The following is a 71,916-nucleotide window of genomic DNA, read 5'->3' as shown; positions in this document are numbered from 1 at the left end:
AGGTAGACCCTGAGGGGGATGCCCAGGAGCCCACAGGGGAACAAATTGCCGAACTGGGAGACCTGCCCGAGCTGACCCATTGGCAGCAGGATGGTGGTCCCTCCAGGGAGGAATTCTGTGCGGAACAGAAAGTGTGCCCTTCTCTTGTGGGCATGAGGCAGCAGGCCTCAGCCCAATCCTCAGGTGATCAGTCAGGGTCACATTTTGTGTACTGGGAGAACGACCTCCTGTATAGCGAGCCTAAGGCTGCTGAGCCTGGGTCAGCCCGTGTGCTGGTGGTACCCCAGCGCTTCAGAGCCTTCCTACTGGGTTTGGCTCATGACGTTCCGTTAGCTGGACATCTGGGGCAGGACAAGACCTATGACAGGCTTGTCACCCATTTTTATTGGCCCCAGATGCGAAGGGATGTAGACATCCATTGCAAGACTTGTCACACTTGCCAGGCAAGTGGGAAAAGCGGAAGGAGGCAGAAGGCTCCCCTCCAACCTTTTCCAGTGGTCAGCATCCCCTTTGACCGGGTGGGTATTGACATTGTTGGGCCCCTGGACCCCAAGACAGCCCTGGGCAACAGGTTCATCCTGGTCTTGGTGGACCATGCCACACGGTACCCGGAAGCCATCCCTCTCCGAACAGTGACGGCCCCCGTGGTGGGACGGGCACTGATGGGTGTTTTCTCCCGTATGGGGTTCCCCAGAGAGGTGGTGTCGGACCGAGGCATCAACTTCATTTCGAACTATATGAAGTCTCTGTGGAAGGAGTGTGGGGTAACCTACAAGTTCACCACTCCTTACCACCCTCAAGGCAATGGGCTGGTTGAGAGATTCAACCGGACCCTTAAAGGCATGATTATGGGTCTTGAAGAACCAATGAGGCGGAAATGGGATGTCCTCTTGCCATGCCTGTTGTTTGCTTATCGTGAGGTGCCGCAAAAGTCTCTAGGGTTCAGCCCCTTTGAGCTCTTATACGGTCACCTGGTAAGAGGGCCTTTGAGTCTGGTCAAGGAAGGCTGGGAGAAATCTCCCAGGAAACCTCCCCAGGATGCATACAGCTACATGCTGGCCTTTCGGAACCAGACTCGGCGCTTCAGAGAACTTGCTCAGGCAAATCTGGAGGCCAGCCAGGAGGAGATGAAGCGATGGTACGACCGGAACGCCACTCTGGTAGAGCTTCAGCCTGGTCAGGAAGTGTGGGTCATGTCCCCTGTGGAACCTTGTGCGCTCAAGGACAGGTGGACTGGACCGTTTAAGGTTGTGGAGAAGAAGAGCGATGTCACCTACTTGGTGGACTTGAAATCTCCCAGGAAACCCCTTACGGGTCCTGCATGTCAACCGTTTGAAGCCCCACTTAGAGAGGTCCGAAGTGGGCATGCTCCTAGCTACAGATGCTGGAATGGAGGAGGAGAGTGAGCCTCTTCCTGACCTCCTGTGTGCTAAAGAGCAAGATGGGTCAGTGGATGGTGTGGTCCTCTCTGACACACTGACCCTTGAGCAGAAACAGGATTGTCGCCACCTGTTGGGACAATTCCCGGATCTGTTTTCCTTGGTTCCGGGTGTCACTCATTGGTGCGTCCATGACGTTGACACCGGAGACAGCCCTCCTGTGAAGCACAAGGCTTACAGGGTGACTGACAAGTTCCGAGCTTACATTAAGGAGGAGGTCTCCAAAATGTTTGCGTTAGGGGTGGTTGAGTCCTCTAGCAGTCCTTGGGCCAGCCCAGTGGTCTTGGTCCCGAAGTCTGCAGCGCCTGGTGCTTCACCGGAACTCCGGTTCTGCGTGGACTACCGAGGACTCAATTCGGTCACGAAGACTGACGCGCACCCCATCCCCAGAGCTGATGAGCTCATCGATCGGTTGGGGGCTGCCCGGTACCTTAGCACGTTTGATCTAACGTCTGGGTACTGGCAGATCGCCTTGACTGATGGGGCAAAGGAGAGGTCCGCATTCTCCACACCAGATGGGCTATACCAGTTCCGGGTGATGCCCTTTGGGATGAAGAATGCCCCTGCCACCTTCCAGAGGTTGGTCAACCAGGTCTTGGCTGGACTGGAGGATTTCAGTGCCGCCTACCTGGACGACATCGCAGTGTTCAGCGCCAGCTGGGAGGAACACTTGCGCCACCTCCAGGAAGTGTTGTTGGCCCTGCGCAGAGCAGGCCTCACAATCAAAGCCAGTAAGTGCCAGATTGGGCAGGGTTCGGTGGTGTACTTGGGGCACCAAGTAGGGAGCAGCAAGGTTGCCCCCCTGCAACCCAAGATTGATACCATACTGGCTTGGGCGCCGCCCAAAACCCAAACTCAGGTGAGAGCCTTCTTAGGACTCACGGGTTACTACAGGAGGTTTGTCAAGGATTACGGTAACATTGTGCACCCCTTGACTTCGCTGACTTCCAGGAAGCAGCCACGAAACGTGATCTGGACTGATGCCTGTCAAACGGCCTTCGACACCCTGAAAACTGCAATGTGCACAGCACCTATACTCAAGGCACCCGACTTTTCGAGAGAATTTATTGTCCAGATGGACGCTTCAGAGCATGGCGTGGGGGCTGTTCTAGCTCAGGTGAATGAAGAGGGCCGAGACTTGCCTGTACCCTTCATCAGTCGGAGGTTACTTCCCAGGGAAAAGAGGTGGAGTGCGATAGAGAGAGAAGCATTTGCTGTGGTCTGGGCGCTGAAGAAGCTAAGACCCTACCTGTTTGGGACTCACTTCCGGGTTCAGACAGACCACAGGCCCCTCAGATGGTTGATGCAGATGAGGGGTGAGAATCCGAAACTGTTGAGGTGGTCCATTTCTCTCCAGGGGATGGACTTTACGGTGGAACACCGCCCTGGTACAGATCACGCCAATGCTGATGGTCTGTCCAGATTTTTCCGCCTTAGTGATGAGGACTCCCTCGGTCAAGGGTAGTTCTCCCCACATTTCAGCTGGAGGGGACACGTGTTAGACCTGACATCATTGGCTTGAGTCTCTCCTCCATTTTTTCTGTTTGCCTCCACTGTTTTTCGATGTTTTGCTGGTATATGCTTTGGGCGCCGTGCCACTGCTGATCAGTGCCACAGCGCGAGTGCTCCCTATGTTAAATTGATGTATCGATTGTATCCATGTTTGGCCTATTTGGTTTACTGTCAGTCCCTAGTCTAGTGCACCAGGAGTGCCGGGGCTTGTAAATACAAATGCCGCTCGTGGGCTTGCAGCACGTGTTGTGCCACCCACAGGAGCGGCCTCGTAAAGAATGTCTACGGGTCGGTCATTGCGAGACCCACATGCAGCCTAGTGCTGTCACGCAGGCTGCGCAAGTATACTTACTTGCCAGCCCCGCAAACCTTCCCTTAACTTCATGTTAGTCACCCCTATGGTAGGCCCACGGGCAGGGTGCATTGTAAGTCTAAGGTAGGACACGCCTGACCAAGTTGGCATGTCCTAATAGTAAACTACAGCCATCTTCGTGCTTCACTATTGCGAGGTAACCTGCTCTCCGTTGGTTAGAATGGGCCGCCGGGATTATTAATGCTATGATCCTAGCTGGCTCGGGGAGCATGGTGCAATGTCGAGTTTGGTATCCCTGAACTCGGGGTTTAATTACGCATCCGTTGGTGTGGATGGTTTTTGGACTCTGGGGTCGAAAGTAGCACTTTTAGAAAGTGTCTACTTTCTTGTCTAACCATTTCTGGTTTCTGCTGGTCTTGCGTGTGTGTGACAGGAGCTGGGTGGCTCCAGAGGTCTGGATGAGTCAGTGTGGGTTGAGTGGGACATTTGAGTTGAGAGTAGGGGGAGAGTAGTTGCTGATAGCCTGCCCTGCCTGGTACAATGCTGGCTCCACCTCCTGCCAAGCGGCTGATGGCTCTGTGCCAGCAATCTCGACGCCGACCGACGTCACTGAATCCAGCTCGACATAGTGGGTGACGGCCCCAGTGTCCCGCTTCCTCGACGACCGGCCGCCGGGCCCGACCGACGCCAGCAGCCCCGCCAGTGAGTGGGAGTACGGCTCCAGCTCCAAGGGACCTCGTGTCTGCACCGCTGCTGATCGCATCGCCCTCGTGCCCTCTCGACGCCGTGAGCGCTGCTCACGCTTTGCAACCGCATCATCGAAAACAACGCCTGCTGAGGCCTGACACCGAAGAGGCGACGCCGGATTGCTCGACGCCGCTGATCCTCGTGTGCTTCATTTTCCTAGGGTACTGTGTTGTTGGGGGTCCGTGTGACTCCAGGCTCGACGTAGCGCTCCTCGCGGTCGACGCCGAACCTTTGGATTAACTTTGCCTCGACGTCGTGTAGCTCCCGTGTGAGTTACCCTGTTGCTAAGAACTGTGTTTCCAAGAAGAAGATTTGCTTTGATACTAAGGACTTTGTACTAAAGAAGAAACTACCGTTGAACTATTTTTCCCTTCCCAGAGTATTGATTAAGATTGTGTACATTTTTGTCGTTATTTGGTCTTGTGCTAAGCCTTATATAAAAATACTTATTTTTATAATACTACTGTGTCGTGTCCATTTGTAGTGCATTCACTTTATTACTGTATGTGGTCAAAAATGCTTAACACACAGCCTCTGAGATAAGCCTATCTGCTCTGCCAAGCTACCGAGGGGGTGAGCAGGGGTTATCAAAGGGTGTGATCCCCTTGCCCTGACTAGAAAAGGTGTGTCCCTATTTGTCAGAAGTGTATACCTCTGCCAACTGGAGACAGCCGGTTCTAACACCCAGCAGGGAGGGAGCATCCCCAGTGAGAGCGGCACAGGGATTGGGGCCCGGCGTGGAGACGCTCAACAACGAAGAGCGTCACCGGGGAAGCCGCCGGAGACTGAAGAAGTGCACGGGAGCCAGGGGGATGCACACTGAAAACCCCACGTCTCTCCTGAAAGGCAAGCGGTGTTTGAGGCTGAGAGAGAGAGAGACCTGGGTCCCACCTTCCCCGAGAAGCACAGACGGCCGACGGGACCTTGCCCCAACACCACCGCACCTCTCCAGGTAAAAGTTTGGCACTGTGGGTGCTGTCCGCATTACATAGCGGGCCAGCTGGGATTTAAGGGTGACATCGCCTGGTGAGGACAACCTTAACTGCAGAACACGCTGGAGATCATTTGGGCAGTAGCATGATTGACGGGGACTGCCTCAATTAGTAGCAAACTGCAGGGACTGCACTTCCTGCCCCTGGGAATTCCCAGTTTCAACCAGCATACCGGGGCATTCACTCAATTTGCGGGCTGGAGACTCTGCACCCTTTTTACCCCCTCAGAACTAGGAACACACTACCAATAACCCCAAATAACTTCCAACCAAGAGGAGAGTGTCCTGTGTTGGTAAGGACTAGGAAAAGTGCATCGTCTACGGAAATTAAGGGGCATTTACCACCTCGTATTTGTTGCACCCTCCTCAGATTCTTGACTTGTGAGAAATGTTCTACTGTGCAGGGAATGTTCTGACTATTTTTGAACCTGGCCCCATTTCAATGGAGAATAAATGTACCTTTTTGATGTGAAACTGGATTCATCGGATTGTTAGTTTTGGCCTAGAAACTGGATTTACCTGCTTTGGGTTCTTGCACAATTTTTAGATAAAGATATTCTTATTTTTATATAACACTGATGTGGTGTTTTTTGTGAGTGTTTTTACTGTGTTACTATTGGCGTGTGTTGCGCAAATACTTTACACATTGTCTCCGAAGTTACACTTTCCTTCTCTGCTCCAAGCTACCCTATCGGAAGCGGTGGTCCCTTCTTGGACTAGGGTGCATACCCCTGCCAACTAGAGATCCCGGTTCTAACATTGGTGATCGAGCGGTGGGATAGGACTTGTGCTTGTGTAACACCACGCAGTGACTCAGTGTACACCACAACCCTACACCTCACTCCACTGAATATTTTGTCTTTCCTCTCCAATTGGCATTTTTTTTTTTTTAACTCTCCCTGACTGGCTTCTCTTTTTAAAAGTAATTTTGCCTAAGTCCCATTTGATTTTCTCTACAAACGTCTTAGTTCCTACCTAGCAAGGTGGAATTTGAGCTGGCCGACCTGGAAACTTACACAGTGGCGCAACTCAAAGAATTCTGCGAGGAGAAAAGGGTGCCCTTCAAGTGTAGCGCCAAGAAGGCGGAGCTTCAGAAAGCCTTGAGAGCATGGGTAACAGGTCACCCAGAAGGAGATGGGGACGGGCAGGGATCAGAGCACTACGCCGCAGGAAATCTTGATCTACTGCACTTGATGGAAAATGGTCATTTGTTACCAGGTACAAGGGTACCTTCCAGGGAAGGCAGTAGTGTGTCAGTAAAGAGCCTGTCTTTAAAGGAACTGGAGGACAGGAGGGAGGGGAGACAGTTCAGGTTGGAGCTTGCCAAGCTGGAGAAAGAGCGGGAAAGAGAAAGGTGGGCCATGGAGCAGGATCGCGAAGAAAAGCGACTGTCTAAAAGGCAAAAAGAATTTGCCCATGAGCTCAGCCTGAAGGAAATGGAAATCCGGGCCCTAGAAGTAGGGGCCAACAGCAACAAGAATTGTGGCAGCGTACCTATGGAACCTTCATGTGAGTCCAGGGTCTTTATGCCTAAAGATGTGATGGCCAGTTTTAAGGTGGGGGATAATATTGATAAGTGATTAGCAGCCTATGAGGTGTCTTTAAGAGCCCATGGGGTCCAAGAGAGTTTAGGGGGGTGGTTTGTATAAGTACCTACCACCAGATGTTAGGGACACCCTCCTTTACCTACAGAAGGAAGACCAGAACAACTATTCTGTTATGAAAGCCGCATTGCTCAAGAGATTTGGTCTTACTACTGAGAGGTATAGGCAGAGGTGTTTAGGAATAGCCACCAACTTCCCACACAGAACTGGGTAGATTTCCTGGACTACGCTAGTAAAGCTTTGGAGGGCTGGGTGCAGGGCAGCAATGTGCATGACTATGAAGGGTTGTATGACTTGTTTTTTAGGGAGCACCTTCTAGAGAAATGTTTTCCAGAGCTGCGCCAACAACTGGTTGAACGCAAGTTGACCAATCCTAGGAAGCTTGCGGAGGAGGCGGACACCTGGGTCAGTACTAGGGTGTCCAACAGGGGTTCTGGGGGGACTCCCAAAGGGGTGGTCAGGGTTCCCACCAGAAGAAAGAGGGGGGAGATAAAAAGAAAGAGTTCTCCAAAGGCCCCTAAAACAATTCACAAGGGAAAGGGTGTGGGTCCCAGCCCCAATCTGGCCACCAGAAGCCCACTTATCCTGACAAAGGTCAGCAGCCCAGAATTATCAGGTGCTATGAGTGTGGTGAAATCGGACAATACAAGGGGGATCCCAAGTGTCGCAAGAAAGCACCACAGCCCACTGGAGGTAAAAACCCCAGAGTGGCTAGTGTAGCCCTTGGGGGGGGGCTGTCCCTGGATAATGGGAGTGAGGGGGCAGGGCTTGTCCTAGTGTTTCTGGGAGACAGTGAGATGGTTCCTAAGGTCCACATGCCCTCCAATACTACCAAGTATAGGCAGTGGGTCACCCTCCATGGTCAGTTGGTGGAGGCCCCAAAGGTAAACACGTGCCAGCATGTTTATGGTAAGGATTCAGCTGGTGTCCCCAGAGCAAATAATTCCCAATGCATTCCATCCAGTTGTGATGGCTGATAAAAGGGAGGGTCACTATCCCGTAGCGCAGGTTCCATTTGAGTGGGGAGGGGTTTCAGGCCTGCTAAGAGTTGCTGTAAGCCCTGCCATGCCAGTGGACTGTCTGTTAGGGAATGACCTTGAGCACACTGCCTGGAAGGAGGTAGAGCTCAAAGCGCATGTGGAGATGCTGGTGTTACCGGAGTGGAACTGTGCTACCACACGGTCCATGGCTGCCCGGAAAGGGAATCAACCAGGACTGGAACCTGGAACAATGGCCCATCCAGCTGCTAAAAAGGGAGGAGCCCGAGGGCGTGGGAAACCCGCCCGAAGCTGTCACCCCGTGAGATAGATGGGGCACCTGATGAGGTTGCACTGGATTACACGGAGGGGGACGTTGCTCCCTTGGGGGACCTACCTACCCCTGCAGAGTGGTAGGTGGAAGGAGGGCCCACCAGGGAGGAGTTTTGCCGGGCACAGAAGGAGTGCCCCACCTTTGAGGGCATGAGGCGACAGGCCAAAGCCCAAGCAGCAGGCAATGCCTCTGCAAAGTATCATATTTACTGGGAGGATGGGCTCCTTTACAGTGAGCCCAAGGCTCCTGTGCATGTGTCATCAAGGGCCTTAGTGGTCCCCCAGTGCTACAGGACCTTTCTTTTGGAATTGGCTCATGAGATCCCATTGGCAGGACACTTGGGCCAAGACAAGACCTTTGCTAGGCTTGTCCCACATTTTTATTGGCCGCATATGAGTATCTTCTCAGATGCATTCTGCAGGATCTGTCTGACTTGCCAAGCTAGTGGGAAAACAGGGGCTAAGCTGAAGGCTCCCCTGGAACCATAACCTGTTGTTAGCACCTCCTTTGAGAGGGTGGGCATTGACATTGTTGGGCCTATGGATCCACCGACTTCTTCGGGTCACAGGTTTATCCTGGTTCTGGTGGACCACGCCACCCGGTACCCAGAGGCTATTCCTCTGAGAACCATTACTGAAACTGCTGTGGTCCGGGCCCTGATGGGGATTTTTACCAGAGTGGGTTTCCACAGGGGCACCAATTTTATGTCTGCCTACATGAAAGCCATGTGGAAGGAGTGTGGGGTTACTTATAAGTTCTCCACCCCTTACCACCCACAGACCAATGGTCTCGTGGAGAGATTTAACAAGACCCTAAAAGGCATGAGAGGAGTCTGCCTGAGGAAAAAATGTGACATCCTCATGCCCTGTTTGTTGTTTTGCTACAGGGAGGTACTGCAGAAGGGGGTGGGCTTCAGCCCCTTCAAGCTTTTGTATGGTCACCCTGATAGGGGACCTCTCAGCTTAGTGAAGGATAGGTGGGAGAAGACTCCAAGGAGACTTCACCAAGATGTAGTGAGCTACATGCTGGCCTTCCGCAGCCAAATGGCTAAGTTGTGGAAGCAAGCCTCTGACAACCTAGAGGCCAGCCAGGCAGTGATGAAGGAATGGTACGACCAGAATTCTCACCCCGTGGAACTAGAACCTGAACAGAAGGTGTGGGTCATGAGCCTGGAGAGCTCAGTGCCCTCCAGGACCGCTGGACTGGCCCTTATGAGATATTGGAGAAGAAGGATAAGGCCACTTACCTAGACCTCCAGGCAGCCCCACAGTGTACTACACGCCAACCGCCTCAAACCCCAGCGTGAAAGGTCTGAGGTCACCTTACTGATGGTGACTGATGGGGCCGAGGAAGAGGAAAGTGAACCTCTCCCGGACCTCTTTGCTTCCAAAGAGAAGGATGGATCGGTGAAGGGAGTGGTTCTCTCTCCATCCTTGACCCCTGAACAATGGAGGGACTGTGGCCAGGTCCTGGGGCAGTTCTCCTCAGTGTTTTCCCTTATCCCTGGGATAACCCACCTGTGTACCCATGATGTAGACAGAGGAGACAGCCTTCCTGTCAAGTCCAAGTCTTACAGGCTGTCAGATAAGGTGAAGGCCAGTATCCAGAGTGAAGTCACTAAGATGCTGGAATTGGGGGTGATAGAGCCCTCCAACAGCCCTTGGTCCAGTCCGGTGGCTCTGGTACCAAAAGCTGCCCCAGAACTTTGGTTCAGTGTGGACCAAGACTGATGCTCATCCCATCCCTAGGGCGGATGAGCTCATTGACCGGCAGGGGTCTGCCCGATACCGGAGTACCTTTGACCTCACATCAGGGTACTGGCAGATCACCCTAACAGATGGAACCAAAGAGAGGTCCACCTTTTCCACCCCAGAGGGGCACTGCCAGTTTAAGGTGATGCCCTTTGGACTGAAAAACGCTCCTGCCACCTTCCAGCAGCTGCTGAACTGTTTCCTCTCCGGTTTAGATGCCTTCTCTGTCTTCAGTAGCAGCTGGGAGGATCATCTGGGTCACCTCTAGGAAGTGCTTAAGGCCCTGCAGCAGGCAGGTCTGACTATCAGAACCAGCAAATGCTAGATAGGGCAGGAGTCAGTAGTCTACCTAGGACACTTGGTGGGCGGGGGCAAGGTGCAGCCCCTACAGGCCAAGATAGAAACCATCCTGGCCTGGGAGCCCCCCAAAACACAGACTGAGGTCAGGGCATTCCTGGGCCTCACAGGATACTACTGCAGATTTGTCAAGGGTTATGGCACTATTGTGGCCCCCTTAACTGAGCTAACCTCTAAGAAACACCCTAGAAAAGTGATTTGGACAGAGGCTTGCCAAAAAGCCTTTCACTCTCTAAAGCAGGCCATGTGCACAGCTTCTGTGCTCGGGGCCCCTGACTTCTCCAAAGAGTTAATTATCCAAACGGACACCTCAGAGCATGGCATAGGGGCAATACTTTCACAAATCAATGAGGAGGGGCGGGACCAACCAGTGGCTTTCATCTCCAGGGGATTACTCCCCGGGAACAGCTGTGAAGTGCTACAGAAAGAGAAGCCTTTGCAGTGGTCTGGGCTGTGAAGAAGCTGAGGCCATACTTGTTTGATTCCCACTTCCGAATTTAGACTGACCCCCGGCCCCTCAGGTGGCTCATGCAAATGAGGGGCGAGAATCCCAAATTGTTGAGGTGGTCCATTTCCCTACAGGGCATGGACTTCAGGATTGAAAACAGACCAAGCCAATACTGACGGTCTCTCTAGGTTTTTCTGCCTTAGTGATGAGAACTCCCTAGAGGTTGGGTAGTTCTCCCCACTTTCAGCTGGGGGGACACGTGTTGGACCTGTCAAACTTAGGGTGGTCTTCCCCTCCATTTTTGGCATTTTGCCTTCCATTTTTACTTTACATTTTGTTGGACTTAGGACTTCGGGCGCCTCACAACTTCTAAACAGTGCTGAGGTGCAGGTGCTCTCCCCCTAAAACCTTGTGATGCTGGCATATCCGCCACAAGCCCCTGCTACTGCAATAAGGCTTAACTCTCTATAGGCTAGCATTGGGAACCTCCCTTATGGGATAATTTCTGACAGGGACCTAATAAGTCTGTCATGTTTGGTCTTGTTGGACTCGGGCGGGGAACCCTTTCCAGTGATATATGGGTTTTGGGCACTACTACGCAAGGGATCCTACTTTTAGAAACTGGACCTTTTCCTGCCTACACTTAGATTGGGCACTGTAGACTCCCCCCTCACCTCCACATGCTGATAGCTGCCTGGGTTGGTAGGTGGGAGTGGTGATTCACACCTTCTCCCTTGGATGGGCTGTGATGGGCTGCCCACTGTAGCCTTAACGACCCTGTCTCTCGTCAATGTGACAGCCATGTCAGGAAAGGTAGGGAACATACCAAAATAGTCAGAACATTCCCTGCACAGTAGAACATTTCCCACAAGTCAAGTCTCTGAGGAGGGTCCCAAAAATACGAGGTGGTAAATGTCCCTTACGTTCCATAGACAATGCACTTTTCCTAGACCTTACCAACACGGGACACTCTCCTCTTGGTTGGAAGTTATTTGGGGTTATTGGTAGTGTGCTCCTAGTTATGAGGGGCCAAAAAGGGTGCAGAGTCTCCAGCCCACAAACTGAGGAAATGCCCTGGGATGCTGGTTGAAACTGGGAAGTCCCAGGGACAGGAAGTGCAGTCCCTGCGGTCCGCTACTAATTGAGGCAGTCCCCGTCAGTCACGCTACCGCCCACACAATCTCCAGTGTGTACTGCAGTTAAGGTTGTCCCCACCAGGCGATGTCACCCTTAAATCCCGGCCGGCCCGCTTTGTAATGTGGACAGCCCCCACAGTGCCAAACTTTTACCTGGAGAGGTGCGGTGGTGTTGGGGCAAGGTCCCGCTGGTCGTCGGTGCTTCTCGGGGGAGGTGTGAACCAATGGTCTCTCTCTCTTGACCTCAAACACCGCTTTGCCTTCGGGGAGAGACGTGGGGGTTTAAGTAGGCTTCCCCCTGCCTCTGTGCACTTCTTCAGTCTCCGGCGGCTTCCCCGATGATGCTCTTTGTTGTTGAGCGTCTCCACACCGGGCCCCAATCCCTGCGCGGCTCATGCTGGGGATGCTCCCTAGTTGCTGGGCAACGCCCCGGAGGGGAACCAATCCCAGCGTGGTCTCTGCTGCCTGCGATGACATGCCCTCAGCTCCTTAAACTCCCGGGCCGCCGCAGTGACTTCAGGGCAATAGTTCGAGTCACGGGCCAGCGGCAATTGGCTTGACACGCACAGCGCTTCACTACCACCGCAGCGCTTCACAGCACCCTATGATCCCAGGCAGCGGTGGTGACTTCAGAATGGCAGCACTTCTCTCCTCCCAGTGCGTTACAGCACAGGTAGGTCCCGGGTGATGACGGTGACCTCGGGGTTAATTTCAGCAGCATCTCGCCTCTAGCCCGCGGTGAACACAGGGGCAGACACACTCTCTCGAGGGAAGATAAGCAGATACTGGGAATTGGCCCTAAGGGCAGAGGAGAATATGACTCCCTTCCTAGAGGAGTTATAGTCCCTGGCTGGGCGGACTTGTCGGTACTAGTCAACCAAGCACTCACCCTGGGGGAGGCCAGACACTACAGGAAGGAAGGATGCAGGAACTGTGATGCAGGTGGAGGGCTCCAGTCTCTGGAAGACACAGTCACGACAATTAGGGCAGTGGAGCATTTTATACAATGGGTGTTAGAAATGGGTTTCTCTGGCTGGCCAAGGCTTGCGCCAAAGTCAGTCAGAGACCACCACTCTAAGTCGGGGCAAGGGAGTTACACGCCAAGATAACCCCTGCTCACCCCCTTGGTAACGTGACACAAGCAGTAAGGCTAAACTCGGAGGCTATGTAAGTTAAGTGTTTGCGCACGCACCCCCAGCAACAACACCCAAGGCCCACCACGAAGGAAACTCCACACAAGGTATATGTAAAAATAGCCTTTGTATTGCAAAACTCATTAGATAGAAACACACACTTTGCAATGTGCCAACAGGCACGGGCAGAATTTACAGGGGATTATGTACAGAACAGGGCCACAGGGACCACTGTCAGGAATATGCGCTTGTAGATTTTAGAATATTAATCACTGTAGGACAAAAATGAAACATAGAGCACACATCAGTAACTGCTGGTAGCAGGCAAGTACCACCTACGCAACCCTAACCACCTTAGGAGAATATTACGCATGGAACCAGGGCCTCACTAGGAACACCTGTACTAGAAGGAACAACCACCTAAGTATCACTATACATTTGGGGGTATAGGCATAAGAACATTACACATGATGCATCACAACATATTCAGAGGTGTAGGGAAAAGCACATGACACATAACAACACATTCAGAGGTGCAGCAAAGAACAATTGCGCAGAAATCACATAGGCCACAACCTGTGACTGTCCCTCAGGCCAACTGACCTCTCTGGGGCTAGGACGCCCTGTGTCTCAAATGTCAGGGCAGGCTGCAGGCAGCCAAAGAAGAAATGCGCCAGGCCTAAAAGTAGCAGCTGCCCACTAAGTGCTGGGCAGCTGTAGCAGGGATTGAGCAAAGCACCAGCATGCCTCCTGGCTCTAGGTAGGGCTCTGAACAACAATGGGGCAAAAACCACATGTGAGCATTGCAGGCTCGGTGCCCAAAAACAACGGTGCCCCGTGGGAGCTTCGTGGGCTCTGCAACAAACTGTGGGCAAGTGGGAGCGGCCCGGTGCTTTCCTGGGCCGCTCTACCACGACAGAAGAATGCCACCGGACGTTGGAGTCCCTCTCGGGGGACTCGAGAACACTTGTGGCACTCAAGAGCCTCTCAGGGCTCGCTAAATAAATGTGCCGCTCGGAGCCTCCCAGGGCTCAAACACAAAGCTATTTCCCTGAGCCTCTCTGGTCTCTAAAGAAACAAAATGCCCCTGTGAGGCTGGAGCCTTGTTGTCTCTAAGGACTGGTGCCCAGTGTGGGGGGAGCGGACCGCTGCCTGCCGAGGCCGCTCTGCCACCCCAAATGCCCCCCAAATCGGTGGAGTCCCTCTCCGGGGACTCGAGGTAAACTGTGCCCCAACACGTTGGAGCCGGGGCTCGGAAAGAGAGATGCTGCCCAATAGCATTGGGGTCTCGCTCTGGGGGACTCTGCAGAAATTAATGCCCCCACGTTGGAGTCCCTCATGGGAGTCGGAAAAATAATGCCCCCGGGGTGTCCCGTAGTGGGACTCTTAAAAAGAAAGTGCCCCAATGTCAGCAGAGCCTCCACAGGCTCTACAGAACAAACGCCCACACAGAGGGGCACACTGAGGGGGCGGGCACCGGCTATGTGCCCCGGCACCCGCTTCTGCCCCAAACAGCACCGGGCCCCACTCACCGGCTTGCAGGGTTCCTCTTGCTCTGCTCCGGTCTGCGGGGCTCTCTTGCTGCAGCTACCGGACTCTCCCTGTTGCGGTGGGCGGGGCTCCTCCTCTCCGGGGCCTCGCTCTCCTCGCGGACCTCTCTCTCCCCGGGGCTCTCCCTTGCTCCTGGGAGCCCAGGGAGGGGACGACGACGCTGGCTCTCTCTTGGTGCTTGCGGCCGCACCTCTGGAGCTCTCCCTTCTGGGCAGGAGCGCGGGGTGGGCTCCCGACTGCTTCCTGTTGTCTCTCGGTCCCGCCCCCGGCCTGCCTGACTTCCACTTCGTGCGTCGGGCGGCGGGGACCTTCGTAGACCGCAAACACTGCTATAATCCGGGCAGCCACCTGGTGCGGGATGAATAAACCGGGGTGGGCACCCGGTAGAGATTAATAAAAATACGGGCACAAGGTCCCTGGTGGGGTGGGCACCCGCCAGGGGAACAAAACCGGCAAAATTATGGGGTAGGCTCCCGCGCCGATTATAGCACAAAGTGGGGGAATCCCTCATGAGGAAATGCAGCTCCGTGCTGCGAAGGCCCCATTCGCTCCACCTCTCGTGGGGTCAGAGGTACAGGGCTTCACGAAGGGGAAAACAAGGTGCCCTTAGGACGCAGAAATAAAGCGCCTCCAAGGCGCTTGGCAAACAAAGTCACCAGGTCCAGGCAAAGTCCTTCAGGATGTGGGGGGGCAAGGCTGGGCCCAGAGCCAGCTCACAGGGTCCTCCTAGGCAGGGAGGCAATCCCCAGTGGCGGTCCTTCTGGTGCCCAGCAGCAGCAGGCCCCTCCTCTCCAGTAAGATCAGCAAGTGAACAACCTGTAAGAGGTCACAGTGCAGGATGGGGGAAAAACCATTTGCAGCTGGTTTCGGAGCACTTTGTTTTCCTCAGCCATGCTTTCCATTCACTAGGCAGACACAAATTACACAAACATGCCAACTTCTAAAAGTGGCACTTCCACACTAGACACAATCACGCCGCATACATCATTGCGCAGCATTCTATCACATGAGTCTGCACATACCAAACTCGCACCTGCACTCCCCACGCATCAGGAACTACCAGGGACACATACATTCCCCATGCATTCCTATGGGAGGGCAGGCCAATGTCACCACACACACTCAGAGTGCGCACGCACTTTCCACTGGAACACAGCAAAAGTGCGCAGAAGCCAAAAATCACTACCACTAGATCACAATCAAAAAGCAAAAAGTTCAGGGGCGGACCTGCCAGAAGGGCCAAGTCCAACACAGGGCATTCATGGGGTAAAAGTCCAAATCTTGAGCGCAGACTCACCTGTCTGCCATAGCACACTTTTCAAAGATAATTACAGGGTGAGACCCCAATGCCACCCATTACATGAGGGCAGCAATGAAGGGATGAAAACACACAGAGGGAGAGAAACAAGACACCCGTCGTCCCATAGACTTTAAGAAATTTACCCCGCTCATGGATACACTGGGGGGAGTGGCAAGAGACAAATTCAGGGCGGCCTTTGTGACAGCATTCTTTGGGGCATTTAGGGTCAGCAAAATTGTGGCCCCTGCAAGGAGTGCCCCAGCGGTAAGATGCCTCCAGGCAGCCAACAATTCAGGTGTGCAGAGGGGTGCTGGTGGGGCTGGATTGCATCAGCGACCCAAGGAAATGTGCAGTATACCGCCTCTTGGTCTACATGATGATTCACCCCGCAGGGGTTCCCATCCCTATTCAGGCATAGGGATGGGAACCTTCGAAGCAAATTTCGATTCACACTGGTCTTGCACCAGGCAAGGCTCCAGATGGCCGCCTTCAGAACACATTCCTTTTGGATTGGGGAAGCAACATTGGCTGCTCAACTGGGGATGTCAGAGGCCGGGATCAAGGCCATGGGTAGGTGGTGGTCTAACACCCACAAGATATACGTGAGGCCCCCGTTATTATAAAAAAGAAAAGAAGGGCATGTGATCAATATGCCTGCTGACAATGTGATTTTTGCCTCAGCAGGTAGGTGTCCTAGGCTGGTATGGGTGTTAGGCCACTCAAATGTCTCCCAAATGCATATCTGGTGGCTATGAGGCGGCACAAGCAGAGGGGTAGACCAGTCGACACATGCGTCCAGTGGTGAGGCCACCCAGGAATGAAATGGAGGGGGCGACCGCATGGCATCCCGACATCTTGATAATCCATCGAGGGGAATGACCTCGCGCAGTTAGGGAGGAAAGATCTCCTCTGCACCTTCCAGGCTTACCAGACTGAGACAGTAACACCAGCATCATATGGTCCAAATTGGTAACCAGGTTGTTTTGGGGAGGAGCATGGTCACATAAGGCAGTCGTAAACTGGAGGAGAAAACTAAACATCGTGGGGAGCAGATTTTGTCAGATCAATGGCCTGGAAAGAATAAGGCACAGCCTCATCAACCCTGGGCGCCCCGAGCTTTATGCACAAGACGGAGTCCACCTGTTAGAAGAAGTGATGCATGTTTGTTCAGCCAACCTATGGGGAGCAATGGTGCTGGCCGGTTGCACATAATTTTTTGTTTTAATTATAAGAAACAGGGGGAGCCGCTGGGAGAAGTAAGCCTACCTTGCGACGTGGCAAATAAGAGGGTACAGTTGTTGGTTATGGAGTGCACCTAAAGGATGGTGTGTAGGAGGAGGTCCACTGACTTGGGGATGGCTTACAGCTGGGTGAGTAGTTCGGAAAAAAGGATAGCAAACGGAAACGGCAATCCCAGCCCAAACCCGCTGATTGGCAGGGCACAAAAGGGACAAACAAGGTAGCGAGTTTGGGCCTTACTTTGGGGAGAGGCTACCCCCCATATGCATGAAAACCAACGGAACACTTTATGACCCCCAAAACCGGCAGGTGATTTATGACCCCAGTAATGGGGTGGGACACCAAACTGTAGCAGATGATTTATGACCTGTAAGATGAGAAAATTATTTATGATACTAACGTATGACAGTCCATGGTGATGATTTATAGGCAGGGTCATAAAGTTATGACCAGGGCTTTGTGTTACAGGAGCTAACGTTATGTCATGCAAATAAAAACTGTGGCCAACATCGACCACAACATAACAACGCATGTTGGCTAATTCATTGCAAGAGCAAATGTAAGGGTTGCATGTCATTTGAAGTGGGCACAGTGCGGAGGTTATTGGGAACACAATAAAGCTCCCATTTGGAGTTACTTGCCTTAATGAGTGCTTAATACATTGTAAAACATATATAAATTACATCTTCAATTATATTCCAGTCCGAAAATGTATTACGAATAACCTCTGGTAAAGAGAAAAACACATGGCTGTGTACAGAGTGTATGAGTTAGCTCCTCACCTGCACTTTAGTGTTCTGACCGGCAACTATCGATATCAGCTCACTATAGACTCTGATTTCCACAGATCGTGTCCAGGACACACTGATGGATGTCCGGTGTTCGTTAACAACTTTGATACTAAAGTCTGTTAGATTTCCGGCAGCTCCACAATACCTGCTGAGCGTGGTCTTACAAGTTCCTTGGTAGTCAAATAGGCGCCCATCAAATGAGCTGTAGTGGGGATCCCCTGATGCAGTACAGATCCCATAGGGTCCTGGGTAGCAGCCTCTTACACCATCCACAACTCTGCATTCCTGCAGAGAACTGCAGCCGTAATCTTCACACACCATGTCCTGGGCCGCATCACTGCAGGTGCATTTCTGGCTGCAGGTGTCCGTCACAATGGCCACATCCCCGAGGTTGTAGTACTGACCATTCATTCTGCAGCCACACATGTTGATAGGAACACAGTCACCTCCGCTCAAGATGTAGCTGCTGTTGCAGAAGCATCCTTCTCGGCATGGCAGGGTGCAGTACAGATTGGAAGTGGAATCGGAGCAGGTGGATGGGCAAGCCGTGCCACAGGTCTGGTACATACTGTTGGCAGGACAGGAGGCTCCTGTAAAATAAAACGGATGCAGTATAGCACAGATGTTTGTCTCTAAGCCAACATAAGCAAGTCCCATCCCATGCAGTTGAACTGTAATAATGAACTAAAGAACTGATTTCATTGCCACGTAGAGGCTGACAATATGGCCATTAACTAAACCGATCAGTTGTCCATATACACACATGCATCACACTCAGTAGATTCTCCTTTAGTGGGTTGTGCCACATTTTCAATACAAAATGTTTTGTTTTGCTCAGAAATGGTAAACAAAAAACAAATAATCCATTAACTGCTCAGCTCATATCCAACATGGCACAAATAGCCCATTGTTACTGATATATATTTAAAAATGTTGACATTTTTGCAATTAAAGTACCTCATTTTCACCCATCTGGTTATCACTTACCACAAAATCCAGAGCTTCGCCACTGCCCAACTGTGATGTTTAGCGCCTGGCATCGCTCAGTGTAAGCCTGCAAAGCATTGCACAGGGTGGACTGATTCCCTCCAGTGGCACAGAGGTCATAAATGCAGCCAGACACAAAGTTCTCTGGAGACAGAACTGGAATACAAGACGCAAAGGCACCTGTGGTGAGCCTCATCAAGCCGCAGGAGGTGCTAGCATTGTACAGAGTCTGGGTTTGGCTGGTGCATGTGGGCTCGGTATTGACATCTCTACAAAGAGCATCATTATCCGGCACCTTCCAGCTCTTGCCAAAGAGCGCCTCAGTGGACGCCTGAGTACCGCTCGGGGTCATAAAGTCATCCGAAGAATTACTGTTCAAATTCCCACAAAGGCCACAGGTGGAGTTCGCGTAGTTGGGCAGAAGGGTGACTGTTGTGAGGGAAAAGCCATCGTAGGTCACAACCAGGCCAAAGTCTGTGGTGACTGCCACCGAGAAGCCGGTCTGATAAGCCTTTAGGTTTCCACCAAGAAGAGTCAATGGAAGACGAACTTTAATGCCATTTAGCTGAAAGTTAACAGAAACAATTTTAAAAAGCTTGAGGAAAGAAGGCAGCATGAGATAGTTAAGTGACTCTTCTTTGCACTATTAAACATAGGCAGGATAGATCATTGATCAATTAATTTTCCAAACACATCAGAGAAAAACTGTCAATTGCATATAAAAAATAATTTCAATTCCCACAACATTCCCCTTGCACGTTGGGGTTGTGTAGTAAATAGGCATACACTGGAACATATCTTGTAAGCAGGATCTTTAATAAGTTACTGACTAGTAACAAGAGCGGACTCTCTTCTACAACAGAAGCCCACACAATAGTACAACAGGTTGTCTATGGAAAAGCCACATAGGAATAATAACTTTCAGACATGAGCCACGTGACTGTGGTTCAGGTGTGTGCTGCTGGAAGAATGGGAAGCCTAGGTGGCAGTCCGAGCTCTGCTGCGACCCCTGGTGTGACTATGAGAGTGGGAAGACGTCTGTCAGTCTGCAAGTGAAAGAGAGCTGAGGAGGCAACAAGTCAGTCAGGTAGGCTAGATTGACTCTCACTTCCTAAAAGCAGGACACAAGTCGAGGTACACACAGTTAGATGGCATCTACCCGCTATTTTCATGACGCCGCCCACCCGGCAAGCAGTAGGCCACACTGAAATATGCTTAACTCATTGCGGTGCAATTTTAAGACACCAGGTTGGTGAGGTGTCTTTGCTGATTTAAATTTCAGTGGGCACAAAACAAAGGGCAAACTTTAAGAGCCTCACACCTAGGCGCAAATGTAATGGAGGGAAACAAAGGCTCATAGCTTGTTATTACTTCACAGGTACTTCAAAAGAGGAATGCTTTTGTCTTTGTTCAGTGCCTGTTTATAAGAGATATTCATTCCCTGTAAGAATGTCAGTTGTGTTGGTCTGTCCCAGTATTTTCACAAATAACAATTTAAATACCACTATTTTGTTTTATTTGTTTTATAGCGCTACTCATCCCATTGCACAGTCTCAGAGTGCTCTACATCACACAAACACATTATACATTGTCAATAAATAATGGTGTAGGAGTCACATGCCCTTAATAGCTCACTATGCTATATTAGAAGCATTACATCTTAGGAACTGCAAGTAACAAAAGAATCTCGGTGTTGAAAGCAGTAATCCACTTACCGAGCTGCATAAGATAAAAATCTGTTATCTGCAAGTTACATGATGTACTTTGCAGGAGACATATTAACCCTCTATGCTACTTTGATTCAAACATGGGACTACAGAAAACAGATTTCTCCAGCAAATGTATTACCCTCCAAAGATATTTTACCATTATTATTGTTCATTGGGATTTTCTGGTCACACAAACATCACTGCAGAAGGTGCCTTAAACCCATAAGATATTTTAAAATGCAGATTTAGCAACCAATTAGGCCTAATAAATGTACTCCCATGTTTCTCCTTGTTGCCAATTTCTTTGTGGTTGAGTTTTTAAAAATAAATGTTATAGTAGAGGCTCACACTTTGCGTTGGGGTTGTATCCCTTTTTAGGCACAACCCCAATACAAAATCTAATTTGTTAAATTTTGTAATGTGCTCAAATGTACTTATGATAGACCGTGAAACACGTGTGAGGTGTTAAGGTCTTCTGTCACTTCTTGTGATGCCACTTCCTGTATTGTCCCTTCCTGTGATGCCACACGTTGATGTTGCACTACAATGTACTTGCATACTGCATAACTTGGTTAGTCACCCACTTCTTTTTTTAGGACTTGTACCCTGCTTAAAAGGATACATTGTTGTATTTGGAGAAGTAAGTATGTGGTGTTAGCTGGCGATTGAGTTGCAGAATGGACCATACAGCATCATGGGAAGGTACAAAATAGCAAACTTTTCAGACAAAAGTTGAATTGGAAAGTGGTGCAAAGGTTCAGAGGATTATATTACACGTATCAGTAGCTCCCATGTTAACTACGATTTGACTTACATAGACTTGCCCACTCAGTCCTTTGCTCATGACGATTTCATGGCCATATGTCATCACGCGCACAAGCCTGACCCACGCCACTGCTGCATTTCCACGGTTCTCGTTCTTGGCCTCGACGCGGAAGTAGGTGAGGTTGGAGTTGTTGCGGCACAAGTGAGAGAGAAGGTAGGTGCACGTGCCCTGGAAATTGAAGTAGCGCCCATCAAACGAGGTGAAGTGAGGATCCCCGGAGGCCAGGCAGGTCTTCTTGCCCGTGGCCTGGCAGCTGTAGTAATTTGCTACGGGCTTGCAGGTTTCATAGGACACGCAGGGTTGCTTCTGACAAGTGATTATGCTGGTGTTTAGACACTGGCATTTGAACTGGCAAAAGGTGGTGTTCCAAAAGGTTGTGCCTGCTTTCAGGAAAGCCCCTGGAATAGAATGAGAATGAGACATATTAGCAATAAATAAAGTCTCTGTGTCCTGTCTGATATTTCAGTTGAATTGACATGATGTTGTGTAGTCTCCGAGCTGCTCTTCTGCGAACTTGGCCTTTGTATTACCTTCTCACTAACACAAGTCACACTTTCACCAGAAGACTGTGGGGCTTATTTACAAGCCCCTTGCACCGCTGGTAAATCAATTTTTCTCATATTAAATGTGACGCACTGGCGACGCACGGGGCTTGTTAATAAGCCCCTGTGTTTGCACAAAGCCTTTTCCAGATATTGAACTGATTATGGTACACTGTGCATACTGCAAAGAATCCTCTATGTAACCTTATACCTGTAGTAACTGTATATGCATACATTAAGGATAGCACCAGATTCACAGAAGGAATTTTTTTATCATTAAAGTGGTTTTGCAATGAAAAATGGCTGAAATTACCATTATTGACATACATTGACAAAAGGTGGTCTGAGTGTTAACCAGTCATGTACTCCTGTATATTTACTACCTTTCATTGACATGGTATTATACACAAATAAATATTACACAGTGAACAGTGAGTGGGCTGTTAAGGAGTTGTTTGCCTTGAAAATTTGTGACAGCCCACAACGTCATGTGAAGCCATTCAAAACTCGTGTTTGACTTTTTTTAAAACCCTGAACCTCAAGGGAGGGAGTAAAACTTTTTCAAGAGTGATAAGAGAAGAGCACATTTCAAACTTCATTGGGTTGCAGGTGAAGGTGGTTCTCCACGGGGCAAACAGGGTTCTCCGCCGAATAGTTCAGAAAAGAAAACATGTACACTTGCCCAGTTCTACGCTTGGGAAATACCCGTACAGACTGGGGAAAGGACTATACTTAGAAAACAAAAAGAAGTCACGTGACTTTCTGAGGGGTATGACTCAAAAGATGAAAGTGGCGTATCTCTCCAGGCATACTCCTAGAACGTTTGGAGAATAGGCCAAAGTAGGAAATTTGCGTCCGTGCACAGTAATAAATGTGCAGATGAAAATGTGTGCATGAGGCGTGGCCAACCGCATCAATGCATGCAGAGCCCCCAGCGACTTGAGACTTGTAAGGGTGAGTAGTGCGCATTTTACAAATACGGATTTACATGCAAAGTTTTCCAGGAGGTGGTAAGTGGAAGTTAGAAGACCGAAAGAACAGGATTTAGGGGAGTTTCATCATGTCATATAATTTTTTCCTTCTGTTGTTTACCCTGCTGTCATGCACCCCCTCCAATTAAATGCCATCTTCTTTCACTACACGAGACATCCACAGATATCAAACACCAATGAAAAAGCCTGCCTCCACCACCTAAACTCCATTCTTCCTCCAAGTGCCACACAAACTCTGTCCATCCCTGTATTATGCACCTTATAAGTGCTTCTTTTTAGGAGCATCTTGAATATATTCTATTTCAGCCATTGTTTCTGTCACCATTCACGGTACAACATAGCACAGCTTTGAGGCTACAATCTGGGTTAATATACAGCTTGTATCTACATTCATACAGTGGAACTAATCTTGCAAAATCTATGACCAGCCTTTTACTGTCACTACCTGGGTCCACCATCTTCAGAGGAAGGAACTGAGGCTAACCTACTTAGATAAAATAGAAATTTGCCAGCCGGAATGCTCCACATTTACTTAAAAGAGCAGTTTTTCAAGCGATTTGCAATTTGGTCCTGTCAGTGGGTGGCGTCATAACACCGCTACCTTGACGCTGTTTCAGGCCAGGCAGCACCCTCGCCACATCAGCACACCCTGCTGTTGCCGTGCCCCTGCCCCTCGCTACTGCTGCTACTGTTGGAAGTTTGAGGCCCTCCTCTACCCGCAGGCTCCCGCCTGAGCCTCATCCCTGGTGGCCCAGTGGTGGGCTATAAGTATTGTAAGTATTGTTCTGCCTGTTTCTGTCTGCTTTCTCTCTTTTTGCTCATTTGTGCTAGCTCTGTCCAACCGATTGTATTCTCTCTGCTCATCTGTGCTTGTTTTTCTGTCCATCTGATTGTGTTGTGTCCCTGTCTACCTCGCTTTTCTTGCCGTTATTCGTGATCCCCCGTTGTGCTGCCTCTGCTCCCCTCTGCCTCCCACCCCCCCTGAGTGAATAAAGTTTCCTCCTTGTCTTTTTTGCTTTTTTTCGCCTTCCTTTCATCCTCTGCCCGCCGCCCGCTTCCCGCTCTTTCCTGCCGCTGCGTCCCCTGCAGCCCCACACCCTCCCTCCCATTGGCTCCCATCGGACGCCCGCTGACGCGCCATAGGCAAGCCCGTCTGCGCACGTCCATGCCTGGACAGCACCCAGCGCCAGAACCCCTGGCCCCCGACAGGCCCACCACGCACGATGGACCTTCGACTCCGCCACCCTCCTCGTGCTCAACCTCGGCCGCTCGACTGCCTGCTACCAAGCCACACCAAAGCGCACGCACGGACCATTCTCCTGCCGAAACTGCTGCTACACCAGGACCCGAACCACCGCCTCCCACACCAGCCAAGGAAACATCAACGACCTCAAGTGCATCCTACGCAACACCCGCTCTCTACACAAGCACGCCATCGAACTCTGGGACCTCCTCGACTCAACAGCCCCGGACGTCGCGTTCTTGACGAAAACCTGGATGAACGCCTCCTCAGCCCCTGCCATCGCCATTGCCATCCCGGACGGCTACAAAATCATCCGAAGGGACCGTACCAACAAGCCCGGAGGAGGAATTGCCATCGTCCACAGGAACACCCTCAGAGTCACATCCAGCACCAAAGAAACTCTCAGCACCGCCGAGCACCTACACTTCCAGATCCACACCGACCCCAAGACCACCCTCAGAGGAACACTCATCTACACCAGGTCCACGCTCACAATTCAGCGAATCCATCGCCGACTTCGTCAGCATGCACGCCCTCGCCACCACAGACTACATCCTCCTGGGGGACCTGAACTTCCACCTGGAAAACAACAACGACAACAACCCCACCACCCTGCTCGACAACCTCTCCAACTTCGGACTGAAGCAACTAGTGAACACCCGACCCACCACGCAGGCCACACACTGGACCCCATCTTCTCCGCCAGCACCAACGTCACGGTCAGCCACACCACCACTCTCCACTGGACCGACCACCGATGCATCCACTTCTCCTACAAGAAACTCACCGCACACATCCAACAGCCGCAGATCCCCCGAAGATGCTGGAGCAAAGTCACCACTGACCAGCGCCCAGGGCCCCCCGGCCAACGCCTCGGACACCAACACCGCCGCCCGAAACCTCACACAGTGGATCAGCAACTGCGCCAACACCCTCGCCCCTATCAAGAACCCTCCGAACAAGCACAACAGCAGGAGAACCACCTGGTTCACTACAGACCTCAAGGACTCCAAAAAATCACGCCGAACTCTAGAGAAAGCCTGGCGCCAAGAACGGACTGCGGAAAACCTCGAGGCCCTTGAGACCGCCATATGCAGACACCACCAGCTCATCCGCAACGCCAAGAGAACGGCCTTCAGAGAGCGCATAGACAATAACGCACACAACAGCAAGGAGTCCTTCAGCATCGTGAAGGAACTCTCCAACCCAAGCTCCAACTCCAACGACATCCCCCCCCTCACAGGACCTCTGTGACTCCCTTGCAGCCTTCTTCCACTGCAAGATCGCTGACATACACTATAGCTTCGCAAACCAGATGCCTCCACCTGCCGTAGAACCAACGCACTCCCCACCGCCCTCCTCAGTCGCTGGACCCCGTCAACACCGAAGACGTCACCCAGATCATGAACACCATCCACTTCGGCTCTCCATCCAACCCCAGCCCTCACCACATCTTCAACAAAGCAGACACCATCATCACACCCCACCTCCGAGACATCATCAACAGCTCCTTCGAATCTGCCACCTTCCCTGAGAGCTGGAAACACGTTGAAATCAATGCCCTCCTTAAGAAGCCAACAGCAGACCCCAAGGACCTCAAGAATTTTTGGCATATCTCCCTGCTACCCTTCCCGGCGAAGGTCACCGAGAAAGCAGTCAACATGCAACTGACCAACTTCCTTGAAACCAACGGCTCCCTCGACCTGTCCCAGTCTGGCTTCCGCAGCAACCACAGCACCGAGACCGCCCTCATCGCCCCCACCGACGACATCAGAACCTTCCTCCACAACAGAGAAACCGCAGCCCTCATCCTCCTAGACCTCTCAGCTGCCTTCGAAACGGTCTGCCACCGCACCCTAAAAACACGTCTCCACAACACAGGGATCCAGGGAAAGGCCCTGGAGTGGATCTCCTCCTTCCTCACCGACAGAACCAAGAGAGTCCGCCTACCCCTGTTCCACTCAGAGGCCACCAAGATCATCTGCGGCGTACGCCAAGGCTCATCACTCAGCCCGACGCTCTTCAACATCTACATGAGCCCCCTCACCAACATCGCACGCGCACACAACCTCAACATCATCTCCTACGCCGACGACACCCAGCTGATCCTCTCCCTGACTAAAGACCCAGTCACCGCCAAATCCAACTTACAAGAAGGAATGAGGGCCGCCGCCGAATGGATGAAGATCAGCTGCCTGAAACTGAACACAGACAAGACGGAGGTCCTCATCCTTGGACCATCCCCCTCCACCTGGAACGACTCCTGGTGGCCCGCTGCCCTGGGCACAGCACCGACTCCCACCAACCACGCATGCAACCTTGGGTTCATCCTGGACTCATCGCTCACTATGACCAAGCAAGTCAACGCCATCTCCTCCTCCTGCTTCAACACCCGCCTCATGCTACGAAAGGTCTTCAGATGGATCCCCATGGAAACAAGAAGGACTGTCACCCAAGCCCTCGTCACATGCCGGCTCGACTATGGCAACGCACTCTATGCAGGGACAACGACCAAGCTGCAGAATAGACTACAACGCATACAGAATGCCTCTGCATGCCTCATCCTGGACATCCCCCACCACAGCCACATCACCACCCACCTGAGAGACCTGCACTGGCTCCCCGTCAACAAGAGGATCATGTTCAAGCTCCTCACCCACGCACACAAAGCGCTCCACAACGCCGGACCCGAATACCTCAACAAACGCCTCTCGTTCTACACCCGACTCGCCAACTCCACTCAGCCAGCCTCGCCCTCGCCACCGTACCACGCACCAGAAGAACAACAACAGGCGGCATTTCTTTCTCCTACCTCGCTGCCAAGACCTGAAACTCCCTCCCCACCCACCTCCGACTGACCCAAGACCTTCTCACCTTCAGGGGACACCTCAAGACCTGGCTGTTCGAGCAGTACCAGCACCCTCCCCCCCCCACCCCCAGCACCTTGAAACCCTCGCAGGTGAGTAGTGCGCTCTATAAATGCACTGATTGCTTGATTGATTGATTGATTACCTTCCCTCATCTTAATAAAGTTACAAGTCTGCAACCCTTTGCCATGTGCTATGTGATATGTAAGATAAGAACACTTCAACCGGCTGATAGATGCTATCTCACCATTATACACACATCCGCCCGCAATCTGGAAGTTGTCCACTCGGAACGCCCATGCTCCCGGGGTGTTGACATTACTTGTAGATGCAATGTTTAAAATGTCTGCTGTCCTTGATCCTGGGATACTGAAGTAGTGGGATGAGCCTCCACTGTTAAAGCCAGCCTGTGTGGAAGAGGGGCAGGAAAGCAATTAGTCACCTCAAGCACATCGGATTTATGTAATGGCATACTGCAATCCTGCTGTGCTGGTAATTGAGGTTTTGCCAAAACATTGGCAACATTCTTATGAATAAGGCAGGCAGAAATAAAACAATATTAGAGCCATGTAATAGGGTTACCAACATAAAACAAAAAACAAAGTTAATCTTTTAGTTGGTAAACTAAGATGCAAAGAACAATGAAAGTAGATTATTATTTTTCTAACTTTGCAAAGGTACAGGGATGTGAAAAGTGTCTTGTACATAACACAGAGGCATTTGTAGTATTAATTGTTTCAGATCTGCAATTTCAGCTGGCCATGCTCTCGTCAATGGTAAAACGGTAGGTAAAAACGTTATTATCTGTAGAGTTCTTGAAAGTATTCGTCTTAAGAGACCCCCTCGTCCTAGATATCAATCCGTTTGGGATGTTAAACTTTTACTTGATCTTTTTTGTTCATGGCCTAACAATTCTCTCCTTAACAGGAAATGTCTCTCAATTAAGCTTGCCTCTCTTTTATGTCTAGTTTCTTGTCGCAGAGTTTCTGATGTCAAAGCTCTGGACATCTCTAATAGATGTTACGACATGTTTGGTGTTAACTTTGAAATATTTAGAAGAACCAAAACCATGTCTGATTCTATCTTTTACCCTCGTTTTGATTCCCATCCAAAACTATGTGCTGTTGATTGCATGAAGGAATATGATTCCAGAATGTCTAACCTTCGTCCTCCTGGTGTAAATCAACTTTTAGTTTCTTATGTTAGTCCCTTTAAACCCATCTCATCCTGCTCTATCGCTAGGTGGGTTAAGATTGCTATGAACCTTGCTGGTATTGACCTGTCTAAGTTCCAAGCTCACTCTCTCAGGAGTGCTATGGCCAGCAAATCATTCTGGTCTGGTGGTAAGTTGGATGCTATCCTTAAGTCCGCTGATTGGTCTAATGCCTATACTTTTGCTCATCATTATTGTAAACCAATTGAACATGTTTCTGATGCAGTTATTCAAGGCTACCAACATGCATAATGTAGCCTCCTGTCTTGCAATGAAATTGCGATTCTCCTATTAACATGAGGAGAGAATCTGGATTTCATTAAAGACACAGAGGCTAACATTATCCCTCCCTTCCCTCCCTGAGGGTAAATCTGAATTGTTATTTAATCTGGTTCACAATTATTTAATCTGGTTTACAATCCTTTTCATGCTTTCTTACTCTGATGTTCTTGTTCATGCTTCTTATGAAGACCCTTTCTGTCCTTCTCGTTGATTTACTCCCTTTTCCATTTCAGATAATTCTAATTGATGTATCTACATGGAATTCAAGATGGTCTCCAATTCTTTATTCAAGTTCAAGTTTTACTCCTGTGTTTCAACTTCTCCTGTCACTCGAGGCATTCTAAAAGAGGCTGATCTCCCTTGGCACCTGGCCTTTATGGATACTGTGATGTCACCTAATTCTTATTCTTACCTTTGTGATGTACCGGTTGTGTTTGTGAGCTGCATTAAAGGATTAATGCATAATGTTAGCCTCCATGTCTTTAATGAAATCCAGATTCTCTCGTCATGTTAATAGGAGAATCGCAATTCTGTGCACCAGCATAATTGTGATCAGTGGACTCCTCCACCGGCGTACAGATAAAGGTCCAGGCGCGCTCCTTATGTGAAGACATTAATAACAAGCATTTGAAATGCAATCGATCTCACCTTTGGGACCTTTTAAGTATTTAGCTATGCAGCACTTTATTGTGGCTAGAACAGCATTTACTGTTGTACTGTGCACAAAGCAGGGAAAAAGGTGAAGTACCAGTGGTGGCCGACACAGGTAAGAGAGGTGGGGTGGTGGGGGGCAAGTCGACAGACGACAGGTTAGTTAAAATGAAATAAAAAATAAAGAAAACCACTTACTGACTCGGTGATGCGGCAACTGCAAGGTGAGTGCTTTTATTTAATTTTAACGTACCCGTCGTCTGTGACTTTCCCCCGCCACACCCTACCACTCTTACCTGTGCCAGCCGGCACTGTGCAGTACAATGGAAAGCATCTACTCTTTCCTCGGATGACCAGCACCTAAAGGTAATTTGTTTCAGAAAGGTGCTAAAGAAATGTAGAAAAACCAAAGGAAATGATGGACGGAGCGTTGACAATACAAGCACTCACCCCCAGTCAACTGATCTGGGTTTAATCCATCACCGTTCTTTAGCCCACTCTGCCACCCCAGTTCAGACATGGCCATATGCAAATCAGTCTGACCCTGTGCCTCATGGGAACAGTCCAGCCCGAACTGCCAAGCCATGCCTTCCTTGGACCGGAAACAAGCTACCGAGGACCGGTTTCTGGCATTCCAGCCTTCTTCAGCCCGGCTTGCTTGAATCCAGTGGCAAAGTGAGCAAGGGACTGACGTCTGAGCATACCCTGCCAACTTATGTGGAACAAAGAAAAACCAAAGGAAATAATGGACGGAGCGTTGACAATACGAGCACTCACCCCCAGTCAACTGATCTGGGTTTAATCCATCACCGTTCTTTAGCCCACTCTGCCACCCCAGTTCAGACATGGCCATATGCAAATCAGTCTGACCCTGTGCCTCATGAGAACAGTCCAGCCCGAACTGCCAAGCCATGCCTTCCTTGGACCGGAAACACGCTACCGAGGACCGGTTTCTGGCATTCCAGCCTTCTTCAGCCCGGCTTGCTTGAATCCAGTGGCAAAGTGAGCAAGGGACTCACGTCTGAGCATACGCTGCCAACTTATGCCGAACAAAGAAAAACCAAAGGAAATGATGGCCGGAGCGTTGACAATACAAACACTCACCCCAAGTCAACTGATCTGGGTTTAATCCATCACCGTTCTTTAGCCCACTCTGCCCCCCGAGTTCAGACATGGCCATATGCAAATCAGTCTGACCCTGTGCCTCATGGGAACAGTCCAGCCCGAACTACCAAGCCATGCCTTCCTTGGACCGGAAACAAGCTACTGAGGACCGATTTCTGGCATTCCAGCCTTCTTCAGCCCGGATTGCATTAATCCAGTGACAAAATGAGCAAGGGACTCACTTCTGAGCATACCCTGCCAACTTATGGCAAACAAAGGAAAACCAAAGGAAATGATGGACGGAGCGTTGACAACACAAGCACTCACCCCCAGTCAACTGATCTGGGTTTAATCCATCACCGTTCTTTAGCCCACTCTGCCACCCCAGTTCAGTCATGGCCATATGCAAATCAGTCTGACCCTGTGCCTCATGGGAACAGTCCAGCCGGAACTGCCAAGCCATGCCTTCCCAGGACCAGAAACAATCTACCGAGGACCGGTTTCTGGCATTTCAGCCTTCTCAGCCCGGCTTGCTTAAATCCAGTGGCAAAGTGAGCAAGGTACTCACTTCTGAGCATACCCTGCCAACTTATGGCGAACAAAGAAAAACCAAAGGAAATGATGGACGGAGCGTTGACAATACAAGCACTCACCCCCAGTCAACTGATCTGGGTTTAATCCATCGCCGTTCTTTAGCACACTCTGCCACCCCAGTTCAGACATGGCCATATGCAACTCAGTCTGACCCTGTGCCTCATGGGAACAGTCCAGCCCGAACTGCCAAGCCATGCCTTGCCTGGACCGGAAACAAGCTACCGAGGACCGGTTTCTGGCATTTCAGCCTTCTTCAGCCAGGCTTGCTTGAATCCAGTGACAAAGTGAGCAAGGGACTCACGTCTGAGCATACCCTGCCAACTCATGGCGAACAAAGAAAAACCAAAGGAAATGATGGACGGAGCGTTGACAATAAAAGCACTCACCCCCAGTGCACTGATCTGGGTTTAATCCATCACCGTTCTTTAGCCCACTCTGCCACCCCAGTTCAGACATGGCCATATGCAAATCAGTCTGACCCTGTGCCTCATGGGAACAGTCCAGCCCGAACTGCCAAGCCATGCCTTCCCTGGACCGGAAACAAGCTACCGAGGACCGGTTTCTGGCATTTCAGCCTTCTTCAGCCCGGCTTGCTTGAATCCAGTGGCAAAGTGAGCAAGGTACTCACGTCTGAGCATACCCTGCCAACTTATGGCGCACAAAGAAAAACCAAAGGAAATGATGGACAGAGCGTTGACAATACAAGCACTCACCCCCAGTCAACTGATATGGGTTTAATCCATCACCATTCTTTAGCCCACTCTGCCACCCCAGTTCAGACATGGCGATATGCAAATCAGTCTAACCCTGTGCTTCATGGGAACAGTCCAGCCCGAACTGCCAAGCCATGCCTTCCCTGGACCGGAAACAAGCTACCGAGGACCGGTTTCTGTCATTTCAGCCTTCTTCAGCCCGGCTTGCTTGAATCCAGTGGCAAAGTGAGCAAGGGACTCACGTCTGAGCATACCCTGCCAACTTATGGCGAACAAAGAAAAACCAAAGGAAATGATGGACAGAGCGTTGACAATAAAAGCACTCACCCCCAGTGCACTGATCTGGGTTTAATCCATCACCGTTCTTTAGCCCACTCTGCCACCCCAGTTCAGACATGGCCGTATGCAAATCAGTCTGACCCTGTGCCTCATGGGAACAGTCAAGCCCAAACTGCCAAGCTATCACCTTTTCTTCTCATCTGGGCCAGTGTAACTCGAACCCACTCCCCTTTTTCCAACGTTGTTTCTTTGGCATTACGCTTTTTATTGAAATGCTCCATATACACCTTCTGTGCTTTTTCCAGGTTGTGATGGACCACTGCAGGGGACCACTAGCTTGTGATCGTTCATTCCTTCCAGGCCAAGTTATCCTTGGTGAAAGGCTCCCTACCTCTCAAAATTTTGAAGGGACTGTACCCTGTGCTGGTAGGAGTGATTCTGTAAGCCCACAATGTGCTTTTCAGTTCCTTCTCCCAGTTCTTTCCGGCCCCTATCGCCGCTTGCACAGATCCCATAATGATTCTATTGAACCGTTCAGCTAAGCTATTTCCAGCCGGATGATACACCGACGTGTGCTTGATCTTATTCCCATTCCGAATCATATACGTGTTCCATTTTTCTGATTTAAATTGGGGCCTGTTGTCACTTAATATAGATCGAGGAATTCCTTCCCTTAAAAACGTTGCTGTGAGGAACTACAAAACTTTATCCGTGTCCACTACTTCTTATATGTCAATCTCCGGCCATTTGGAGTACCTGTCCACTAGCACTACTACATATTTAGGAATTCCTGGGGCATCCAACACCGGGCCCAGAATGTCTATGGGCAACTCTTCCCAAGGGTTGTTGGGATTGTCAAACTTACCCAGGGAGGGCAGCAACAAACTTTGGGATTTATCCACATTTTGGTTCTGCATACATTCTCGGACATGCCGTTCTATCTGAGTATCCATCGCCTGCCACCAGCAGGTTTATTTTGTTCGGAGTTTGGTTTTTATGATGCCCAGGTGACCCTCGTGTAAGATGGCTAGTAGTTGCGGAACTAGGGACCCTGGAGGAACTACCTTGCCTCCTCTTAACAACTCGTCTCCAACTGACAGTTCCTCGCGTACTTCAAAGAACTTTCTGTGCTCTGTCTTTAAGTGTCTTTTTTCCGGCCATCCCTGCAGCACAAACTTCTTCACTCTCACAAGGTTGGCATCTTTCTCATAGGCTTCTTTCCATTGCTGCCCACTTACTACTTTCTAATGGTCTTCTAGGAAAGCCACACTGATGTCCTCTTCCTCTGTGAGAGACGGTGCTTCCTCCATGGCTGAAGCCCTGCTTAAGTAGTCCGCTACCTTATTTTGTGTTCCTGGGATGTATTCCACATCATACCTGTAATCCAACAGTTTTAAAGTCATTTTCCCTATTCTGGGTGTTGCATTGGCATGTCCGCTCGAGGTGAGTACTTTAATCAATGGCTTGTGATCCGTCCTGAGTTTGAACCTCGTACCCCAAATGAATTGTCAAAACTTCTCCATGGCCCAGACTGTCGCCAAGATCTCTTTCTCCACAACACTGAACTTATGTTCCTTGGGCGACTGGGCCCGGGACGCGAAGCTGATGGTGACCACTTTTCCTTCTCTCGTTTCTTGCATTAGGACTGCTCCTAGTCCTTTCTCACTAGCATCTGTGGTTAGTATGGATCTCGCTTGTTGGTCAAACCCTTGCAGCAGCACTGCTGTACAAATATCCTCCTTAATCCTCTGGAACTCCCTTTGCATTTCGTCTGTCCATTCGAACGATGTTTTGTCTCTAAGGAGTTGGCGCAATTGGTAGGTCTTTGTTGCGAAGTGCGGCACAAATTTGCTGTAATACTCACCCATCCCTAGGAAGGAGCGCACTTCTTCCTTGCTCCTTGGTGGAGGTGCGTTCCTTATGGCTTTGGCGTTGGCTTTCTTGGGCGTGATCCCTTGATCACTGATCTTATGACCCAAGTATGTGACTGACGCCATCCCAAAATGACACTTCTCCCATTCAGCAGTTAGGCCATTCCTTTCCAAGACATGTAACACCTGGAGCAGTTTTGTATCATGGTCCGCATCGTCTTTGCCCATTATCAGAATATCATCCTGAAAGTACTGTACCCTTCAGTATTCGGAAACTGTACATCTTGTACATCTGTTGTACATCAGTACATCAGTTGTACATCAGTTTCCGAAACACTGTACATCAGTTCCACATCCCCACCCGAAGCCTCCGCTCAGCCTTGTACATCAGTTTCCGAAACACGGCCGCTGCCGATGCCAGGCCGAATGGCATCCTCTGAAACTGATAGCACCTGAATGGGGTTATGAATGATGTCAGCTTGCGGCACGTGTGATGTAGGGCTATTTGGTGATATGCTGCAGTGAGATCGATGGTGAAGAACTTTTTCACTCCTTTTGTTTTGGCCAACATTACGTCAATTCTGGATAGTGGGAATTTTCCCACCACAATGTTCTTATTCAACTCTTTCAGGTCCACACATAGACGAACCTTGCCATTCGGTTTCCTCACTACCGCCAGTGGAGATAGCCATTCCGCACTGTTTATTGGCTCAATGATCCCGTTGTCTTCCAGCCTCTGTAATTCTGCTTGTACCACCTCCCTATTTGCTAAGGGGATGTTTCTCACCTTGTGGCCCGGCTTGGCTTCCACTTTGATCTCTATCTTGTGGGTGAATTTCGTCAGTTTCCCTACTTTGCCTCCAAATACCGAGGGGAAGTCCTCCTTTAAGTTGGAGACATTTAGTTGTCGCTCTGGACTGGTCATAAGTACTTGTGTGTCTCCTCCAGGATTCAACATTATGCCCAGATTGCCTTGGTCGACCCAACCCAGGACCGAAGGGCCCTTCTCAGCCACATACAATTTGCACGTCGCGCTGCGGTTCTTGAACTCAAATTTTAGGACTCAATATCCCACCACGGGGATCGGCTCCCCTGTAAATGTGACTGGTCGTATGTTCGGAGGTTCCAGTTGGGGTCCTAGCTGTTGTTCGAAGCTCTCTTTCCACACTTTCCGTTGTACTATGGTATTCGGGGATCCCGAATCTGCCACCATCTGTATTCCCACTCCACCAATGGCCATGTCACACTGCGGTTTCTTGGAGCGGTTGTAGTCTATTCCTAGTATTTGTTCTTCGATACACAACACATTGTCTTCTTCCAGTTTATCAGTACCTTCATCTGGTTCCTGCGTAACATATTTGACCGAAGAACTCCCCTGCTTGCGCCAACATACCTTCTGATAGTGTCCTACTATCCCACAGAACATAAATTTGGCGCGGAACGCGGGACATCGTTTATCATGGGCTGCGTGGGACTGCCTACCGCACTTGTAACACCCATTCTTGTTGACATTCAGTGTTTTCCTCCCTGCCGCTCGTCTGGACGTCCATCTAGCCGAAGTCTTCTTATCCCCCGTCTCTGCTCTATCTTTGTCTGGTGAACTTGCTTCAGTGACTTTGTTGACCATAGGTCTTGTGGCGGTATCTTTCTTTGCAGCCTCCGCACATCTTTTCAATAGCTCTGCTTTCTTTACCATGGTTATGACCTCCTTCAAGGATGCATCTCCATTGACCCACAACTTGTCTTGGATTGCCAAGTTAGTCAATCAATCAATGCATTTTTAAAGCGCGCTACATACCGGTGAGGGTCTCAAGGCGCTAGGAGGGGGGGAGGGGCCCGCTACTGGTCGAAGAGCCAGGTCTTGAGAAGTATTCTGAAGGCCAGCAGGTCCTGAGTCTGTCGTAGGCTGGTGGAGAGAGCGTTCCAGGTCTTGGTGGCGAGGTAGGAAAACTATCTGCCGCCGGCGGTTGTTTTTCAGATACGAGGAACTGTGGCGAGGGCGAGGTTGGCTGAGCGGAGGCTTCGGGTGGGGATGTGGAAGCTGAGTCAGTTGTTGAGGTATGTAGGTCCGGCGTTGTGTAGTGCTTTGTGTGCGTGGATGAGAAGTTTGAAGGTGATCCTCTTGTTGACGGGGAGCCAGTGCAGGCCTCTCAGGTGGGGTGTGATGTGGGACGTCGAGGATCAGGCATGCCGATGCGTTCTGGATTCGTTGTAGTCGTCTCAGGAGCTTGGTTATTGTTCCTGAGTAGAGAGCGTTCCCGTAGTTGAGTCTGCTGGTGACAAGGGCCAGGGTGACGGTTTTTCTCGTGTCGGGGGGATCCACTTGAAGATCCTGCGGAGCATTCGGAGGGTGTTGAAGCAGGATGCAGAGACGGCGTTGACTTGCCTGGTCATGGAGAGGGTGGAGACGAGGATGACTCCCAGGTTGCGTGCATGGCCTGTGGGTTGTGGGGCTGTGCCTAGCGATGTGGGCCACCAACAGTTGTCCCAGGCTGATGGGTGGGTCCGAGAATGAGGACCTCCGTCTTGTCTGAATTCAGCTTCAGTCTGCTGTCCTTCATCCAGTCGGTTACGGCCTTCATTCCTCTGTGGGGGTTGGCTTTGGCGGTGAGGGGGGCTTCGTGAGGGATATGATCAGCTGGGTGTCGTCGGCGTGTTAAGGTTATGTTGACGTGCGACGTGGGCGAGCGGTGCCACGTAGATATTGAACAGCGTCGGGCTGAGGAAGGATCCCTGTGGGATGCCGCAGATGATCTCAGTGGTTTTTGAGCCGAAGGGTGGGAGGCGGACGCTCTGTGTTCTGCCCTAGAGGAAGGATGTGGTCCAGGCCAGGGCCTTCTCTTGAATTCCGGCGTCATGGAGGCGTGCTGATAGGGTGTGGTGGCAGACTGTGTCAAAGGCTGCTGATAGGTCCAGGCGGATGAGGGCGTCTGTTTCTCCTTTGTCCTTTAGGATCCTGATGTCGTCAGTGGCGGCGATGAGGGCGGTCTTGGTGCTGTGGTTGCTGCAAAAACCGGATTGGGAAGGGTCCAGGATGTTGTTGTCTTCGAGGTAGCGGGTTAGCTGTTTGTTGACAATCTTCTCTGTCACTTTTGCCGGGAACAGGAGCAGGGAGATGGGCCGGAAGATCTTGAGGTCCTTGGGGTCTGCCTTGGGCTTCTTAAGAAGGGCGTTGATCTCTGCATGCTTCAAGCTTTCCAGGAAAGTTGCTGGCTCGAAGGAGCTGTTGATTGTTTTCCGGAGGTGGGGGGCAATGGTTGTGCTGGCTTTCTTGAAGACGTGGTGAGTGCATGGGTCGGATGGAGATCCGGAGTGGATGGAGTTCATGGTTTTGATGGTGTCTTCATCGCTGACGTTGGACCAGGCGGTCAGGCGGCTGGTGGGGGTGGTGGTTGTGGGGGTGATGGACTCGGTGGTGGGTGTGGGGGTCTCGGAGTTGAAGCTGTTGTGGATGTCGGTGATCTTGTGGTGGAAGAAGGTGGCCAGGGAGTTGCACAGGTCTTGTGATGGTGGTATGTCGCTGGTGTTGGAGCTGGGGTTGGAGAGTTCTTTCACGATGCTGAAGAGCTCTTTGGTGTTGTGTGTGTTGTTGTCTAGGCGGTCCTTGAAGGCGGTCCTGATAAGTTGGTGGTGTTTGCGGGTGGCGCTTTTGTGGGCTGTGTGGCTGTCTGGTGTTCCATCATGGAGCCATTTCTTCTCCAGCTTCTGACAGGTGCTCTTGGAGGTCCGGAGGTCTTCGGTGAACCAGGCGGCTTTCTGGTTGGTGTGGTTGGTTGTGGAGGTCTTGAGAGGGGTGAGGGCGTTGGCGCAGTCGTTGATCCACTGCTTGAGGTTGGTCGCTGCGGTGTCGGGTTGGTGGAGTCGGCGGGTGGTCTCAGGGCGAGGGTGGTAGTCAATTGGTCCTTGGTGACCTTGCCCCAGCAGCGGCGTGGCAGCTCCTGTGTGCGGTGGTGTGTGGTGTGTTTCCTGAAGGTGAAGTGGACGCATCTGTGGTCGGTCCAGTGGGGTTCGGTGGTGTGGTTGAAGGAGACGTGGGGGCTTGTGGAGAAGATGGGGTCCAGCGTGTGTCCGGCGGCGTGGGTGGGAGTCGTCACGAGCTGTTTGAGTCTGAGGTTGGTGAGGTTGTCTATCAGGGCGGTGGAGTTGGCGTTGTTGTTATTCTTGAGGTGGAAGTTCAGGTCCCCGAGGAGGATGTAGTCCGTGGAAGCGAGGGCATGGGTACTGACTAGGTCGGCGATGGTGTCGCTGAACTGTGGTCTTGGTCCGGGAGATCTGTAGACGAGTGCTCCTCTGAGGGTGGTGTTGGGGTCGGTGTGGATCTGAAAGTGCATGTGCTCGGCAGTGGTGAGGGTGTCGTCGGTGTTGGTCGAGACTCTGAGGGTGTCCTTGTGGATGATGGCGATTCCCCCTCCAACTCCGTTGGTGCGGTCCCTCCGGGTGATCTTGTAGCCCTGTGGGATGGTTATGGCGATGTCTGGTGCCGAGGTGACGCTCAGCCATGTCTCTGTCAGGAAGGCCACGTAGGGGGCGGTGGAGTCTAGGAGGTCCCAGAGTTCGATGACGTACTTGCGAGCGGAGCGGGTGTTGATGAGGATGCAGCGGAGGTGATCGGATTCTCTGGTTGGTGGTCTGGTGGGCTGGATGCTGGTGAATCTGCAGTTCTGGCAGGCGAGGGGCCCTTGGGTGCGCTTCGGGGTGGCCCGGTAGCAGGGGTGGTCTCGTCTGGTGTTGAGTGCGTGGAGGGTGTTGGAGTCGTAGTGCAGTGTGGTGTTGCGGGGGTGTGGGGTCCAGTGGTTCTGGCGCTGGGTGCGGTCCAGGCGCGGACGGACTTGCCTTTGGCGCTCCTTCGTATGAGGGTCAGAGGGAGGGATGAGCAGCTGGGAGGTGGGAGCGGGCGGCCAATGGAGTGCGAGGGGGCGGGGCGGCTGGGGCGCAGCGCCGGGAAACAGTGTGTGTGCATGACGATTTGGTCTTTGATGAACTCGTCATGTAGGGCGCTGAACTTGCACGTGATCGCCAGTTTCTTCAAAGCAGCCACATACTTGTCTATGAACTCCCCTACTCCTTGCTTCCTTTGTTGAAAGTTGTACCGGTCTATGGATGTGCACACCACTGGTCTATAGTGGGTATTAAGATCTTCTATTGCATGTTGTTGGACTTGGCCCTTAAGGCAGGTTCACCCCTAATCTTTTTGATTTTAATCTGTGATATGTGTGGATGATTTTCTGGTCTGTGCGCACTTTTTCTCTGTGTCCCAGAGTAAAGTGCGTGCATGTAGTTAGGCTGGCCTGCTCTCCCATAGGGATGCATGGGGAATGTCTGTGTCCCTAGTAATTCCTGATGTGTGGGGAGTGCATGCTCAAGTTTGGTATGTGCGTGTTCGTGGGAATGAATGCTTTGCAATGATGTATGTTGCGTGAATGTGGCATGTGTAGAAATGCCATTTCTGGGACTTGGCATATTACTGTAAAATATGTCTGCAGTGTGATTGGCTGGAGCTGGCTGGTGAGCCTGGCTCCAGGAAGGCTGGATGGGTCTGCCCGGTGGTGAGTGTGAGATCAGCATGCTTGATGGCTTGGGAGGAGTGCACTTGGTCCCTGATGGGCCTGGACTTTCCCCGGACAATGCTGGCTCCACCCCCTGTAGTGCGACTGATGGCCCTAGCCCTGCCAGTGAATAGAGAGGGTGGTTGAGGTAAACAGAGTACTTCAGAACCAGCTGCAACTGGTTTCTCCCCCACCCTGCACCATGAGACAAAGGAATTTACAGTATAAGAAGGGGCTGTGTCCCCATACATTTTGTCCTGTTCTTGGTTCTGCCTAGGATCTTGCCAGAGGGGGCTGCTGCTGCTGCTGGGGCCAAGAGGACCGCCACTTGGCTGTCTCCCTGCCTGGAGACCCAGTGTGCTGGCTCTGGCCCTGCCTTGCCCCTCTGCCTGCCTCCAGACCCTGCTGGAGCTGATGCTGTGCCTGGAAGCGCTTTTGATGGATTTGTAGCGCTAGGAGCGCTTTCCTGATGCCCCAGCGCTCAATAGCGCTTTGCTTGTATTTCTAGCGCCGAGCGCGCTTCTCCTGTGCACCCTGAGCGCTTGGGAGCGCTTTATTTTGCATTGCCGGTGCCACCCGGCATTGGAGCTGATTTGCCGATTTTACGGCATTAGCGAGTGCCACCTCGCTTTATCTTTAATTTAAGGCCGTTGCCACCCGGCATTGCCCCGTACTTGGATACTTTTAAGAGCCAGCCTGCCTGCCCGAAACGGGCCGCCGCGCTGCCCGCGACGACCCGGAAGTGCTCATCTGCCTGGCCAATCGCTGCGCGGCCCGAGGGAGGGTGACCCGGAAGTCCCGCCCTGCAGCCGAGCAGCGCGAAGGGAAGCAGCCGTCCAAGTCCCCGAGAGAAGAGGAGAAGCCGGCCGTGCCTCCCGCCTCCCGCAGCACCAGTGGAGTCCCGGTGAGTGCGGGGGCGGGTCCTTTGTGCTTCTTAGAGCGGCCCCAGTTGGCAGAGGGCCGCTCCGACGCTGCAGCATTTCTGTTCACGAGCCTTTAGAGGCTCTGGGGGCAAGTGGTGTTCTGAGCCCGGCGAGGCTCCAACGACGGCCGCATTTGTTGACGAGCCCCGAGGCTCGAGGGGGCAATTGTTTTACGAGCCCTGAGAGGCTCATTGGCCACATTTGTTCTTTGAGCCTAGCGAGGCTCCAGCCCACAGCGTTTTAGAGCACTGAGCTTTTAAGTGCCATTTTGGATTCTTGTAGAGCCCTGAGAGAGGCTCTTGGGGGACACAGGCAGTCAGCTGGTTGTAGCCCCGAGGCTCCCACACTGTGTCTCCCCACCTTGATTCTTGAGCCCTCCTGGCTCCCACGTTGTGCATCTTGTTTTACAACTGTCCAGCACTTAGTGGACAGTTGCCACGTTTAGGTTTGTGTGCTGTGCTGCCTGCGCAGCTTCCCTGACACTGAGACTCAGGGCATTCCGCCCCTTTCGAGGCCAGTTGGCCTGAGGGACCCTTTTTGAGTGTTGTGCTATGTGCACCCTGCGCATTGTAATGTACTTGATGATGTGATTCTTGCGCATGTGTTCTAACCTGTGCCTTTTCTAAAAGTGACCTGATTAGGTAGTCTTATGGTTACCCCCTTTTTGCTAAATGTGACCTGCATAGGGGATTGTTTAGGTTTATTCCATTATGCTAGATGTGACCTGCATAGTAGATTGTTGATGGTTCATTTCATGTTAGGTTTCCTTCCCTTTGCTAAGAGTGAACTGCTTAGGTGTTGGTATTCCTTCCTTAGGTCCTAGTTACCTGCGTGATTTACCTACAGTGTGTTAGGGTTGCGTAGGAGGTCCTTACTGTTCCAGTGATTACTGGATGTGTGTTGCCTTTATAATTTTGGAGCTACTCATTCTATGTTTACGACATAAGTGTATATCTACCAGTACTATTTTCTAACAAGTGCCTACCCCTGACAGTGGTCCATGTGGCCCTGTCCTGTACATAATTCCCCTTGTAAATTCTGCCCGTGCCTCTGGCACATTGTACAGTTTGCGTGTGTTATCTAATGTGTTTTGTTTATTATAATACAAAGGCTATTTTTTATATAACCTTGTGTGGAGTCTTTTCTTTGTGGTGGGCCTTGGGTGTTGTTGCTGGGGTGCGTGCGCAAATACTTAACTCATACCGCCTCCAAGTTTAGCCTAGACTGCTCGCGCCACGCTACCTAGAGGGCGAGTGGGGGTTGCCTTGGTGTGTGACTCCCCTGCCCTGACTTTAGAAGTGGTGATCCCTGACTGACCTCGACGCGAGTCTTGGCCGGCCAGGGTCCCGTTTCTAACATTGGCGGCAAGCGGTGAGGATAAGGATTTGTGTTCGCGCTGTACCACAGTGGCGACAGGCCACACTTCAAAGCTCTGCATGTTTTTAGATAACCGCATTTTGGGGATTATTGTTTTTTAGGGAAGTTCAGTTTGGCTTCTCCTGAAAGGTGTCACTTTGTATTTTGTCCAGTACCTTGTTCCCCGCCCTGCTCCCAGAGTTTGGTACCTGTGTCGCTAGTGGTCAGGTTGAGAGAATCAGGGGTGGTAGAAACTGCCTTACCAGTCCGAGGGGAGGGTTGTGTGTGAATGAGTGTGTGTTACGCTGGACAGTGGAGTGCAAGTTCTCTGATAGGAATCTTGCTGAATTTTGTGGTTGTATTCTCCTGTTTAGCTCAGACCCCCAGGTTCCCTGTGTCAAACTTTTCCCGAGAACGTCCGTCAAAATGGAGCCAGTTTTTGATCTCTGTAGTCTGTTTAGGTACAGTAGGTTAGAGCTGGTCAGATTCTGCGAAAAGGGAGGCATAGAGGTGAGTGAGTTGGTTACTCAGTCCCAGCTTAGGGACAGCCTGATCCTGTGGCAAAAGGATCAGTGGGATCTGGAGCACAGAGAGAGAGATAGGGCCCGGGCCGCACGCCATGAGGGTGGTGAGTCTGTGGGGAGCCCTGAAGATTCTGATGATGAATGTGAGTTGGATGGTGATGACAGTGGATGGATGTCAGCAGAGAGTGAGGACCCCATAGATAGGGAGTCCCTTGCTGGGTCCAGTGTCAGTACCAGCGCCCCGTCCCTTTCCCTGTCCCCAGAGGAGTGGTTGGATAGGAAGGAAGAGAGGGAACATCAGCTAGCGATGGAACAGCTCAGGTTGGAGCTTGCCAAGCTAGAGGCTGAGAGGGCCTTGTTCAGGGAGAAGGTAGCCCGAGAGAGTAGGTTACCCCCTGAGTGCATGTGTAATTGTCGGGATTCCCCAGGGAGGGTGGAGTCCAGTGGTGGCAGCTTTTTAAGTGTTGGTGTAGACAGTCCCACTCCCAGTTCCCCGAGTATGGTTCCTGTTTCCCCCGCAGAAGAGTTTGGGTTGAAGTTCAGGAGACTTAGGAAACTGCCTCATCAGTCTTGGGAAGACTTTGAGGATGAGTGTTGTGGAGCACTGTTTGATTGGGAAAAGGCTCACGTGAACGACAAGTGTGGCGGATTGTTTTGCATGGTTGTCACAGAGCACCTGCTCAGTTATTGTGTGCCAGAGTTGCGCCAGCACCTGTTGAAGTTTGGATCATTTAGTGCATGTGAGCTTGCAGAGGAAGCAGACCGATGGGAAGGTGCAAGAGGTTCCTTAGCGCCGCTAGTGAGTGATTCCAATAATAGTGGGTCAGGTTTTCTTCAACCCAGCGTGGTGGAGGAGGGTGAGAGTAGCCCAGCTAGGTCTCAGTATAGTGAGGAGGGTATAGGGGCTTGCTGTCTGTCTCAGTGGAGCGGAAGTGAGTGTGAGACCGAGAGTCCCCAGATGCCCAAAGCCCTGCCTCAGAGCCTGGATGGTTTCTTTAGGGAACACCAGGGTGGGGACCTATGCTTACCTGTTAGTCCACTTGAGGGAGATCTCCTAGTGTGTGGAGGACCTGGAGCATCTGTGAGCGAAGCTTCTGTAGTTGTGGAGTCTGGCAGTACTGCTACAGTGGGGAGAGTACAGAAGTCCAGTGAGATGAGTGATTTGGGAGTGACCTGTGAGTCCTCAGAAGTCCTGGAGTGCCAGGCAGTGATTCCACCAAAGGTTCTAGACCGGAGGTTGGAGGTCCAGGTTCAGGGTTTGCCTGACCTGAAGGGTGGGAGTACTGTAACCAGTATCCTGACCAGTTCTTTCTCCAGAGGTACCGCCCCGGTTGGGAGGGAGCCGGACTCTGGAAGGGGGTGCAGAGGGTGGGAAAGCCCACCTCTGACCCCGGTACCACCTGAGGGGTTAAACCCTAGGTTGGGAGAGTGGTGTTTAGAGGGTACCCCTCGCAGGAGGAGGAGGAACCCTAGGAGAAGAGGTAAGGGGAGGAGAGCCTTCCCTGAGACTCCTGGTCCACCTAAGGTTGTAGACCCTAGGCTGGAGAACCAGTGGCAGTCTAGCCCTGTCTTGCAGACAGGAAGAGTGGAGCATGGCTGTTATGTGCCAGGGGTTACTACCCCCCACTTGGTGAGTTGGCAGGAACCAGTGGCACCTAGGTGGCCTAGGGCCTGGTCCTCGCCGAGGGCAGCTGGAGAGTACCAGTGGGGTAATCCAGTGAGTCCCTACAGTAGCTTTAGAAAGAACCCTAGGGGTTCACAGTGGCGTAAAACAGGAGGGTGTCCCTGCAGTTGCGGGCCCGCGTCTGTGTTTTATCGCCCCAAGCAGGTAAGTCCATCACGGTGGTGATTGGTCTGCCCTGCGTTTTGGCTGGTAGGGGGTTGTGTTGGACTTGGCCCTTAAGGCAGGTTCACCCCTAATCTTTTTGATTTTAATCTGTGATATGTGTGGATGATTTTCTGGTCTGTGCGCACTTTTTCTCTGTGTCCCAGAGTAAAGTGCGTGCATGTAGTTAGGCTGGCCTGCTCTCCCATAGGGATGCATGGGGAATGTCTGTGTCCCTAGTAATTCCTGATGTGTGGGGAGTGCATGCTCAAGTTTGGTATGTGCGTGTTCGTGGGAATTAATGCTTTGCAATGATGTATGTTGCGTGAATGTGGCATGTGTAGAAATGCCATTTCTGGGACTTGGCATATTACTGTAAAATATGTCTGCAGTGTGATTGGCTGGAGCTGGCTGGTGAGCCTGGCTCCAGGAAGGCTGGATGGGTCTGCCCAGTGGTGAGTGTGAGATCAGCATGCTTGATGGCTTGGGAGGAGTGCACTTGGTCCCTGATGGGCCTGGACTTTCCCCGGACAATGCTGGCTCCACCCCCTGTAGTGCGACTGATGGCCCTAGCCCTGCCAGTGAATAGAGAGGGTGGTTGAGGTAAACAGAGTACTTCAGAACCAGCTGCAACTGGTTTCTCCCCCACCCTGCACCATGAGACAAAGGAATTTACAGTATAAGAAGGGGCTGTGTCCCCATACATTTTGTCCTGTTCTTGGTTCTGCCTAGGATCTTGCCAGAGGGGGGTGCTGCTGCTGCTGGGGCCAAGAGGACCGCCACTTGGCTGTCTCCCTGCCTGGAGACCCAGTGTGCTGGCTCTGGCCCTGCCTTGCCCCTCTGCCTGCCTCCAGACCCTGCTGGAGCTGATGCTGTGCCTGGAAGCGCTTTTGATGGATTTGTAGCGCTAGGAGCGCTTTCCTGATGCCCCAGCGCTCAATAGCGCTTTGCTTGTATTTCTAGCGCCAAGCGCGCTTTTCCTGTGCACCCTGAGCGCTTGGGAGCGCTTTATTTTGCATTGCCGGTGCCACCCGGCATTGGAGCTGATTTGCCGATTTTACAGCATTAGCGAGTGCCACCTCGCTTTATCTTTAATTTAAGGCCGGTGCCACCCGGCATTGCCCCGTACTTGGATACTTTTAAGAGCCAGCCTGCCTGCCCGAAACGGGCCGCCGCGCTGCCCGCGACGACCCGGAAGTGCTCGTCTGCCTGGCCAATCGCTGCGCGGCCCGAGGGAGGGTGACCCGGAAGTCCCGCCCCGCAGCCGAGCAGCGCGAAGGGAAGCAGCCGTCCAAGTCCCCGAGAGAAGAGGAGAAGCCGGCCGTGCCTCCCGCCTCCCGCAGCACCAGTGGAGTCCCGGTGAGTGCGGGGGCGGGTCCTTTGTGCTTCTTAGAGCGGCCCCAGTTGGCAGAGGGCCGCTCCGACGCTGCAGAATTTCTGTTCACGAGCCTTTAGAGGCTCTGGGGGCAAGTGGTGTTCTGAGCCCGGCGAGGCTCCAACGACGGCCGCATTTGTTGACGAGCCCCGAGGCTCGAGGGGGCAATTGTTTTACGAGCCCTGAGAGGCTCATTGGCCACATTTGTTCTTTGAGCCTAGCGAGGCTCCAGCCCACAGCGTTTTAGAGCACTGAGCTTTTAAGTGCCATTTTGGATTCTTGTAGAGCCCTGAGAGAGGCTCTTGGGGGACACAGGCAGTCAGCTGGTTGTAGCCCCGAGGCTCCCACACTGTGTCTCCCCACCTTGATTCTTGAGCCCTCCTGGCTCCCACGTTGTGCATCTTGTTTTACAACTGTCCAGCACTTAGTGGACAGTTGCCACGTTTAGGTTTGTGTGCTGTGCTGCCTGCGCAGCTTCCCTGACACTGAGACTCAGGGCATTCCGCCCCTTTCGAGGCCAGTTGGCCTGAGGGACCCTTTTTGAGTGTTGTGCTATGTGCACCCTGCGCATTGTAATGTACTTGATGATGTGATTCTTGCGCATGTGTTCTAACCTGTGCCTTTTCTAAAAGTGACCTGATTAGGTAGTCTTATGGTTACCCCCTTTTTGCTAAATGTGACCTGCATAGGGGATTGTTTAGGTTTATTCCATTATGCTAGATGTGACCTGCATAGTAGATTGTTGATGGTTCATTTCATGTTAGGTTTCCTTCCCTTTGCTAAGAGTGAACTGCTTAGGTGTTGGTATTCCTTCCTTAGGTCCTAGTTACCTGCGTGATTTACCTACAGTGTGTTAGGGTTGCGTAGGAGGTCCTTACTGTTCCAGTGATTACTGGATGTGTGTTGCCTTTATAATTTTGGAGCTACTCATTCTATGTTTACGACATAAGTGTATATCTACCAGTACTATTTTCTAACAAGTGCCTACCCCTGACAGTGGTCCATGTGGCCCTGTCCTGTACATAATTCCCCTTGTAAATTCTGCCCGTGCCTCTGGCACATTGTACAGTTTGCGTGTGTTATCTAATGTGTTTTGTTTATTATAATACAAAGGCTATTTTTTATATAACCTTGTGTGGAGTCTTTTCTTTGTGGTGGGCCTTGGGTGTTGTTGCTGGGGTGCGTGCGCAAATACTTAACTCATACCGCCTCCAAGTTTAGCCTAGACTGCTCGCGCCACGCTACCTAGAGGGCGAGTGGGGGTTGCCTTGGTGTGTGACTCCCCTGCCCTGACTTTAGAAGTGGTGATCCCTGACTGACCTCGACGCGAGTCTTGGCCGGCCAGGGTCCCGTTTCTAACACATGTTGAAACACACCGTCATCTGCTGCCTGTCTTGGTGCATGAACAAGATTTTGATACACTCTGATGCCATCCGGGCCTAGGTTATGGAGCAGTACCCTCCTTCTTCTCTTACTGGGGAATGCCTCGCCATTTTCATCTTCTAACGCCTCTAGGTAGTTCATAAAATATTCTCTCTAGTCCTCCCATTTCATTGTAGGGTCCCCTGGCCGTGGCAGGAAGGGAACCGGCGTGATAATTGAGGAGGGTTGTGCGCTAGGGTGACCAACCGTCCGTAAATTTCACGGACAGTCCGTAATTTCGTCCGTCTGTCCGTTGTCCGTGAAGGAATCTTTAACGGACGCCATTTGTCCGTCATTTTAACAGGGCACCGGTTGCTCCACCCTAAAGCCGGCACAGCTTGCACCCACCTCTTTTCTTCACTCCGATGCTGTACCAAAGCTCCTCAGATGCCCTGCAGCATTGGAGAGGCACAGCGGGGTGGCTACCCTCACACCTCCAGCCCTTGATGACCTGTTAAGAGGTGCTTCGAAGGTGACTGAGAGGGAGGGGCTGCCTGTTCAGGAGCAGCGACATCTATTCACATGCAAACAGCCCTGAATGTGTCATGTCTCTGCTATTTAGAGGGGGGCTCACACATTCCATTTCTACCCAGGGCCCCAAACATCCGAGACTCGGCCAGATTACACCCCTGATTACACCGAGGCAGCACGTGGTTCTCTTCACAGAGCTTAATTACTGTCACTAAATTGTAAGCAAACCTCGGTTCTTCAAACATGCAGTCTATAATGTAAGAAAATAAAGAAATGGCACAATCGCACCCACACTGATTAACAAAATATGGAGGACAATCAGTTCAATCAGTTCTCTTAGAGTATCTCCTGTAAGTACTGTACATCACAGTGGGGGGTGGCATTTTAGACAGAGAGCCTGTCTTCTCGTTGTCTTGTGCAGGAGGGGGCGAGAAGCCCAAGATGATACTAGAATACTGCATGTCCACCCCTGTGTTCCCTCTCCTGTGATGGCTCCTGCCCTCCCCTCAGTGATGGCACCTGTCCCCCCATGTGGTGGCTCCAGTCCACCCCACGCCTGGGATGGCTACTGTCCCCCCCATGTTGTGGCTCCAGTCCACCCCCACCTGTGATGGCTCTTGTCCCCCCCTGTGGTGGATCCTGTCTCCTCCCTGGGTGGCTTCCGTCCCAGTCCTGGAACGGCCCCTGCAGCGAGGGTGAAGTTCTTGATGGGCCTCTTCTCAAAAGGGCTCAGCTCAAAATTAATATGGAAAGGTCGGCGAGTAAGTAAGTGAAGGGATGGGTGAATGGCTGGATGAATTAATGAAAGGGTGAATGGATGAATGAAAGATTGAATAAATGGCTAATGAGAGAGGATGGATGGATTGATGAGTGAGGGGAAGGATGGAGAGAAAATGTAAATAGCTGGATGTATGGGTGCAAGGGTAGCTGAATGATGGATGAGGGGAAGGATGATGGATGAGGAGATGGATGGATGAGGGGAAGGATGATGGATGAGGAGATGGATGGATGGAGGGGAAGGATGGATGGATGAGGGGAAGGATGGATGGATGGATGGATGGATGGAGTGGATGGATGGATGGATCAGGAGATGGATGGATGGATGAGGGGAAGGATAAATGGATGGATGGGTGGGTGAGGGGAAGGATGGATGATGGATGAAATGAAGGATGGATGGATGAGGGGAAGGATGGATGGATGAGCGGAAGGATGGATGGATGGATGAGGGGAAGGATGGATGGATGAGGGGATGGATGGATGAGGGGATGGATGGATGAGGGGAAGGATGGATGGATGAGGGGAAGGATGGATGGGTGAGGGGATGGATGGATGGGTGAGGGGATGGATGGATGGGGGGATGGGTGAGGGGATGGATGGATGAGGGGATGGATGGATGGATGAGGGGATGGATGGATGGATGAGGGGATGGATAGAGGGGAAGGATGGATGGATGGGTGGGTGAAAGGATGGATGATGAGGGGAAGGATGGATGGATGATGAGGGGATGGATGGATGATGAGGGGGTGGGTGAAAGGATGGATGATGAGGGGAAGGGTGGATGGATGGATGATGAGGGGAAGGGTGGATGGATGGATGATGAGGGGGTGCGTGAAAGGATGGATGGATGATTAGGGAATGGATGGATGATGAGGGGGTGGGTAAAAGGATGGATGGATGATGAGGGGAAGGATGGATGGATGATGAGGGGAATCAATCAATCAATCAAGGACATTTATAGAGCGAACTACCTACCCGTAGGGTCTCGTGGCGCTTGGGGGGGGGGGGGGGTGCTGCTACTGCTCGAACAGCCAGGTCTTGAGCTTCTTCCTGAAGGAGAGGTGGTCTTGGGTCAGGCGCAGGTCGGCCGGGAGGGAGTTCCAGGTCTTGGCGGCCAGGTAGGAGAAGGATCTTCCTCCTGTGGTGGCTCTGCGGATGCGTGGGACGGCGGCGAGGGCGTGGCTGGTGGATCGGAGGTGGCGTTTGGGAGCGTAGAAGTTGATTCGGTTGTTGAGGTAGCTCGGGCCTTGGTCGTGGAGAGCTTTGTGTGCGTGGGTAAGGAGGCGGAAGGTGATTCTCTTGTTGACCGGGAGCCAGTGCAGGTCTCTTAGGTGTCCGGAGATGTGGCTGTGTCGTGGGATGTCGAGGATGAGTCTGGCTGAGGCGTTCTGGATGCGCTGGAGTCTCTTCTGGATCTTGGCGGTGGTTCCGGCGTAGAGTGCGTTGCCGTAGTCCAGTTGGCTGGTGACGAGGGCCTGGGTGACGGTCTTCCTGGTCTCTGTGGGGATCCACCAGAAGATCTTCCGAAGCATGCGCAGGATGTTGAAGCACGACGAGGAGACGGCGTTGACTTGCCTGGTCATGGAGAGGGAGGAGTCCAGGATGAAACCCAGGTTGCGTGCGTGGTCCGTTGGTTTGGGTGCGGTGCCCAGGGCGGGGGCCACCAGGAGTCGTCCCAGGCGGAGGGTGAGGAGCCTAGGATGAGGACCTCCGTCTTGTCTGTGTTCAGCTTCAGGCGGCTCGTCGTCATCCACTCGGCTACCTCTCTCATCCCTTCGTGCAGGTTGGCTCTGGCGGCGGCGGGGTCGTTGGTCAGGGAGAGGATCAGCTGGGTGTCGACGGCGTAGGAGATTATGTTGAGGTTGTGTTGGCATGCGATGGCCGCGAGGGGGCTCATGTAGACGTTGAAGAGAGTCGGGCTCAGTGAGGATCCGTGAGGGACGCCGCAGATGACTTTGGTGGCCTCTGACTTGTACGGGGAAGGATGGATGGATGGATGATGAGTGGGTGGGTAGAAGGATGGATGGATGGATGATGAGGGAAAAGGATGGATGGATGATGAGGGAAAAGGATGGATGGATGATGAGGGGAAGGATGGATGATGAGGGGAAGGACGGATGGATGGATGGATGATGGGTGGGTGAAAGGATGGATGGATGGAGAGTCGGTGGGTGAAAGGATGGATGGATGATGAGTGGGTGGGTGAAAGGATGGATGGATGGATGATGAGTGGGTGGGTGAAAGGATGGATGGATGAGTAGGTGGGTGAAAGGATGAATGGATGAGTGGGTGGGTGGATAGTGGGTGGGTGGGTGAAAGGATGGATCCGTGGATTGGATGGTGGGTGGGTGAAAGGATGGATGAGTGGGTGGGTGGATGGTTGGGTGGATGATGGGTGGGTAGGTGGATGAGTGAAATGATGGATGGATTGATGGATTGATAAGTGCAAGGGTGAATGAATGGACGTATGAGTGAAAGGGTGGATGTAAGGATGGATGAGTGAGTGAAAGGGAGGGTAGATGGACAAAAGGATGAACAGATGTGTGAAGGAGTGAAATGATAGATGGATGATTGATAGGATCAATGGATGAATTCATGAGTGGATGAGTAGATGGATGGATGGATGGGTGGGTGGATGGATGGATGGAAGGAAGGATGGCTAAGTGAAAGGGTTGATGGAGAGAGAAAGGGAGGATGGATGGATGACTAAAATAGTGGATGGGTGGAAGGATTAGTAAGTGAAAGGATGGCTGGATTGGTGAAAGGGTAAATGGCTGAATGGATGAGTGAATGGATGGATGGATGGGATAAAGAGTGGATGGATAAGTGTACAGATGGATAGGGTGAAATGGTGGATGGATGGATGGATGGATGGATGGATGGATGGATGGATGGATGGATGGATAATGGAGATGAGTGAAAGGATGGATGAGGGGATGGATGAAGGGATGGATGAGTGAAATGATAGATGGAAGGATACATGATGGATAGGTTTGCAAACGGTTGAATATGTTTAGAAATGGCTGGGCTTACTTATATACTATTGCACGACCTCTGATGTGTCTGTAAAACGTACCTATTGTCCTGAAGTTTTGTCCTGAATTTTGACCTCCTGTCCTGAATTTGTGTCCTGAATTTTGACCCTTTGTCCTGAATTTTTACACTCACCGTCCTGAATTTGCACCAATGCCAGTTGGTCACCCTATTGTGCGCACATCTCAGCTCTCCTGTCTGGTGCTTCTTCTTCTACTCTGGGGCTTCCTGGTGCACCCTGTCTGTGTTGACGCATGGTGCTCTGTTGGGGCGTAGGTCCCCCCCCCCCCCCCCCCGGTACCTTGCTGTGCCTGCTCCACCAGGTTCCCGTGTGATACTGGTGGCTTTGGGTGTGGCACCTCGTGCTTACATGCCCGACTGGGTATCTTGTCTCCCCCTAGGTCTCCTCTTGGCCGGGCCTCTGCACTGGCGAAGAGGCCGCTCTCCAGCAAGGTCCTGGGTGCCTGGGAGGCATCACTCTGCCCTTGTCCTGGGGGTCATGTGGGTCCCTTGCCCCCCCCCGTGGGTGGGTTATCAGGTTTTTTTCCTGCTTTGTCTTCCTCGTGTGCTCTGACCTGGTTGTTGTTGAGTCAGCTTCTCTAGCACGTGGACTCTGTGCTTTGTAGGAGGTCTTACTCCTCTGCCGCGCTCCTTTCACCCTCGTGGCTGGTTCTTTGGCCCTCTCCTGCCTCGTGTCAGCCTTCGGTGGTTCGTGGGGGGAGGGGAACTGCCTTGGTGTCTGTTTGCCCGTGTTCTCACCTCGTCGCAACTTTGTAGAATTATGGTACCCCCCCCCCCCCCACAGATGAGACGGAGGCAGTTTTGAGGGGAATTATTTACTTTTAATTACTTTGGGGCTAGGATCGCCGGGAGCTGCGTCCGTGCAAAGCTCGTGCTCTGCACTACCTAAGATGGCATCTGCGCACTGCGTCATCGCGTTACGCAGACAACTAGAGCTCCCAAACTACACCTATGACACTTTATGAGGAATGGTCCATGCACCATCAAGATTCACCTTAATAGGATGATAAAAAATGCATCACTTCCAAAGTTTTAATAAGTGTTAAATGTATTTACGTGTTGGACAAATTTGCTTACCTGTGCCTGTGTGCCTCCTAACCCCGTATTTCGATCACCGCCGCTTGCAGTGCCGGTCGTCCACGTGATGACGTCATAGTTTAGCAGAATAAAGTCCATGACACCATCAGAGATGAGAACCGCCTGGAATGTGTTCACCTGTAATAACACAAAGGTGGTACGAAAAGACAAAGGTCAGAGCAGGTCAGACCTTTCCAATGCTATCCCAGCTAAACAATGAACCATCAGGTCTAGCCTTTGCCAACACTGGAGTATCTGTGGAATTATCCCAGAATAATGTGCGAGTTTGGCAATTACAGACTCGCATCTGGGTCTCTAATATCACCATTGCAACTTTCAATCTCATTTGCATGTCTTACTGTTTTATTCCTATTTTGAAGATGTGAGTATAATTTTAATGAATGAATTTCAGCATATAGATGATGATATGGACGCATGGTGTGTTCGTAATTGAGGAATTGCGAGAACACTTGCGTACTCAGACTTCTCTGTATGGTCTGAGGTCAACGTCACACTGTGTAAGGGTGATTTTCACTGAGTTAAACCATTTGCTGTTGTTTGTGCCAGAATCACGTACTTTTTTTTGCAAACAACTTTTACAGAGCCATGTGCTGTGAGCACCGTGCAGTGTGGGCCATATTCCCTCAAGTTCATGAGTGTAGCTGAAGCACAATGTAATTACCTTTGAGGTCGCCGACCCAAAATATGCCACCTTGTCCCACGTGACGATGTACAGCCAGGTGGCTTCGAATGATGAGAGGTCAAAGTAGCGGTGGATGTCAGACGAAGCTCGCTGCAGGAGAGTGGCGTCTCTGGACTCTCGGTAGAACACGCTTCCTGCAATTCTGTTGTCCACATCGGCCCAGAATGGCGCCACGAAAGCTCGTCCATCGGAGAGAGGAAAAGGATACGAGGTGTACTGGGAGACGGCCACTCCGAAGGACACCACCCCGTTCGTGTTCACCTGCGAGAAGAATAATAGGTTTTAGAAAAGCACCACAAAAACTCAGCACATTCTCATCTGAGCGGCTCTATTACCAGTGTTTGTAGTTGTACAATGGAACAAGAAGGGGGCACCCCATCCCGTGGAAACAGTAAATGGAGCCCTTAACTACCAGTGTACTGTGCTGTAGCCCGCGCACTGATCGACCTGGTCATGTTTTTATGTCGCATACCTTGAAAATGCTTCTCAGAAAATTTATTTTTAAACATATTCAAATAGTTTAGCCTCTACTTTGTTTTTCGTATGTGAGGTAAGCTGTATTGCCTTATAGTTTTTCAAAATGGTTTTGCCGTGAAACTTCGGTCCTGACTCAAAAAGCAAAGGACTCAAAAAGCAAAGGCCTCAAAAAGTCGTACATGTGCTACTTTTGTTTATTCACAACCCCCCCCCCCCATATCCCAGAACATTTGTGAACATTGTCGATATGTAGGATCAAAAAAACGTTTTTATGCATGTATTTCACCTGTTTGAAAGGTTTTATGCAAGTAACGTAACAATGTTCATTTGCATATTTGAATGTTTTTATCTCCATGGGAAAATAATGTTATCCTCTGGAGAAACTTCTTCCTTTCATTAGCTTCTAAAGAACTGGGATTGTTGCTTACAGTGTCACACTGGAATTATAGTTACTTCAGGATTATTTAGTTCCAAATTTACAATAGTTCCTAGGATGGGAATGTCCCAACACAATGTTTTTGAAGTATACACTAGTGGGTGTTCCTTTTGTTTTGCATCTTTCATGTCACCATCCCCAAGTTTATGATGAGGGTGGATCCGCCATACTGACAGATTTTTTTTTAATTCTTTTAAAGTTTTCCAGTTAATTTCACAATACATTATGTTGAACAGTGTCACAATGATACAATACCCAGCCACCACAAAGCTGTTCCACCGATAAATTCCCATGCTGAATATATCAACTAAATAGCATACGATGGAGATGCACAGTCATGTCTCTATAGCACTCCAATTAAGGAATACGACACTAAACAGTAAATAACATGTAATTCACATTTGACCAGAGGTCAGGGCCCATATTTCACTCATTCATAGATGTAAAACTCACTAATTATCACAGTTTGTCATGTGTATCCTCAGCATCCTGTAGTCGGAGATAATCTTGCAACGGCCTCCAGATATCTTTGGGCTTGGAGACCAACTGCAGTAATTCAGCATAAGTGGCGTTTTGTTCTTGACAATAAATCAGGTCTGCTATCCACTCCTTAAATTTCTGGGCATGGCCCCTGCCCCATCTGCAGGCCACCCTACGTTTGGCAAGTAATTGGGAGAGAGCAACACATTTTCTATACTTTGTAGGCACCTGTGCCGTATACGCCAGCAATGCTAATAACGGATCCTGTTCCAAGACTTGACCAATCATTGTGCCCAAAGCTGCTAGGACTTGCTACCAGTATTCCTGTATAGATGGACACTCCCACGCTAAATGAAGAAATCCTGCCCCTGTTTGCTTACAACGTAGGCACCTATCATTATCTGCCATTTTGAGCCGTCATTTCTTTGCCGGTGTGTAATACACTCTATACAGATACTTGTAATGTAGAACTCGCAACCTGCAGCTAGATGACATTTGCGCAGTCTTTGCACAACAGTATGGCCATTGCTCGTCAGTAATCTCCTGTTCTAACTCTTCACCCCAGTGTAGTCAGGACTTACTCTCTATTCCTGCCCTATGTGTGCGGATGCTGTTGTACAATCTTGACACAAGATGTTTCCCATCTGGGGAGCCTAATATGTGGTGTAAGGGGAGAAGGCATGACGGTTCTTGTGGGAAATCAGGGAGAATAGACTGCGGCCCCTGTCTAAGCTGAATATATAGGAATGCATCCAAGGGCGTAGGTTGTATCCCCGACAAGAGATGGTCCAAAGAAAGAAACACTCCATCATAAAAAAGATCTCCCCAGGTGGTTACATGTGCACGCGCGCATAGGTTCTGAACGCCTTTCTCATGTAATAGCGATAACTCAGGATGATAGGACAATGGGAGCTGGGGAGAGTAAAGGAGAGGCACGTCAAGCAGAGTAGCAATCCAATGCCAGGCATCCACCGTGCCAGTGTCAGTCATAGATGGTGTTGCCCGTGTGCTGGCAGGTTCATATATCACGCCAGTTAATGGTATTGGAGCAGCAAGCCAGTCTTCTACTGCTACCTGTGGCATGTAATGAGGAGGGTAGATCCAGTAATAAGCATAGTGCGCCTGTGCACCTAAAAAATAGATTAGATTTCAAAATCCGGAACATTAAACCCCCCTTGCTCATATGGCCTCATTAGCGTCGACCAACTAAGTCTAGCTTGCCCCCCCCATAAAAGCCTAAGCAATTCAGTGCGCAGAGTTTTAAAGAAAAAACGCCCCGGATCATAAGGGGCATTGAGAAATAAATAAAGAAACTGGGGTAATACAATCATCTTAATGAGAGAAGCTCTCCCGGTGAGCGATAGAGGCAATGATATCCAACGATTGACATTGTAAATAAACCGTGTGATGGCCGTATCGTAATTGGCACGTATAGTTTTGTCTTTATCTTGGGTTACCTGTATCCCGAGATACCGTAGCTCCGAGCCACACCACTCTATCGGAAAGTCCAAGGGAAATTGCTTAACCACCAAGGTGAGAAGGAAAACCTGTGACTTCCCCCAGTTAATGCTAATGCCCGATAGCCGACCAAATTTTATAAACTTGCGTAAAATGGGGTTAATATTCTGTCTCGGATCTCTAACATAAAGGGTAATGTCATCCGCTTACAGCGAGACCAGAATTTGTCATAGACAGCATCGAAATGCCTTGTCCTGATGCAGCTGCTGCAGCCTACAAGCCAGGGGCTGCACCGCTAGGGCAAAAAGGAGTGGCGATAACGGACACCCCTGACGAGTGCCCCTAGAGATAGTGAGGGGGTGTGATAAATGGCCATTTACCGGCACTCGAGCCGTGGGGCAATGGTATAATAGCGCAATCCAGGAAAGTGAGGAAAAGTGCCCTTCTTGTCAGCATTTATTTTGTGTCAGGACTCTATTATTTTTGCATTGCCATTTCGTCTCAAACACCTCTGCACGACCCTCCTGGTCATTTCTGCTGATGTCCGATGAAACTCTAACTGTCAAGACCACCCTGCCCTTCCTGCTCTGTGTGGTTGAGCCAATTTCGAAAAAGGGAACAAAGAATTGGCCTCACCACCCTCGGACTGAACTCCTGCACACATCCACCCTGTTTTGCAAGACATGGTCACCCCACCGTCCCAGAACTTGTTTCTTTCACATATCCTGTTGTTCAAGACCTGTCTGTTCTCTCACGTACATATCCTGTTTTGCAAGACCTGTCCATAATCTTTTGTACCATCTGTTGCAGCACCGTCCTGCCTGAACGAAGAATGGTGTAACTGCATTCTGACTCGGAGGCGCCAGGCCCCCACCCAAACTGGTTTCTTAAGGTGGGAAATGTGTATATAAGGCCTGTAAGCTGCGTAGTGAAGCAGCAGCCTCCTCTGTCTTGTCTCCGACGAGCTTGGGACTCTGTTCCATAGCCCGGGCTATTTGAATAAAACGTGGTTCCTCCTGCAGACAAAGGCTCCTGTGTCTCCTTTTTCTATATAAGGAGGGTATGGAAGACTTGGGCGGTACCCTCGCCACCGAGACCCGGTAAGTGGGTAAAAACGGTTCTTCAAATGGTGCTCGAATAGGGACTCCACGAGCATGAAGGTCAGGCCTGGTGGATGTGAGGAGGTGCACCGAGAGACTCCGACGGAGGTACCCTACCCGAGGCATTCTTGCAGTCCGGTAGCCGAACGACTCGCCCGCTGTTCCTCCCCACCCAGTCTGGGCCACATGACAGCGTCCTCGCTGGAGTCCCCTAACAAAGTGATTTCTGGCACAGGACACAGCTCCACGTCTGCAGAAGAGAACTACCCCTGTCAGGTAAGGGTGGACTGATCACCCACCGAGTCTGTATGATTCTTCTGTTATTGACTTTTGCAAAAGCCAAGCCAGCGAGGTGAGTTTTTTAAACCCGCTGTTGTCTCCTATCTGTTTACAAGCATGCCGGCCAGTAGTAAGTTTACACCATGTATACTAAACATGGTCCTTCTGCTATAATGTTTTCCCCTTTTTGGACCAAGTACACTAAACGAAGTAACTCAGAATTACAATGGCCGCCTTATGGGTCTTTTGACCCGGAAGTTCTGGCAAATCTAGAGGAACAGCTATTAAAACGGAAGATTCGTCCCTCGATGTTTGAGTCTGTCAGGTTATGGACAAAGGAAATTGAGCAGAGAGCAAAGAAGGAAAAGGCACTAGAAAGGAAGCGGGAGCGGATGTCAATGGCTGACCATGCTAGGGAGGACTTACAGGTCCGAATGGAAAAATCTGTAGAGATAGCTGATAGGGAACATAGGGGGTGGGTGCAGAAGTGCTACCCGACCTTTGAAGAGAAAGGAAAAAGCTTTATGGAAGGAGGAGAAGAGGGTGATTCCCTGCTCGATACCATGTTGGAAAGTCCTCCTGCTTATGCCCCCATGTACCCTGTGCTGACACACCCTGCCCTGCATGCAGCTGAACCAGCCATGCTGCACACACCTGCTCCCACTGCCCCTCCTACTGTTCCCCCATCACACCGACCCCCCTATTTTGATGCCTATGACACTGAAGTAGTGTGGCTCACTGGTTAGAGGCGGCAGACCCGAGAGCAGAGGACGGCCCGGGACCAGGGTTCGATTCCCGGCGCAGCAGGTTTCTGGACCAGGGTCAGTGGACTCGATAATTCTCTCGCCTCGGTGCCCACTCTGATCAGCGATCACACTCGGCAACTCTGGGCATTAGCTTGCCTCATCTTCACTAACGGCCCCACCAGACCGCCGGGGATGCCTGGTCTCACCCTGGAGATACCCATTAAGGGACCATCTCTCAGGGAAGCCAGGAAGGGTTTCGCAGCGGTCGAAGCGCCTTGGGACCCTACGGGTAAGTAGTGCGCTATATAAATGCCTATACATTACATACATTACATTACATTACATTACATTACTGCACACACTGCCCCTGCCTCGCCACGGGAATGACAACAAGTCACCATCTGTCCAATCCCTGCAGCTTTACCCCTGCCCGCCCCTTCCCTTCTTCCCCGTGGTCTATGGTTAAACAGGATTTATATAGATTATTGAATACCCCCCCACTGGCTTCCTTGCGCTCTGCAGTCAGCTTTTCGTCCCTTTGAGAAGATGACCTGCAAAAGCAACAGTGTGAATGTTGGATAAATAGCGGGAATATTTATCCATTTAAAGATATATGGTCCACCTTTTCCCAATGGACGATTATGGAACAGACCACCTTGGCTGAATACATGTGTACCTAGGTTATGCAGAGATTCAAGAATTCATTTATGCAGATACCCGCCGGATTAGTGGACATCAGGTCACAAATTAAAAGAGGCGATGTGCAGGGAGAGGGGATGTTAGGCGCTATGTCTGCTTCGATAGCTTACCGTGAACTGACCGCCTTCCCCAAACCCCCTCTAGAGACAGCTATGCCAATGGAGAGGCAGCCCCTGTCTTTGTTAATGCTTTCACTGATGTCCAAAATAATGGCCGAGGGCCTGTTGAAGCCCACTGGCGTAGGCTATGGGTTCATGTCCCTTGGAAAAGGTCAGAGGTAATGCAGTTAAAAGGGCAGTTACCAGATCCTCGATAAAATCCGGCTACCTTTTACAAAGAATTAGGTCAGATAATATCTGCTGGTACACTTATTCTTGAAAACATCGACTTGCTCTTTGGTACGGTCGTTCCTACTGAAATTTGGGATTAAATTCGACATACTGACCATTGAGCAGAGCTGGGAGGTAAATGGGCTAATCTGGAAGCTATGGAAGACGCAAGGGCAGGAGGGATTGGTGTCATGCTTCATTATCGGGTCACCCCGACCCCTACAAGTCGGGGTGGGCTCGACCACAGTGTTGGAAAGCTCTTCTGATATGTACGAGAAGAGGGAGCTCTAAAATAAAACACCTCAGATAGATCCCCGGTATCCCTTTATTATGGGGGTCTGTCTGGGTTGTTAAAATATTATAAAATATATACAAGTGGGTCTTATCAGGATATTATGGTCCTAAGACCCATGTCCGGGACTTTCTTCAGGGCTAGCAAGCCCCCTATGTGAGGGAGAAAAGGAGGGGATTCCCTATCCTAACAGTGTTATGAGGGCAGAGTAGCCAAGGACCGGAACCCACTTAGGTTGTAATGCGGGGTGAGACCTTCAATCGAAGACTACCCATGTATTCATCTGGTCCTGTGTGAAGAAAGCCAACTTCCCTAATTGGATGGAGCCTGGCAGTTGACACACACTGCATTTTACACTAATGAGGAGTAGCTACTCTGCCCTCATAACACTGTTAGGATAAGGAATCCCCTCCTTTTCTCCCTTACATAGGGGGTTGCTAGCCCTGAAGAAAGTCCCGGACCTTTATGGCCACTGTGGACTGAAACATGTCGGCACCAGGGTCTTAGGACCATAATATCCTGATAAGACCCACTTGTATATATTTTATAATATTTTAACAACCCAGATAGACCCCAAAAATAAAGGGATACCGAGGATCTATCTGAGGTGTTTTATTTTAGAGCCCCCTCTCCTCGTACATATCAGAAAAGCTTTCCAACACTGTGGTCGAGCCCACCCCGACTTGTAGGGGTCGGGGTGACCCGAAGATGAAGCATGACATCATTAGGGTGTGTGAGGGTAATATAAACAAACTAGTTTCTTCCCCCACATTCATGGTTGGGTTAGACACAACCTTACACTAGGCAGTCCCCCCTACCTCCCCAGTTCTCTACCTCGGGTACAGTTTTAATTCTCACTCAACTGACCATTACGCGGTCAATTGGAGTATTCTTTCGTGTTTTGCATGTAAAGAGGCTACCCTCTGTTTATTACACCACCTTGCCCTCCATAACTTCAAGGTCTCTTTAAAAAAAGCTTCAATTTTGTCAAGAGAAGGTGACCTATTTAGGTAATCATCTCTCGAAGGAGGGAAGGCAGCTCACCGCTGATCGTGTAGCCGTTATCAATGCTATGGCAGCCCCACAGACACAAAAGCAGGTGCGAGCCTTCATAGGTCTAACTTCATACTGCAGACAGTGGATTTCCAATTTTTCGGCCATGGTCAAACCTCTTCTTGCCCTCACCAATAAAATACATATCAGACAGTTCCTTTTATTGGACTAGAGAGCATACGCAGGCCTTCCAGGATTTAAAAAGAGCTCTGTGTACTGCTCCAGTCCTCTGTACTCCTGATTATAACAAACAATTTTTTCTTTTAGTAGATGAGACAGACGGCTGTGCATGCGCTGTCTTGACCCAGATATTCAGAGGTCACCATCGGCCATGTACCTATTTTTCAGCCACCTTAGATCCTGTTGTGAGGGCTCTCCCAGGATGCCTACGGGCGACAGCTGCGGCCACACTCATGGTCCGTCAGAGTGCAGGGATCATCATGAACTCCCTCTTGACTCTGATGGTTCCCCATTCTGTGGATACCCTCCTTAATAACATCAAGACACAATACCTCACTAGCGCACGGCTCACAGGATATGAATTGACACTCTTTTCCAGCCACATTAACATCCAGAGATGCACTGTACTGAATCCCGCCACCTTACTAACACTGGATACTCAGGATGCCTGTTTAGATCCACATGACTGTATATTGAGGACAGAGGAGGAGACAAAGAGGGGGTTGACTTACAGGATACCCTGATAGCAGACCCAGAAGGTAGACTGTATGTGGACGGATCATGTCTCAGAGGGCCAGATAGTAACACATCAGCCACCTACGTGGTGGACAGAGCATTTAAGGGTAAAGGAAATAGATGGTTGTTGGGCCCGTGTCACTATGGAGAGACAATGGATATTGTCTGACAGTCATGTGCTACCGGTAGTAACGATGGCCCATGGCCCTGCTCACATTAACGCGAAAGGAATATGTAAGTTGCTGGAACCCACCTGTTATAACTCAAAGATACCAGCATAGGCTGAGAGGATGGTTAAAACACGCATGGTTTGCCTTATGTACAACCCGGGAAAAGGTACAGTGACCCCTGGAGGAGGATTCTCCCCTCCTACCGTTCCTTTTGAAGCCCTCAAGATGGATTATATCCAGATGGACAGATGTAACAATTTAAAAATACATCCTGGTGGTGGCACGTACCTTGAGCCGATGTGTGGAGGCCTACCCTGTCAAAGACTGCACCACTATCACTACCACCAAAGTACTATTGAAAGAATACTTCCCACAATTTGGTTTGCCCCTTTTGGTCTGGAGTGACAACGGGACACACTTCACGGCTCAAATAATGGAGTATGTCTGTTCAGCACTGGGTATGAAACATAAAATTCATGCAGCTAACCACCCCCAGTCAGCAGGTCTAGTGGTGGTGTACAATGGCATCCTAAAGGCTAAAATGGCCAAGATTGTAGCCAAGTCAGGTGTCACTTGGGTTGATGCTCTGCCCCTGACTCTGCTGTCTGTCAGGACAACGGCCCATACCAGGATAGGACGGTCTCCCCATGAAATTGTGTTCGGGAGGCATGCCAATGTGTGGGGTGTTCCACAGCGCCAGAAAAAGTCTGATGTTGAATACTCTGTGTTGACTGATTATCTGGACAGTTTGACTAACACCTTTCGTACTCTTTACCAAGTGGTGCATGAGGCCATACCTGATAAATGCAAGGGCCCAGGACACGTTATCCAACCTGGCGACTGGGTTCTGATTCGTAACTTTCAATGTACTAAGAGCCTCAAGCCCAGCTGGACACAGCCCCGTCAGGTGTTACTGGCCACCCGCACTGCCGTGAAAGTTGAAGGTTGGAAGAACTGGATTCACACGACACACTGCAGACGAGTGCCTCTGCCGTTCCCCTATGATCAGTGGGTGAGAGAAGGACTAGGAGACTCAGAGACAGAAATAGTCCCGACGTTTTTTCCATTCAGCGATGCAAGAATACATTTCACATCTACGGAAGCAGAGAGTGACCGAATACTAAAGGGAAAGGTAGAACCCTCCCCTCACTCTGCTCACCATCAGGAACAATTATTCCCTCACCATACTGATCCTACTTCTACCTGATATAAACCCCTCCCACTTGTTGCTAGCACACTCTCTGTATGACCTTGTATGTATTTGAAACCAGCATTCTGTACCTTGTACCACCTTCATTTGAGCCCCTGTGTGAGTTTAAAAGGACCAAGCTCCTTCCAGTCAGTGTGCTACCTCATACTCTACCGAAGGGTGTTGTGTGAATGTAGTTACACCTCATGAGGTTTAATAAACTCTGTCTTTTCTATTCCAGTTTCTGTGCCAACTTCTTGCTGATGGTCTAAGTACTCTGTGTAGAGAAGGGCGAATCCCTTGCACTGGTAGGCCTGGCTGAGGCTTGCTACTACAAATTGGCACTTCCAACGTGGGGCTCGTTTGTGACTCGGATGCCCGAAGGAGTGGTCGAGACGAAGGATTGGAATCTCGCTTTGGAAGTGATCACTGCCGGAGGAGACCTGAGTCTTGGCAGCCACAGCATTTTCCCTTTCTTTCTGATGTGACCATCCAGGAGGCTCCGGTCCTCGACTGAGATCTTATCTGTTGATTCGCCATGCAATGACCAATTGGTCGATTTGAGAACTTGGCAGTAGGAATCTGGACACCATTTGATTGGTAAGAGCCGTTCTGCGGCACTTGCTGTTGGGTTTGATGCCTTTGATTGGTAAGGTATTTTAGTGACACTTACTGCGGCTTTGTTTATGAAATGGCCAATATTGCATCTAGTTTGATAAATATGTATATATGTTTTGCAATATATATAGGCAGGTAATGAGGAGATTTTTCTCTATTTAAAATTGTTTGAACAGCGCAACGTACGAAGAGTAGGTTAAGCTCTACTTTTGATTATAATACTGCATATTTTGCACTATTTTTGGCATGCCTGATTCCAGCACACTTCGTAGGATGTGTTGCTTTTGTAGCAGTACCTTTTTTAAACTCGACGAAGCACAACCAGCCTCCCCGGAGGGGACGCCTAATAGGGACATGTATATTAAGTATGGTATTTCGTCCATAATGTACAGCACGTTATGGAACAAATATACCCGAAAGGATCCTGAGTTTCGTTGGCCTATGCATGGGTCATTTGATTTGCGAAAGATTCAGTATGTGGTGTAACGGATGTTTAAGTGAAAGGCTAGGCAAGACATGTTTGATTGTGTGCGAATGTGGGAGAAAGAAGTGCGTGAACGAATGAAGCCAGAGCAGGCCTTGATTGAAAAAGAACGTAAGAGTGTGTATGCGAAAGCATTAGAAATGAAAAATAAAGAAATTAAAGAAAGGGAAGATAGGGAGTGTCAGTTACAGGTAAATGGCAATACGCTATTCGTAGGCCTCTTTATCCTATTCTTAATAAACCCCAAGATGATTCTCTCTTATTAGATCGTTGTCCACCTCCGTATACTCTACCCTCTGCTCCTGATGAGTCAGATGAGGCCTCTCCTGCAGAGCAGGATAAAGCCTGAGACACTCGCTCGATGTTAACTACCGAATGTTCCGCTGAGATTAGATCTGCAGCGCGCAAAGCCGATCATAGTACTTACACTGCTTCTGAACTTCTAGATACTATTCAGAATTGGTTGGAAAAGGAACAAAAATATTTTACCGAGATATTTGCTGCAGAGTTTGTTGACTGATCTAGGAAACATTTGGCGGTAGTAGAGCCTGATGATATAGCAGCTGATTACGCAATTAAGTGAAGGTTATTTTGTCTTCTCCCAGGTGGCTGACACGATCATACGCTTGGTTAAACTACGCGATGAAGCAGTCCGTTTGCGAGAGGAGAAAAAGGCAGCAGACGCAGCTGCACAAACATCCCGAATCAACATGGCAAGAGCTCCGACACCCGAAACAGATAAGAATGTTATGAATGTGAAACCCATGGGGGAAGCTGTGCCTTTATATGTTCCTCCTAATGGAGAATGTACAAGTGATGATAAGACTTCTACCGACGCGAAAGGGTACTTTATTTATAATTGGGTTTACACTCCTTGGAATAGAGCAGATGTTATGGCTCCTAAAAATGCATTGCCTGATCCGCGAAAGAATCCGACAGCCTTTGAAGAAATTGAGGGTGCCACTAGCTCTTGTACTGTGACTTTGTCTGATATTGATTTGTTTTTTGGATTAATATTACCGCCTGATATGTGGAGAACTGTGCGCAAAGTTGATGATAATACGGCATTTGGTGCATCGTGGAAAGATTTAGAACAATTAGATGAAGATAGAAAACCTGCACAGAAACCGTGTCAGTTAATTTTGGATCTTCCGGTATCTATATTGGTTAAATTAAAGACGATTATTCCCCCTAAAAAGATAGATTGGTTGATGTTAGCGTCTTGTAAGCAACAGATAGATGAGTCAGTTTCAGACTTATTCACACGCTTTGAAGAAGCATTCCACGATTTTAGTGGCCAGTCATTGACAGATGACACGGGTAGGCATCTGTTTGTCGATAAATATGTTGCAAACCTTTTGCCAGAAATAGCTAGTCGCCTGAAGGCGAGTGAAAGTTCATGGACTACCTCCTCTCCGGTTTCTCTCTTAACTATGGCTCAGTACTATGAACAACAAGAATTAGAAGCAAAAAGTAAGGAGGATAAAACATCTAAAGAGTTAAAAACAAAGGTTATGATGGCTCAGGCTTATGGCCCCCCTTCTAGAGGTAATAATAGAGGTAGACGTGGATTTCATGGTTCGTCCTTTCCTCCCTATACTCGTGCAAATTTGTCTATTGATCAGTGTGCACATTGCAAGCAATTTGGTCATTGGATTTCTGACTGTCCTGTACTGCGTGCTCAGCAGGGTTCACGTGGCCGGGGACCAATGAGAAATCGTTCAGGATATTCAGGACCTAGAGGAAGCACAAATGATCGTGCTAGGTTTGTTGCTAATACACGTGGACAAGAGGGGTCTAATACTTTTGACAGAGGGAACCAATATCAAATGTCTGACTATGAGCCGTCTGAGTTGAAAGATTCTGCCCATGCATAGGATTGCCTAGCATGGGGTAAGGAATCATTTGAAGTTCCAGTAGATCAGAGGGGTCCCTATGTTACAGAACATGTTTTGGGTTCTATTGATCAGTTTCTGGTTGATACAGGAGCTACTCGTAGCGCCTTGTCTAAACACTTGATTCCTAGGGCTGCCCTGTCTGCCTTAACTATTACATCAATAGGTCCACTGTCACAGCCACTTGCACTCCATGTTGATAAGTTTATTGCTCTATGTCCGTGTTTGCTTTCTCCAAACACACCAGACAATATTGTGGGACTTGACATGCTCAAATATTTCAGGGCTATGATACGATGTTCTCCGGAAGGAGTACAGGTTATTTTAAATGACAACTACCCCATGATTGAGAGATCCTGTATTGTTAAAGATGACATTGCACTAGCTTCACTCCCTAGTACTTTGTGGGCTACTTCAGACACTGATGTAGGAAAAATGGTTATTCCACCAGTACACATTAGTGTTAAGGAGGGTGCTTTACTGCCGAGATTGCCTCAGTATACCATTTCTCGAGAAGGAGAAGAAGCACACATACGTATTGTACAGGATTTGATTAAGGTAGGGGTGGTGGAAGAAGTTCCTTATAATGTTTGCAATAGTCCAATTCTTCCCATTTGAAAAAAGATGCTGACACTAGGATTTATAGATTTATCATCGATTTGAGAGAAGTCAACAAGATTGTATTTCCACAGTACCCTGTAGTATCTGACATAAAAACATTGCTTACCTTGGACCCCCTAACAGCAACTACATTTTCAGTAGTAGATTTGAAGAACGCTTTCTTCTCGATTACTATTCATCCTGATAGCCGATATTTGTTCGGTTTCACTTTGAATAACAGATCATACAGATTTTGTAGAGTTCCTCAAGGGTACACTGAGAGTCCGAGTATTTATAGTCAAGCCTTAAAACGACAACTCGATTCCTTTACTTTGTCTGAAGGAGTGGCTCTCATACAATATGTCGATGACACCTTGTTGGCAGCTGATACACCTGAGCAGTGTGAAAAATGTACTTTGTCCTTACTTTCTTTTCTTGCTACACACCACCATAAAGTATCACGGAAGAAATTGCAATATTGTAGACCGAAGGTAACCTATTTAGGTCATCTTCTGTCTAAGGAGGAACGTGCACTGACACAAGATCACATTCAAGCAATTTTAGACACCCCAGTACCCTCCACCCAGAAACCTGTCCGTGCTTTTATTGGTTGACTTCGTTTTGTAGGCAATGGATATTGGGTTTTTCACACATTGTTAAACCTTTGCTAGCACTTTTGACTAAGAACACTCCAATTCCTCTTCCTTGGACAAATGAATGTCAAAATGCTTTTCGCCAGTTAAGACAAGCTCTTTGATCTGCACCAGTGTTAGGCACACCTGATTGCACGAAGGCCTTTGCGCGATATATGTCCACGAGAAAGATGGATGTGCATTGTCAGTTTTAGTACAGACACACGGAGACAAGCAGCGTCCCTGTGCATATTTCTCTGCAGTTCTTGATCCTGTTGCTCGTGTGTTGCCTGGATGTTTCCGTTCAGTTGCAGTGACAGCTGTGTCCATACGTCAGAGTGAAGGGATAGTTTTGTCACACAAATTGTTGGTGCTAGTACCCCATGCAGTAGATGCCCTTTTGAATCAGACCAAGACACAGCATTTAACTAGTGCTCGCTTGACAGGATACGAACTGACACTGTTAGCACCTCATATTACCTTGAAGAGGTGCGCGACACTGAATCCAGCCACTTTGTTGCCATATCCTGAGACTCAGTCTCAATCAAAGGAGCCTCGCAATTGTATATTCCTTACTGAGGAACAGACAAAGGGTCGCATCAATTTGCAAGATACGCCCCTTCCAGATGTAGATGGGGAGCTGTGGGTTGATGGATCCTGTTTGAAGTTGCCAGATGGCAAAATGTCACCCGCATATGCAATCACCACACTCGAGACAGTAGTGGAAACAGCTCGCATACCACAGAAGTCGGCTCAAGCAGCTGAACTAATAGCTTTGACACGAGCGTGTGAGCTTAGTACTGACTTATGTGTGAACATTTACACGGATAGCCGATCTGCTTTTGGAGTGGTTCAAGATTTTGGCCTACTCTGGAAGGAAAGAGGCTTTCTTACATCCCACTGGATGCAGATAATGCATGGAAAATTAGTATATAATCTTTTGACTGCACTTACATATCCGAAGAAAGTTGCCATTATAAAGTGTAGCGCACACAAGAATATCATTGACAAAATAGGACAAGGCAATGCTTTCGCAGATCGCGTAGCTCGTGAAACTACAATGCAGCGAAGCACTACATCTATGTATGTAGTAAAATCACAAGCTGAGCGTTGGCATAATGCTAGAGAGGAAGTATTGGATATACAGCAATCTGCCTCTGTGGAAGAACTTGAGCAATGGTGTAAAGAAGGAATGCTAGATGATGAGGGCTGTTGGCGTAACAAAGAAATGAATACATGGAAATTGCCTGCAGCCTATTTACAACCTATGGTTTGAATGGCACATGGGCTGGAACATGTTGGAGCTCTAACAATAACTAAATTGCTTACACAATTCTGGGAGCATCCTGAAATTGTCAGCACAGCTAAAAGAATAGTACAGTCCTGTTGATCTGTTGGCAGTATAATCCTGGAAAAGGGACACAAACTCCTACAGGAGGGTTTGCTACACCAACCGCACCTTTTAAAGTTTTGCAGATGGATTACATCCAACTTTAACGCTGCAATAATCTAAAATACATCCTAGTGGTGGTATGGGCCTTCAGTAAATGGAAAGAGGCATACCCTACAAAGGATAATACTGCTCTTACCACAACAAAGGTGTTTCTGAAGGAATTTTTCCCTAGGTACAGTGTTTGTAAAATTTTGTGGAGTGACAACGGACCTCATTTTATTGGGCAAGTTGTTAAGTATGCTCTGAAAGGGTTAGGGATCATACAGAAATTCCATATAGTCTTCCACCCGCAATCAGCAGGATTGGTGGAAAGGTATAACACTAATTTAAAATTTAAGCTGGCAAAAATACTGGCTTCCACGTCCCTAAAGTGGCCAGATGCTCTACCTTTGGCACTGTTAACCATAAGATCGGTGCCACACTCACGATCAGGTCTTACACAGTATGAGGTGGTATTTGGAAGACCGATGAACATTTGGGGAGTTCCTAAGCCACGCCTCATACATGATGTACCTTGTGTTCTGTTGAATGATTATTTGGCACAGTTAATCGACAATTTGACCTCTATTCATCAACAGGTTCGAGAAGCTCTTCCTGACAGATCTACAGGTGAGGCCCATGAACTCCGACCTGGTGACATTGTGATGGTCAAGGTCTTCGACAGATCAACAGCTAGGAGCTGAGGTGGCGGGGTCCGGAACAGGTGCTGTTGGCTACAAGAACAGTAGTTCGAGTGACGAACAAAAAGAACTGGCTGCACAGCACGCATTGTAGACGCGAGTCGCCTGCCTTGGTGGAACCTGCTGCGCTGACCGACCATCGAGAAATTCTGGGGATGGAGAAAGGTCAAGCTATCTCACCTGACGAATCTGTGGAAGTATTTCCGGACCACACGATTCCTGTAGCATCGCGATACAACTTGAGACCGAGGAAAGAATCTGAAGTGTTGAACAAGACTGGTTGAGCTACCGCCCTGGGTTTGTGAAACGAGAGCCAATGTGGCAAGGGGGGAATCAGCCTTGCATTAGTGTAGTGGCACCCGTCTTGGCCCGTGGTGAAGAAATCAACGGCTACCCAGGGAGAAGAGCTCCAACGATTGTTTTCAACAGGTTCTTAGAAAGATCGATCATGGCTGTTATTGAAAGTAATAACAATAGAATCATTTGTGCTGTAGGGTTTGTTGTTGTCCTGGTGGTTATGGTGATAATCACTTGGTACGTTGAGAAAGCAGTTCCTGCTCAACAGCTTTTTGTTGCCACTACTCCAGCTCCACTGGAGCACCATTACTATACCCTTCCCTATCATGAGCAGAAACATCGACAATCCTACCTGAATAACACATTCATCATAGATGGCCGTGGGGACAGAGGTATGACATCGAGCTCCGGGGTTACGGGAATACTATTCTCATACTATCCCCAGGACTCCCCTCGTCCCCCCGCAAAACCTCGACCAACAACACTTGCCAGTTCTTAAGCTGCGAATTGGTATCCTCGGAACTACGCTCTGGACCCTCCGCCGACTCCGTTGATCCCCGCCTCAGGAGTAGGGATTGTCCTGCCGGCTGACTCCGCAGCAGTAAGTCCGATCCCGCAGCGCATCTGAAGACATCAACCTCCTCGTCCGTGCAAACCGCCTCGGGACTCCAACAGAGGGGAAGGGTGTTTCTCTGACACGGGATTCCAACAATCAAGAATCAAGAGACCCACTGCTATGCTGCCCAACCCAAAATGGCGGCTTTCCACCCCAGTGAAGCCTGACTCCATAACTGTTAGTCGAACCTGCCGTTACTACTCCAGCCATTCTGGACACGCAAACCGCCCGGGACCCATCCACAGTCCCCATAGCGTGAAGTGCCAATCCGCCGACCCGGGAACACAACAGGGAGAGTCAAGGGACCCGCTGCTGTGCTGCCCGACTCAAAATGGTGGCCCACCACCCCAGTTAAACCTCCTTTTCCCTCCGGAGCTCAACTGCCCTAACACACAGCGCCTTCCCGACACCGGAAAGAAATCTCCTCCATCTGTCACCGGAAAACAAACTCCGGCACCCGATGCCTGCCTAAAGTGTCTATCTGCAGTGGAACCCGCGATACCGGCATCCAGCAATGGGAGGCACGCGGCTCGTGAGTGCGATGCCTGATCCAAAAATGGCGGCCTCCGCCGTCCACTAAACTCCCCATTCGCCTGCAACAAGCCCGCTGGAGCCCTCGCCACCCGCTCACTGTCCTTTCAACGCCTGCTTAACTCACAGAAACCCTGAAGCTCCGTACAGCAGCTCCAAGCACTCCAACCACAGATATCTCTCTGCTTGTCTCCAAAATGGCGACGCCCTGTTCCCATTAACCCCTGGAGCGCCGAAGAACTAATTGAAGCCCCCCTCCGGACGTTTACCTTTTTGCCATGGTGTGCTCATCCATCCGCCTACCACCCACAGCACCCTATCAGATCCTGGCAGCCCTGATGCCCACCAGGCAATGATCGTCAACAGGCTGCAATCACGGTGGATTTAGCTCCTGACGAACATTGGCAGCACCCTAATCGCACCAACCAACAAGCTATTTCAGCATTTCTGTGAGTACCAGATCTAACCCCCTCCTGGTGTGCAGTCTCCCCCCATACCCTCTACAGGGGTTCATAACAACCCCCCAAGCCCTCCCAAAACGACATACAACAACAGGGAATCAACGGCAGAGCTCCCATTTCTCCCATATAGCAACCATGCCCTAGCCTCCTAACAGAATTGACAGTCCCATCAACACCCACACAGGCAAAGCTGAACTCGAAAGAGCTACCTCCCCTATCGGTCACAATGCCTTCTATCACTCCAACCACCCTCCGCTCTCCCACCCTTAACCTCCTCAAACCCCATGGCTCGAACTCCTTCGCCATAAGCTTTCCCCCTAGCATCTCCCCCAAAGCAAGAAGAAACTTAAAACACAAACTGATCAAACAACACCCAGAAACACTCTTTGCGGACATCAACTCAGACAAGCTCTCCCCCTACTGGGATCACCCCACCCATCCTCCCCCCCTAGGAAACCGACTCAGCGTCTAGCTCTGCTAGAAAGCCAACTAGAAACTGTAATCCTGGGCCTCCAAAATATGCTTCTAAACCTTAATACGCTTAGAGAGCCCAACCCGCGCTCGCTCCCATCCCAGACTCTCCCCAGCTCTAATCACCAAAGACCCGCTAAAGTGCAGGGGTACAATCGGATCACAACGCCTCTCTCCAATCAGACTCAGAGACCCAAAAGATCGAGTCCGGCAATGTCCACGTGCTAAGCGATGGAGCTTGCCTCCTCATATGCCACTGCCTCCTCTCCCTCCCCCAAAGCCAAGATCCAAGTCATCACAGGATTTACAAGAGCCCACTCCCTTCCCAAAGACCCAAGAACCCCACCCTTCCTCACGATCATCTCCAGGGCCCCCTTAATGAAGGAAATCAATAATGGGCCACCTTCTACCAGATGCATGCTCATAAACAGCCGATCAGCTACCAAATATGCAACTGAGCTCGCAGAAACTATCCTTTCCCACAATATTGACATCACCTTCATCACCGAATCTTGGCTCAATGAGTACTCCTCTCCATTCATGGACCTACTGGTACCCCCAGGCTTTGCGATCATCAATAATGACAGAAAAGATCAGCGGGGTGGTGGTGTAGCTATCATACACAAGACCAGCATCTCTGTGAACGAAACAGACACCTTCAACTACAACACCTTTGAATATCTTATCGCCACCATCAAGACAAGAGAGAACAAACCATTACTCTGCCACCTCCTTTACCACCCACCTGGCCACACTGCCGCATTCGGTGAAGATCTGTCCGACCTGATAGTCTACTCCTCACTTCGCGACAACACCAACTTAATTTTAGGTGACCTCAACCTACACTGGAACAACAAAAACAACCCGCTGATCCAAACCTTGAATGAGCTTCTACATAACAACAACCTCACCCAACACTGCAGAGAGGAAACACACAAAGGAGGATCAATCCTTGATGCCATTATTGCCCAGCCTGACATAGTCACGATCGACCACATCCTGCCCGTCGACTGATCCGACCACCACATCATCCTATTCAATATCAACCAACGGCTCCTAGGCCAACCCCCCAAGCAGGATCCCCCTCAATGGGTGAGAAATGTATCTCAGATCCCACTGGCAGACCTGGAAGTCAGAATAAGCTCTCTCCTTCCCATTCCCAAAGAGGACCTTACCAGTGTGGCTCAATGGTTAGAGCGGCAGACCCTGATGCAGAGTTCTAGCC

General features: G+C 50.2%; 1 protein-coding gene across 1 annotated transcript; it reads right to left on the bottom strand.

The window, feature by feature from the left end:
* Positions 1–17,602: 17,602 nt before the first annotated feature.
* On the bottom strand, positions 17,603–68,543 carry LOC147659612 (alpha-tectorin-like). The gene is made up of 7 exons (XM_086951602.1): positions 68,496–68,543; positions 52,529–52,810; positions 51,847–51,984; positions 27,037–27,196; positions 21,134–21,543; positions 18,611–19,175; positions 17,603–18,213 (listed from the first exon to the last, which is right to left on the bottom strand). The coding sequence occupies exons 1-7, from the start codon at positions 68,541–68,543 to the stop codon at positions 17,603–17,605; spliced, it is 2,214 nt and encodes a 737-aa protein (XP_086807728.1).
* Between the last annotated feature and the right edge of the window lie 3,373 nt (positions 68,544–71,916).

The sequence above is a fragment of the Lissotriton vulgaris genome, unplaced genomic scaffold (genome assembly GCF_964263255.1).
Source record: "Lissotriton vulgaris unplaced genomic scaffold, aLisVul1.2 SCAFFOLD_506, whole genome shotgun sequence".
Lineage (NCBI taxonomy): Eukaryota > Metazoa > Chordata > Amphibia > Caudata > Salamandridae > Lissotriton > Lissotriton vulgaris.
The sequence above is the reverse complement of the archived record's forward strand: the minus strand, read 5'-3'. Positions and strand labels throughout refer to the sequence as shown.

Bases quoted from the DNA above. Each gene is read 5' to 3' on its own strand.
- LOC147659612 (XM_086951602.1), bottom strand. From the start codon at position 68,543: ATGCTACAGGAATCGTGTGGTCCGGAAATACTTCCACAGATTCGTCAG. The intron at 52,811-68,495 runs GTGAGATAGCTT...TTCTTCTCGCAG, and splicing joins TACTTCCACAGATTCGTCAG to GTGAACACGAACGGGGTGGT. The intron at 18,214-18,610 runs GTAAGTGATAAC...TTTATTTTACAG, and splicing joins GCGAAGCTCTGGATTTTGTG to GAGCCTCCTGTCCTGCCAAC.